We start from the raw sequence: 72,089 nt of genomic DNA, 5'->3' as shown, positions 1-72,089 counted from the left end.
TTCTTCTCTCTTTGTTTGGTTAACTCCTATCTGTCCTTCATATTTCAGCTTTGGTGACATCTCCTCTTTGCTACCAATACTGATTTCCCTGGACCCATGTTGGGTCCTATCTTATTTATACTCACCCAAAGCACCCTGGGAATGAATACTCTTATTCTTTTGTACTGTAATTACCTATTTTCTTGCCTGAAGTCCTTAAAGGGACTTGATCACTGGTGTCATGGTGGCACATATTACTGTATATAGCATAAACACTAAGTACTCAACATTTATTTGCTTAACAGAATACACTGTGGTCTGTTAATGGAAACTTGAAAAAATGCATTCCATACTATCAGCAAAATCATTGCATTCATTCCATCAACAAATATCTATTAAACAACAAAAAAATGCAGAAGTAGCCCAGTCGCATGGTGGGTTTAGGCCATTGGGTGTTACTCAGAATTCCATAGAAACCATTGGAGGAGTATCTCTTTGGGTGAATTATTTCTACTTAAGTTTATCTCAAACATTAAATAAGCTTCTCACCTTAATAAAGCACTACTGATTTGTTTACCCGACCCTGAGAACCATGTTGTGTAGACACTGTTACTCTACCCTAAGCATAAAGCCACTGACAACTTAGTATATTAAATATAATACAATTAAAAATGCTTAGGGAATGAGTGAACTATTGGGTGTAGCCCAACATGTGAGGCCTAGGTCAATTCTATTCCATTCTTGATTAATAGTGCCAATTAGAAGGAAGCCTGATGAAATGTATTGTTCATTGTGCCACTGCTCATATTGTTCCTTTAATCTGAAATGTGCTTCTTATCTTTGCATCCCTTTGTCCTACCACCGTAGTCAGAAGCAATCAATTTTACTCAGCTATCCTTCTGCCCTTTAGGTAGTGAAAAGGGCACTGGGGTAGGAGTCAGAATGTCTGGCACTGTAGTTTTCAAAACATGAGTTTTGAGATCAGACAGACCTCAGTTTGTGACAGGTCAGTCGATCTTACATTTCTAATCCATGAAATAGAGATGACAATATCTGCCGTTCAGGAGTTTTGTAACAATTAGGATTGTATGTATACAGAATTTATTAATCATAATAAATAGCACATAGCAAATGCTAAATGAGTAATATGATTTTTAAATTTATAAACTTGCGTGTATAATATATGCTCAAGCATTTGATGAAATAACTTCAAACTCGACACTCTCGCAGGAAAACTTTCCACGGTTGGATTTGCGTGATGGTTATTTGTGGGTGTGTGTCTATTTTCACACTAGAGTGTGTATTCCTTGAGATTAGAACTACAATCATACTATTTTTTATACCCAGCATCTGATGCTATGTCTAAAAAGATAGATGCCCAATAAATACGTCGAGAGTGTGAGGAACAGGGTCTTACAGATTTCTGCAGGTTGCTCCAGAGCCAGATGAATGCAAGCGGTCCTCCCTGTCCTTTCCTTAATGTGGCATAGCAACGAGGGACATGGTGGGCTGCTTCACCTTCTCCACCCCACCAGAGTGTCCCCAGCTTAGATTTCCCAAGAAAGCCAGTCTCCAAGACACTTTACCCTCTAACAAGCCTATGTGTCTTCCTGTCTAGAATGTTTTATAACAGATATTCCAAGTGCCATTGTCTATGCTTCTTCCTCATAATTTATTAAAAGTCTCATGTGAGGTGGGGGGGAAACTTGAACTACTTCTAAGCAACATCTCATTGACGGGGACTGTGGTTCACATCTAAATTTAATGTATTCCAGCAATTTGAATATATTAATAATAGGTCCTCAATAAATGTTATCTGTTACTTGGGTCCATCTCTTCTCAATTAATAAGGCTTTAATTTTGTTTCTGTTCCTGTAAGTCACATATTAGACTCCTCAGGTTATAGCATATTACTAGGGCAATGCACCTCTGGGAACAAAGTAAGCTGCTTAATAGGCTAGGTTTGGTGGTAATTTTGCTTGCTAAATTCTTCCTGAGTTTGCACTTTAATTACTAAGTTGCTTTGGGCATACAGTCATGCACACACACATACACAATCAAAACAAGAAGCTACCTTGTTTTCTCAACTTGATGTTATAATGTCAAGCTGATGATTTTCTACTTTTACATTGTTTGGTATTACTATGTCAATCTTTGTGGACCTTTGTAGTGAATGATTAATATATTATACTTAGGGATGTGTAGGAAAACATAATGAATTCCCCAAGCACAGTATGGCATTGTTTTTTTTAAAAAAAATTATACCTTAATTTTGTTTTAATTTTTAATAGTATGCTTACATGTGTGGGGGCTTTTATTTCAATAGATTTAGGAAGTACAAGTGCTTTTTGTTACATGGATGAATTGTATAATACTCAAGTCAGGGCTTTTAGTGTACTTGTCATCAGAATAATAAACATTGTTCCCAATAGATAGATTTTTATCCTTCACCTTTCCCTTCCACCCTCCTCCTTTCTTAGTTTTCAATAGCATTGCATTTGATAAAGCACAGTTTACTGAGAAAATTTGAAATGAAAAATCTTAAGTGAGTAAAGAGTGCCACAGTGTGGTTATAATAGCTCATTTATTTCAGGCCCCATGTTTTTAACCACCTACATCTAAGCTAAGGCTTCCATAACCTAAAAGACTCCCTCCTCTCCCAATAATCAATGACCCTGGCTTCACAGGTCTACAAGACCAATTATATTGTACACATATATTTTCAAGAGATCACACCAATACCTTACTAAGTACCTCACAGTAATATTGTCAAATAGCAGAGACAGATACTGATATCCTCATTTTTCAAACAAGGAAAAATTTAACTCAAAATATTTGGATGCTAATGTTTATAAGACACTTAAATGACAGAAATGAAAACCAAACCTTTCAGCTTCTGGCTCCTTGTTGGTACATCTTGGTGAATATAAGAACATATGTGATTACAGGACAGGAGACCAGGGCTGAAATGTGAGGTCTGTCACATGACTAGTTGTATGCTGTTAAGCAAGTTACTGAAATCCATGAGTTTCTAGTTCCTGTTTTATAAAAAGAGAAAGGGAATGATATTTTCCTTTCTTGTCTTTGGAGACTGTTGCATCAATCAAATAGTATATAGCAGGTGAAAGAGCTTTGTATAGACTGTGAAGTATTATAAATGTTATTGTTTCTCTTATTAATATTTCTTTGCTACAATCACAATATGAAATGCTTCCATAATATAGTAAGACTTACTAGTAGTCAAAAAATTCAATAAACTCTGTAACTATAACCTAAGATAAAATGTCCACTTAAATTATTTATTCAAGATTAAGATTTTTATGTCAGTCTGAAAAATATGTAATCATCAAATTCTTATGATATGTGCTCACTTAGGGATGTAACTTGTATTTTTGGCCTAGAGATTTATAGTAATTTCTGATATTGGTAAAGCTTCAAAAAAAAAAAAACACAACCTTATGTTGAACAAAAATGGAATCAAGATAGCTCATTTCTCACAGAAACTAATATAACGAGGTTAGATTAGTTTACTTGTTTTAATTGGCTAGAGGAGGAAAAAACTACCTCTTTGAGAAGCAGGTGACAGTAATTTCATAAAAGGTTCCTAAAAGTATTGCCAAAGAGTATATTTATACACTTTGTTCAGACCTGCTTCAAATTCCATAACTCACAGTATGTGGTTTTATTGACATCATTGGTTATTACTCATGAAATTGTTTCTAGAAAGTCCTGAAATAAGATTATTTATCCACATCTTTTTATATTATTGTCATAAAATTAGCATAATGATTTTAAAGAGATTTTCCACATCCACAAAAAATGTAATTAACTCAGGAAGTTTCTTTTTATTTCAGAATATTACTGGGGTATAAACATTTTGTTTACATGAATTACTTTTGTACAGTTTGAGTCAAAGTTATAATTGTGTCCATCACCCAGATAGTGTACATTGTATCCATTATGTGTGAATTTCCCCATCCCCTCCTCCCTCCTCCCACCTGCTTGATTTCCATTGAATTTTACTACCATATACACGAGTGCTGATCGTTTATTTCCAATTTAGTAGCGAATACATGCGGTGTTTGCTTTTCCATTCTTGTGATATTTCACCTAGAAGGATGATCTCTACTTCCACACAGGTTGTTACAGAAGGTATTAGTTCACCATTTTTTATAGCTGAGTAGTACTCCATGGTATACATATACCACATTTTATTAATCCACTCAATTGATGGGTACTTGGGTTGTTTCCACATCTTTGCAATTGTGAATTGTGATGCTATAAACACTCAAGTGCAAGTGTCTTTTTTATAAAATGTCTTTTTTTCCTTTGGGTAAATACCTAGTAGGGGGATTGCTGGATCAAATGGTAGGTCTACTTTTAGTTCTTCGAGGTGTCTCCATACTGCTTTCCATAGAGGCTGAACTAGTTTGTAGTCCCACCAGGAGTGTATGAGTGTTCCTATCTGTCTGCATCCACACCAGCATCTGTTGTTTTGGGATTTTTTGATAAAAGCCATTCTCACTGGAGTTAGGTGATATCTCATTGTGGTTTTGATTTGCATTCCCCTGATGATTAGAGATGTTGAACATTTTTTTGTATGTTTATTGGCCATTAGTCTATCTTCTTTTGAAAAGCTTCTGTTCATGTCTTCTGCCCTCTTTTTAATGGAGTTGTTTGATTTTTTTCTTGCTGATTTGCTTGAGTTCTTTGTAAATTCTGGTTATTACCCATTTATTGGATACATAGAATGCAAATATGCTCTTCCATTCTGTAGGTTGTCTATTCACTCTACTGATTGTTTCTTTGGCTGTGCAGAAGTTTTTCAATTTAATCAAGTCCCATTTATTTATTTTTATTGTGGCTGTAATTGCCTTTGGATCTTCTTCATAAATTCTTTGCTTAGGCTGATATCTAGAAGAGTTTTTCCAACATTTTCTTCTAGAATTCTTATGGGTTCACATCCTAGATTTAAACCTGTTATTCATCCTGAATTAATTTTTGTGTGTGGTGAGAGGTACGGATCCTGTTTCATTCTTCTGCATGTGGCTATCCAATTTTTCCAGCACCAACTCTGTTTTCAAGTTTTATTTAGCAGTTGCATCTGGGTGGTTGAAGACAACATTGGAAAGGTATGGAAAAGACGAAAATGACAATTTTATTTATTTAATGAGTTTTTGGCCAGCCAAGCAATATCGTGGTCCAATGGGTAACAGTGTTTACACATATTCAGGTATATTTATAGTTCATTCAGCAAACAACCATTTATGTAACCTGTGTGTGACAGGTGCCTTTGTCAGACTAAATACCAGTCCCTATGCCTAGAAGTTCCCAGCATGGTTGAGAGACAAATAAATAAGACAATGGGTCAGTGCTATAATGGAGATATGCACAGCAGATACAGAGATGCAAGAAAGAACCACAGAGGAAAGATGGTCTTCTGCCCTTAAGACTGACAGCAGGTAACACCTGGAAAACAGGATTTTGGAGAAAGTCCTGGCCCAAGAATATCATGCAAATATAACATGGTTGAGAAAATGTTAGAAATTGGGAGGTGATTCTCTTTAGTGTGTTTGGTAGATAATTCACTTCTAGGTTTTCATGATGTCATTTCTCATTACTCTATTTCATTCTTGAGCATCTTTAAAATGTTTTGTAGCAGAAAATTTTCTAAAAAAGAATGGTTGAATTGCTTTTTCAACACATGCAGTACGCCACTTTGATTCATTATGTAATATTAATGTTTATTCCTAAGTGTAAGACATGTCTTGAAGCTATCCCACTGGAAAAATATGACTATGTAGATGTAAAACAATTTTTGGAAGAATGCTTCCATCTAGTGGTCAAATTCAGAAATTTACTTACATGTGTTCTTTATAGTTCTTAAAAATGTGTATGAGTGTTATACAATGAGTAAATATTTTCTTGTTCACTAATAATAATTTTTTATTTATCTTAAGTTATTGAGGGATGTAACAAATTATTAACTAATTTTATATCTGGCCTCTTGATTCTCAAGGAGATAGTTTCTCTAAAGAAAAATAACATAGAAGACTGACTTAAAGAAATTCTCCCACCTTTCTCCTCATTCAGACATTACTAAGATAACTTTGCTAATTATCTTCACATGGATTTTCTTCTAGATATGAATGGAATGTGTATGGGTTTCCATATATATAAATATGTTTTTTAAAGAAATTGGGTATTTATAGGTACTGCTGTATGACCTACTTTTTTCTTTTTTTTCCTAATAATACATCCTAACTAGCTTCCCATTTCAAACCACATGTTCTTCTTTTTAATGATCAGAGAGTATATACAAGGGTCTTCATCTTGGTATCTTTAAGTTTGTAGTCATCTAAGTGGTTTTGTCACCAATAGAAATCACAGATGTTTTCATATCATATCAAAGTTGTTGAAGATATCTAAACGTAACATTTACATTCATCGCTGCTTCAAAATTTCTATAGTTTCTGGACCACTGCTAGGTCTTGTTATCAAACTTGTTAAAAAGGTAGCATATATTTGCTTCAGAAATTTTGCTTCCTAAATATTTTCATAACTTGTTTAGTTCTTTTATAATCCTATGTATTTCGTTTTATCATTTAAAGGCACGTTCTGAAAAGGAGTCTATAGGCATCACCAGGCTGTCAGAGGGGTCAGGGGTCTCTGGGGCAGAGCCAATGTACACACAGGTGCTCACAGCAGGTAGGAGGCAGCATCTGGATCCAGGTGGATTCAACCAAAAGGATCTCAATTATTAGTTGCGATAACAAATGGAGTCCAGTTAGGCAAAGGTTAAGCTGATTACCAGCCCCCCCCCCCCAAATGGGCCAAAATTCAGGGAAGTGCTCCAGCAGAGTACAGAGAAGGCATGCTGACCGCTAACCAGCCAGAAGGCTAATTCCACTAACTGTGCAGTTATGACAGGAAGTTGGGGGAGGCTAAAGTGTGCAGGTTGCCCAGGACTAACTGGGGTAGAAATTCCAAGAACCACCTTAGATGGCGAGACTCCTAAGAGTCATCCACTTAACAAACATTTTCTGAGTGGCTATAAGATACAGACATGAGGAAGATGAATCCCCTGACTCTCTAGCTTATTGAGGAAGATGAATAAGAAAATCAAAGGTTATTTTATAAACTTTATAGTGGAGGCACTTTCAGGATGTTTTGCGAATTCAGAAGAGGAACATCTAAATAAACTTACAGGATTAGGAAGGTAGAAATTTCCTGTGAGAGTTATCATTTTCCACTGTATAGATCATATCCTTCTCTTGGCTTTTATGACTACACACTCTCCAGGTTCCTTTTTTCCTCTTTGGCCACTTCTTTACTCACTTCTTCTTAATGTCTAAATGATGACATTGATCAGAACTTTATCTCATATCCCTTCTTCTTCCTTCTTTTATTCTTTCTCCCCCCTTCCCTCCTTCCATCTTTCTCATTATTTCATTCATTTGCATAGTTTTATTTACCACCAATATACTGAAGATTTATAAATTTATATTTATATATAAAAATAATAACAGACAAGAAAAAAGAGACTTAGAGAGGCTCATGTTTTGTCCGTAGGCTAAGGATCATAGGAACGCACAGTGGGCTTGTCAGGCTTCGTTCAATTTTCCGTGCCAGAATATTTACCCCTCAGGGATGTTAAGACCAGTAAAAGGGATATGGTAACCCCACATTGACACAGACACATATCACAGAAACATCAAATATACAAAATAAATTTAATGATCAATGGAAATTCAATTGAGAATTGATCTCTGTGATTCACGGGGAGTGGTGAATCAGAAATCAGGAAAGTCTCTGAAATGGACTGGAATTTAGAGAAAGAGCAGGGCTTTGTTAGCAGACATAGGAAGGCATGAGCTTCAAGGAAAATAAGCACAGTGAATAAAAGCTTTGAGATATGGGATTGTAGGGTTTTTTTAAATGACGAATTTTGGTGGACATTTGTATGTTCAAGATTAATGGAAGATAATCTCAAAGGAAGATCGAACCCCAGGGAACATCAGAAACAAACTTCCAGTAAGGAATGTGGACCTCATTCATTAAGGATTGCACTGTGGATCATGGTCAGAGGACCTTCTATGTATATTTTTGATAGCAGCATGGGGACTAATTGGCAGGGGAAGGGAGCAGTGTGAAGACCTTATTTAACCCATTTAATCATCCTATAGAACACCAAGGAGACCTGATTTTGAGTGGTAGTAGGGTAATATAAAGAAGATAATAGTAGTGGACATGGTGCAATAGTAGAACAAATATATTTAATAAAAACGCATGGATCTCCTTTCCTTTGCTAATGGTTTAAAATAGGCAATGATGCTTGAATCTCTCCCTTCACCATCACTCCTGTTGCAGAAGTGGCAGCTTTGAATTATTCCATGTCTTCTCTGCATATTCTGAATGCTCACGGACAACATAAGCCTGGTGGGATCCATGGTTAAGAAAAGAAGAGGAAAAAAACTGGAGCAAACTCCTATGTGATGGTCTTTATTCCCCATATTACTCACATGTAGCAAAAATTAACATATCGCAGATCTGCAAATGTGCTGTGCTCTTGACTTTCATGCTTGGGATATATTTCCTCTCTCTTCCTGGTATACCCTGTGTCCCACCCACCTTCTTTTGAATGAATCCTCCTCTTTCCTCAAGTCTGTTCAAATCGCACTTCTTCCAGGAAGTAATACCTGACCCTTTCGCATTGAGTCGGATGCCCCTTTAGAGTATAACCTAGATTTCAGCAGTTTTCTTAAACTCCTTTTCAAGCCACCTCCCCAGAAACCCATTTCTATAATATATTAGTGAATAATGCCAAACTATTGTTGATTTCATAGGGGAGACAGAAAAGCTGGCGTTTGTACCTGAACCACCCCAGAAGAACTGGCAACTACTAGTTGTGTGATCTTGTCAACTCTAAAATGAATGTAATATGATCTGCTGCTTAGGATTGTTGGAAACTTAAATGAGAGGACATTTGTAAAGTATATAGCATCATACCCGGCACAATAAAAGAAATCCCTTTAGATTTTTGTGCTTCTCTTCCTCAATGTCTCCTCCTACCTTCTGCCATGACCAGATCTCTTGTCTCCCTCCTCTGTCACCTGTCGTCTCCATCAACACCCTTCCTGTATTACACAGAGCAATTCCATCCCCTCTGAATTACCTGGTGCATTTGCCTCAAAGCCCAGCAGAACAAGGGGCCCTGCCGCTCATAGAAGCCACCTGATTAGAAGGCTGTCTGGCAACCATTTACTGCAAATGGAGAATGTCTTTTGAGCTTCCCCTTCCACACGAAGTGCTTTGTTTACCAGGGTATGTCTTCCAAGCACATATTGTAACCTAACCAGCTCCCAAAAGGCTAAAAGACATCTTTGTGTGAATCCTCATGGGTTCTCATAGTATCTTACGCTAACAGGATTGTTTGTTAACTTGTTTATTCTCCCATGTGGTCTGTAAACCTCCTGAGATCAGGGACTGTTCTTGTTTTTCCTTAGCTTCTAAGTGTTCTATGTAGAGTAGATGACCTATAAATAATTTTGAGTGAATAAATTTTATCGTACAACCACATTGGCATATAGAGTGACATATTTTTTTAGCATTCTTTTATTTAGAAGAAGTTGAGACTCAGAAAGTTAGAGAAACTTGATTACAAAGCAAGTGAATGGCACTGTCAGAATTAGAATCCAAAATTAGTCCCCATAATCTTCTTTGGTAAACTTTATGCCTTTATCTGAGGGAAAGTAATGTGAATTTTTTTCTAGTAGTGATGATCCCAAATTTAATGAAATTTTATTGGCAAAGCAATTTATTTCTTTAAATAAGTATATTGTTTAGATGTATGTAAAAGCACAAGAATGGAGATCATCTTTACTCTTTCATTTCATCACTATACATTGCTGACACTGCTGATATTGTCAAATATATAGCATGTAATTCTAAGAAGCTGAGATGAGAGCACAGTTTCTGAAGTCTATACATTGCACACTGGTGACAAATTTAAGTTTATAAAAATTCAATACTGTATTGTTTTTAAGACTAAAGGTTCTCAAAATGTTCAATTTATTTATTTTCAAGGTGTCAGTTTAATGTGGTTCACAACTCTAATGTCAGACAGGATTTCTTAAAAATATATTTTGGCTGAAGGTGGTGATGATACATCATTTCATTATAGGGTCAAGAAGCCATTTCTATGTACAGATGTGTGTGTGTACACGTGCCAAGCGTGTGCATGATATATTCATGAGAAAGTTGCTTGTGTGTTGCTTGTTGTGATTAGTGATTTATATTATTTATTCTTAGAGGTCAATAAACAGTTTCCAGATTTATGACACTGGGCTACTGTGGTACTCACATGCATTTTAAGGAAAATTCGACATATGTTTCTGATTTGCTTAAACTTAATCCATCAAAACATCCACCAAACTGCTTTTAAGACCTATTTAGGTCTTTTATTCTCTCAAATAAGAAATCAGGTTTTTCTAAAAGCAAAGAAAATTCAGAAAGTTTACTCTGAAATGTGGTAGCCATGAAGCTCTTGGCAGTTCTTACTTTGGCACTAATTCCTTTACCTCCCTGTGAAATATGGGTTCTATAAAGCATTTCATTTAATTTTAAAAGACCTCCTTTTTCCTTACTCAGGAGCTGTGTACCTGGCTATCACAAGACTTTGATTAGATGTTTACGTTACACTATAAATAAGAATACCAACCACTGCTCTAGACCAAAAAAGAGAGGCATCAGATGAATAACCAAATTCCTCTGATTTAATCATTACACATTGTATGCTTGTATCAAAATATTACATGTACTCCATAAATAGGTACATTGTTGCCCATATCAAGAAAGCCCCTGGAATACTCAAATACTGCAGAAAACTGCACTCTGCAGGTACTCCTTACTATAGAAATTGCACTAGCTGACAAGTGCAGGGGGAAAAAAAAGTTGAGCTCTCCAGGAATCTGCCTCTTCCTCCTGCCCTCTATTGGCAAAACTTAACATTATGACGGCTGGCAAAAATACATATATTAAGAGTTCAGGTCTATTTTCACAAATGATACCAAAAAAAAAAAAGTATGGATTTGGAGCTAAAAGGCAATAAAATATTAACTGAAAATAGTGGTATTTCTTTTTTATCTTTTTATTTTGATCTTATCTGTGTATTTTTTAAGGTAGGCTTTTTATAGATACCATACATATAATCTGACAATCTCTGCCTTTTAATTGGGATATTTAGGCCATTTATAGTTAATATAAGTATTGATATGGTTAGAATTAACCCTACTGTTTTGCAAGGTGTTTTCTAGCAAATTGTTTTCTATAACTGTTTCGTTGTTTTTTATTTGTTTCTTTTTTTCCCTTTTTCTCCTTACTTTTCTTGGTTTTATTAAACACTTTATATGATTTATTTGTGTCAATTTAAAGATATAAACTGGATGACTACTGAAGTACTCTGTAATAATTTAATCAATGACTGCAATATTCTCATACTTTATCCTCCAAAGAATGAAAATGATAGAACTGGAAAAATGTTCCTATCTTGTACTAAAAATCACTATTCCAAAGAAATGGCCAAAAGTTTGGATCAGTTAATTGCCTGTCAGTTTGGCTTATCTAGATTATGATCAAGATTTGGGGTTGACTATGGCCAGTGTTGCTAGAAACTTTGGGACTTGTTTTCTTCAGAGAATAAAAATTGTATTTCCCATGTTCTACAAGCTCTACCTAAAGACTCTACTTGCATAATCTGGAGAAAAAAAGGAGACACAGCATCCCTAATGATTCAGTTTGCATGTAATCGATTACAGCCATTACTATGCTCACAGTGCCCAGACCATACTTACCACCTGGTTATTTTTCAGATGGCATGAGAAAATTGCTGCCAATAAATGGGATAAGGGAGATGATGCTGAACAGCAGAGCCTTTGCACCCTATGCGACCATAAATCAAGATGATATGTTGCTAAAACAACTGTCTGAGTATGATAGAAAGCAGATTGTGGCCACCTGCCCAGAAGTTGGCTGTGGCTGGAAATCAGCTTGGAAACATAACAAATCTCTAATTGAATAGTTAACTGAATAATGACTCTAATGGAGCACTAGTCCCTTCAATAATGCTGATAATGAGTTTATTTCCCCCTCACACAGATAAAACTACTGGATATTTTAATCACTATGGAACCTTCTGTCTTTAAAGGTCAGTGGCCAGGTTTGGTAGAAACCAAGGTAATGTAGCACAAAATAAGAGATAAATGAGGAAATAACCTCACCCATGAATGTTTTCTCTTGACAAGGTAAGAGAATTATATTGCCACCTTTCTAGTTATGGAGACAATGTGAGAAGGACCTGCCTAAGAAATTGATTGAATGTAAAGGAAAACGTTTATTTCAAAGCTCCTGCATGGCCTAGTTCAACAAACTTTTTCTGTAAGAGGCCAGATAGTAAATATTTCATTCTTTCACAAGCCGCATGGTCTCTGTAGTGACTACCCATCTTTGCCACTGTAGTGCAAAAGCTACCATAACAAATCTGTGTGGCTGTATTTCAAGAAAACTGTGTTCACATAAAACTTTATTTACAAAAACAGGTGGTGAGCCAGATTTGGCATGTGGGCCATATGAAAACAAGAAGATGAAGAAAGGAGAATTGAAACAGCTCTTACTAGTAATGTAAAGCTCTATTTCCAGCATGAACCTGGGAATCTGAGCAGATTATATTGTCACTAATAGTTAATAATTATTGTGTAAAAAATAATGGAAAAAACAAGCACTACATGCACTCTCCATCAAACTCGTATCAACTGATCAACACTTAAGTGCACATATAGTAGTAACATTCATCAGGTGTTGGGTAGATGGGAGAGGGGAGGAGGGGATGGGTGTACATACACTTAATGGGTGCGGTGTGCACCGTCTGGGGGAGGGACACACTTGAAGCTCTGACTCGGGTGGGGCAAAGGCAATATATGTAACCTAAACATTTGTACCCTCGTAATATGCTGAAATAAAAAGGAAAAGAAAAAAAAATAAGTACTATGGAATGACATAAGTATAGTTTCATTTATTTATTTCAGGCAAGATATGACTCTTTCATAAATAATTTTATTTATAAGGCCTTATTTTAATTCCAAGACACTTTGTGAATTCAAAAGCTGTTATCAAGTGTTCTTTGACATTCTTCCAAGGTATGGTACTAGGGAAAACTGAATGGCCTTTTAAACACCTGTATCTATACTGCAAATTTGAAAGCAAAGTTTCAAATCCAACAGAACCAGATATCATGGGTTAGGACAAAGGCAGCTAACACTGTTTAAAGTACGAAGGATTCTCAGTTTGCTGCTACCATAATCTTCCCAGTATGAAGTGAAGACAGGAGGTACAATCCAGTGTTAAACGTAGTTAACAGCAGCTGTGGATTCAAATTGCTTGCCTTCAAAGTCCTACTATGCCACTTGCCAGCTCAATAATTTTGAGCAAGTTTTCTGATCATTTGAAGCCCCAGTTTTCTATTTTTGAAATAGTGATAATAATTGTGAAGGAAAAAGTGACAGAAAAATATCTAAACCACCTGGCATATAAGCCCACAATAAACACAAATCAGCTATTATTATTATTAATTTCATCCTCATTAGCTGGGGTAAATTATATTTTTCTGGCATCTATTAGTGCTATTATCCTATTTTAAGTCAAATCTATATAAAGGACATCGTATCGCTGATATGTTTGCCAAAGTTTTTTTTTTTTTTTTGGAAAAATTATTATGACAATGAGAATAAAAACTTAACATCACATAGATTGTAAATTTAAATTATTATGCTAAAGCTATAATAAATACAATACAATTTATGCTAAGACTTTATTAGTACCACAAACTAATGGCCTCTGAAACGATGCACTGCCTTTTTTAGCTTTTGTTAGCTAGCAGGGCAACAGGTATTATAGTATTATAATTTGAAAAATGTATTTTAGTAGCCACTAAAGATTTTGGGTTCCAGTACATACTGTTTAATGAAAAAATAAATAAACAAATAAAATTGTGCATTTGTGTGTCTAACATTAGCTAAGTGCTTACTATACTCCAGAAATGATTTGTTGGGTACTACAACAAATTTCTAGGTACAGTTTAGAAAATTTTTGTTTTTGTCGTCTTGTTTCCTCCCTGCTTAACAAAAGAAAAATGCTTACGAGAGTAGGTATGAAATTGAAGAGGGTCAGGTACCGAGTTTTCCGAGGTAAGCATTCTAAGATTTTTAAATCCCCAAATTTTCATTGCATTTGCACTATTTGCATTTAGGCATCACCTTTTACTACCTCTGGGAAAAGTTTTGCTCTTCCCAATCCATGAGGAGAACGTGCACCATAAAGATGCTTAGGATAGTTTGCCCAGATAGGCCCTTCGATGCAAGTCGGCCTCCAGGTGCTACAAACCTTAAATGTATATAAGGCAAAGGGGCTGGGATTGCGTGGGGAGTTGGGAAGAAGTGCAATCCCTTCGGGGCAGGCGCCCGGCCAAGAGCACATTCCCCTACCCTCCCTTTGAGCCAGCCCGGCAGGGTTGGGAAGCTCCTCCCCAGCCGTTCCTTCCTCCGCCTTCGCCTTCGCCGCCTCCTCCTCCTCCTTTTCTCCGGCGGCGGCGTTGGGCGAAGCGTGAGCGCTGCGGTATTTTGTCCCGAACGGTGACCCCTCCTCCCGGGCAGGCTGCGGCTGCGGCGGCCGCCGTGGCGGCGGCGGCGACGGTGGTAGCCGAGCGGCTGAGGGGAGCCCCGGGCTGCCGGGCGGCGTGCAGGCCACGAGAGCGGGGAGCCGGCCGCCCTCGCGCGTTGCAGGAGCGGACGGCGTGAGGCGGCCGCGGGCGAGCCCTGCCCGGCCTCTGGGAAGGTGGGGGAGGCGCCGCGCACCTCCCGCCCTCTGGCCTCCGCCGCCGCCCCGCCGGCCCAGCGGCCCTGCAAACGCCGCCGCCGCCGCCGCCTCAGGCTCTGGCCTCGGGTCTTGTGGGCCCGGCGGCCCGGGCCGGAGAAGGAGGGCGGCGAGCGCGCCCGGAGCCGCCGGAGATGGCGGGAGGGCACTGCGGCAGCTTCGCCGCGGCGGCGGCCGGCAGCGGCGAGATCGTCCAGCTGAACGTGGGGGGGACCAGGTGAGCCGGCGCGAGGAGGCTCGGGACTGGGATGCCGCGGGCGGGCGGGCTCCAGCGGCGCGGCGGGGACCCGGCGTCGCGGGAGCGAGGGCGGCCGTGGGAGCCCAGGCCGGAGGGGAAAGCCAAGGGCCCACCAGGCGGGAAGAACGTAGGGCGGACCTCGAGCCGCCGAAGCGTCTGCTCCGGGGAGGGAGGCGGAGGCCCTCCTGGAGTCGGCCGGCGCCTGGCCCAAGTGGCCGAGTTGCAGCCTCCCTAGAATGCCGACCTTTGTCCCTCCCGTTTCTAAGGTGTCAGGCCAAGAGGAAACATTTAGAACCTGCCCTAATATGAGAGTGTATTTGAGGAATTTGTTTTCTAGAAGCCTGGCCTTGTGGTTTGGCTGTTGCGGATGAACCTGCCTCCCTCTCTCGTTGGTCAACCAGGTGTCGACTTGCAGGAAACAACAGCATTCCTCTCCATGCCTAATTCGGGGATTTGTAATTCGAAGAATTTCCAGGGTGGGAGCACAGCAGATTTGCAGTACATTGTTATTTATTTTAAGAATTTCTAGGTGCATGGGTTTGACAGGTCTGTTCAACTTTTTAGGGCAGTGTGTCCAGAAAGTGCAGCTGGAACAGTTGGTTCTAAGAAGCTTTGGATGTTGGCTCAGCATGGCGTGCTCGGAGTAAACAGACTGAAAGCTCTTCTCTGTCTATCCTCTCTCTGGCCTTCCACTCCCTCTCTGTGCCTATTATTAAGCTTGTTGAGGGGGAAATAGTAGTTTTTGTGGATTTCCCATAACTTATGAGTCACTCCATTCAGAAAAGGGAGTTTGCTAACTCTGATTAAAAGAAGGGGTAGTTGAGTTTTAGGCTTGGTAGGAGTCAAACAATGAATAAATAATTGCTTTGGAATATAGTGTATTTTGCTGTGCTTGAGAACATGAACGATTGCAACCAGTATTTTTAAAAATGAAAACTGGCAACTCTGAACCATAGTGATTAAAAAAATGTATATCTTAATGCTTTAATCCTAAACATTTAATAGCTTTCTAAGTGTATTAGAGAATGCAACACAAAAAACAGTAACACTGCACAAAAACCAGTAACACTATGTTCTTTGTCAGCTCTTTCTTTTTCTTATCACCCCAAAGCAAAACTTTTGAGAATTGCAGTATATTTTTGATTATAATGGATACCAGTCTTATGGAGAAGATTTTGTATCTTCTGATTTAAGAAACGGAGTTTTCTCTAAAATCATGTGAAAATATTGCAGGTTTGGTAATTTATGGTTGCAAAAACGGAATACCCTGTAAGAGTAGGCCTTCAGTGTGTGTTAATACTAAAGAGTAGCAGCATTATTTAAAATCCCTACACTGGTTTCTAATTGCTGTTGATTGTTGATATATTGCTTTTCACACATTCAAAAAGACGTAGTATTATAATAAAAATTAAACAGTATTGTTATTTACTGTGTATTGAAAATGGATTGCTTAAGGCTGAGTGAAGTCTTGTTAATGTCTGCAGAATTCAGTTTAAAATTTCAGAGTGTGTAAGGCAGTTATCATAGCACTGTAAACATTTTACCCTGTGCTTGTGTTGTTTCTGGAACTCGATTTTATCAGGTTCTAAATTTTTATGAGTGATTTAGCAAAGAATGCAAAATAAGATAATATTACTGGTTTTAGAAATTAAGACAGATGAAATTTATTAGAAATGAAAAAGTTAAAAATATCAAACTTTAGAAATATTAGCATAAAAAATTGTATAAAATAAATAGTAATGATGTGGCCTGTGGAAAACAGCATCTGACTCTAGGTATTCTAAAAATATTTTTTAGATTTGCTTTGAACCATACCCTTGTGCAGCATTTTAGAGCTAGAAGAGATCTGTGAAAGTCCTCTACATTTTGTACAGAGAGTAACAGTCACTTAAGTCATTATAAGACCAAAAAAAAAAATCCTGATGTGATTTGTTATCAAAGTTGAGGAATTGCCACCTGTGGCATAGAATTGAAACTTTGAAGTGAAAGAGCCAAATTCACAGGGAAAGTTTATTGGGAGCAGAGAAACATATGCTATAAATAAGGTCTCTGCCCCCCCCCCAGAAGAGATGAAAATAGATGTATTCGAAGGAATAATAGAAATGACTCATTTTTATGATTCCTTTAATACTTTGTGGATGATTTAGGAAGTAGAGAAGATGAAGTTTCATTTAGAATTGTTATGTTGATTATTTATAAAAAAAAGGTAATGAAGTGAAAGAAACCAAATATGACTCAATATGTGGGTAATTCTGTTACAGATAAGTATGATTTTGGGTCTCATTAGAGAGGGCCAGGACCGGGCAGTGGGAACTCATGGACAAAGAGCTTTGGAGTCAGAAAGATGTTTTCAGTTCTCAGCCTTTACTAAAGTCTAACTAGCTCAGCAACCTTGAATAAATTATTTTTGGTGTTTAGTAAAGTGACAATAATAGCACCAACCTTACAGGATTGATACAGGTATTTGAAGTAATGTGAAATGCAAGGGCTAGTGACATTATCAATAGTTACATTGCAGAATAATATTGATTAGATTGCTTCCAAGTTAATTTAGTAGGATGCAAGTAGCACAGATTGTAACTGTGGATATGCTAATTTCTTTAGTAATTCTTATGCTGAGATCAGATTGCACATGACCCTATTCTTGGCACATTATGGGTATGAAATTAAAAAAACAGAAAAGGCTTTCATGTATATTTCAAATAGTTATGCTCATCATATGTAATTTTAAATGTCTTAGTTTTCCTAAAGTTATATTTGGAACCAGTTTTAGGGTTTGGTGTTTAAAAAAAAAATTGATGGGGATGAAGGTCCAATCCCTTTGCCTAGAAATTCCATATTGCCAAACCCACCCCAAAATGCTGATAGAAATTGATAGTATGACTTTCAGTTAAGCAAATTAAGCAGACCTGTTTAATTTTCTAAGTAGCACATAATTTGAATTAATTTGAAAACAATGTGCTGAATAAGCAGTGCCCATGAAAGGTCACAAACTGCAAGCTATCCTGGTTTGGAATTAATTTGATGGCCTCCAAAACAAAGTGAATCTTTGTTGCAGTGGATCCTTGAATCCTTTTAGTTTACCATTGACTGGATTTGCTTTGATTTATTTGACCAAGTCAGTTTCCTGTGACTGATGGTGATCTACATACTTTTCATTTTTTCTTAAGAGTCCAAGAAAAACATTTAAGAATATGTGCAGTGTTTTCTAGAATAAACTGGTTGGCTCCTTTCTTAATCAGATTAATGAGCATAGGAACTGCTTAAAAACAGACTGTCCATAATGTATGGAATTAGTTAGCAGTTCACATCTATGTATTCTCAAAAGTACCCCTTACATTAGTTTGCGTATAAATAATGTCTCTAATAAATGAATTATTTTACTATCTTTAGTAGTCAATGAGAGAATACTTTCCTTACAGATTGTAAGGTTGTAGGAAGATAGGAGGAAGCAGAGATAATCTTTTGTACTGGAAAGCATATTTTGATGATAGAAAATTGCTGTTGGAGACCAAAAATAAAGCTGTATGGCACGGTGCATACACTTTCTGCTGTAACACTGAGACTGTTACTTCTGAATGGGTTGTAAAGAGGGCAGTTTAGTGACATCTGTTTGTCAACACTAACTTACTCTGGAAATGCTCTATTGTAACTATAAAAGGCCCACAGATTGTACAAAAGAACCACTGTCTTGGCCGGGCGCGGTGGCTCACGCCTGTAATCCTAGCTCTCTGGGAGGCCGAGGCGGGCGGATTGCTAGAGGTCAGGAGTTCAAAACCAGCCTGAGCAAGAGCGAGACCCCGTCTCTACTATAAATAGAAAGAAATTAATTGGCCAACTGATATATATAGAAAAAATTAGCCGGGCATGGTGGCGCATGCCTGTAGTCCCAGCTACTCGGGAGGCTGAGGCAGAAGGATCGCTCGAGCCCAGGAGTTTGAGGTTGCTGTGAGCTAGGCTGACGCCACGGCACTCACTCTAGCCTGGACAATAAAGCGAGACTCTGTCTCAAAAAAAAAAAAAAAAAAAAAAAGAACCACTGTCTTATATATATATATATATATATATATATATATATATATATATTTACTGTTGTATGTAAAACACATTTCTGAAAATGAGTTTGAAAGGTGGATGTACAGGCATTTAAGGGATAATCCATTTATCAAGAAATATAAACTGAGTCACTGTTGCCTCAGGTGCTTGGGTAGACTTGGAAAGTTGAGATCTCTGACACTGTGTGTAAGCCTTGATGATCACAATTCCCAACCTGGCCTGCAATCCACTGTTGTTTGATATCCCATTTGGAAATGGAATGAATTTTGAAGTTTGATATATGCTGCAATGAGCAGAAAGTAAGCAATTTCTACTTTTCTGATAATTCTAGGCTGCTGATTTAGGTGGTGGCAGACAATAAATAGAGAGGTGATACAGTATTTACCCGCACAGACTGGGGAACATCCGTAAGCCATTTTGGCTGAGGCTTGCCTGTCTGTGTTTGTGATAGCTCGTGGCAGCCAGTGCCACAATTCAATCACCTTGTGTAGTTTACGTATGAAAGATAAAAATAAGTTTTGAGATTTCATGTAACACCAGAAAATGAATATGAAATGAATGTAGAGCTCTGCTAGGCTCTCTTCTGTGTGAGACAAGATTATAGTTTAATGTGATGTCTTAAAATGAAAATATTTAGACAAGGACTAGACTGGATGAGTGCTATATGGCTTTCTTTGCCATATTAGTTCGTGTCATTTATTGGATTATTGTCCCGGTCTGTTATACTGTACTTTGCTAAAGATTCCCCAGAATTGATGTTAATAAGCACACTTGATCAAATGGTAGTTAACCTAAAACAATTATTGCTGAATGATTTTTGAATGAATGAATGCAACCGTTGTAAATAGCCCTAGACGACATATAAAGAAAGTGTTAAATGCATAAACAGTGAAATTGCTCCAAACTTAAAAAGAGCTAATTTAGGAAAGAATATTTGGAAAAGCCATCACGGAGAACGTAAAACCTGAGTGGTATCAAGAAAGATGGTTGGCACTTGGATTATTGGACGTGAAGAAGGCAGTCTAACTGGGATAAAGGTACCAAAATGATAGAGAGCATGAATTGTTTGGGGAATATTAGGAAGTACTTACTAAGTTTATCTTAGAAATGAAATGGGACCTGAAGATAATTTTGTATGTTATACTGAGAAGTTGCGACTTGGTGTGATGGGTTTATTGTTGATTCTTCAGTAGATGAGCTTACTGGAAAGTAGTGTTTTAGGAACCATTACGTGGTAGAGAATTAGTTGATTTTATTGAGAGTTCCTCAAATAATCTTAACACTGAATTGAAAGTAGCAAAAATTATAAATATTAAAGGTAATGAACATATCGATGTAGCTAAACTATAAAACAGCTTGTAAATCATTAGGATATTAAAACAAGTTAATATTGAAATTTTGAATCATGTTCTCATTTCTAATATCATAATTTTCAATTGCAGATTTAGTACCTCAAGACAAACTCTTATGTGGATTCCAGATTCTTTTTTTTCCAGGTATTTCATATAATTTTTAGTATATTTTAATTGCTTATTAACCATAGTATAATAATTTTCCATATAAGTTAAAATATTTTTATTTGTTGAATAAAAATGTTAACTCTTAAAATAGAATTTTTCTTTTGTCTTAGATGACTCACATGTAGTGGTCTTTGACATTTGATAAAGAATTAGGATGTTTATTTTCACATTTTTAAAACTAACTCTAGATTATTGTTAATAACTTCTAGTTTGCTGAGTGGAAGAATTTCAACACTTCGAGATGAAACTGGTGCTGTGAGTATAATAATGCTGATGTGTTTCTAAATTAGATCAATTAATATTTATAATGCTTGGTCCTAACGTAGTTATTCTAAGAAGATACGAAAGCTAATATTTTAACCACTACATGAAAATGGCATAGTTTTATTTCTTATCATATATAGTGTTTTTATAATTATACAAAAGAGCCCTAAACAGGGACTGCAATATAGCAATTTAAATATTCATGATTAGAGATATTGTTGGACATGAACTTACATTGGAAATAGGGAAATCAATAGTTATGTTTTTAATCAATAATTAAATCAATAAAATAAATATTAAATTATTAAATATTTAATATTAAATAATTAAAATCAATGAATAAATCAATAATTAAATTTAATCAATTAAAACTTAAATAGATGTAACTATTAAAATATTTTGATATTAGAATGGTAAGAGGTTACAAATTAGTAAAGTCCTACCTATGATTGTTGATTTTGGAGAATAAACTTATGGACTTGTATGGCGGTGGTGCAGTGAGGAATGTAAAGTACTATAAAGTTTCAGTGTAAAAAATTGGTTTATGCACTTAGAGGCAACAAAGTGATCCATAGTGTTTATTTGCTGTGGTGAAATTTGCAGGTGAAATTAGGCAGCAAAGGCAGATATGTCCATATGAGATCTTATTGGTAATAAGATCTCCATAAATTGTGGTGTTTCTTCAATTTTTGAGTGGCTCTAATAAAAACGAGCAAGAATTTATGAAGCTTAGAAGAACTTCATGGATTGTTTTTACATATTTGATAATAATATAAAGAGTTTTATTATTGGCTTCCATTTCCTTTTCTAATTGACTTACATAAGCTTTAAAAGATGTTCGATTTTTTGATTAGATCTTTTGTAATTGATTCAAAATATAATGTTGATATACATTCCCATAAAAAGTTATCAATTATGTATTTCACATTTTTAAGCATTTTGTTTTCCCCTTGTTTAATCTGTGGTGCTGTATTTGTTGGTTGGTTGTTTGTTTATTTTTTAGAGAGAGGGTCTTGCTCTCTCGGCCAGGCTAGAGTACAGTGGGCCAATCATAGCTCACTGCAGCCTTGAACTCCTGGACTGTAGAGCAATTGTCCTGCCTCAGCCTCCTGAGTAGTTGGGACTGTAGGAGCACACCACTGTACCTGGCTAATTTTTAAAATTTTTTTGTTGAAACAGGGTCTCGCTATATTGCCCAGGCTGATTTCTAACTCTTGGCCTCAAATGATCCTCCCTCTTTGGTCTTCCAAAGCTCTGGGATTATAGGGGTGAGCCACCTCACCCAACCTGTATTTGTTATTTCAAAAAAACTTGCTGCTGTTGTTGTTACCCCTATAGGAAATTGAATTCTCCCAGCCCTCAAGGAAATTGAAATTAGTAAAAATGTAAATGCAAAAGTCTTAGGAGAATAATATTTTTTTCCAATTTTGACAGTAGTGTGCAGTATTTTCTTTTCTTGATTACTCCTTTGTACATTATAAAAGTTCATTGTTTTAATGATTCACATATGAATCACAAATTATGTAAGTCACAGTCATTATCACCAGTAATTAAAGATTTGACAATATAAGAAAGTACTATTTGTAATTTCAAAATATTTATTGAATTCTAGAATATTTTAGATAAAAATGTTTCCTCAGGTGTCACTTTTACCAAAGATAACAATAAATAGAAATGAGAAAACTGACTTGTTAGATAACATTTCCACTATATATTAAAATATCAATTTAATAATAACTTTGGGGGGAGGAAAAACACTACCACATTAAATGCACAGTTATAACTGCATTCCAATTTTAGAAACATTAAGGTTTAAGAGTGGCATCAAGGAAAGATAGTGTTTAAATAATTCAGTCTTCGTTCTTTGTTAGTGTAACAGACACTGAAGTTAGAAGTGTAATTTGTAATTTGAAAATAAAACAATTCTTCATTTGCAGATATTTATTGATAGAGATCCGGCAGCATTTGCACCCATTTTAAATTTTCTTCGGACTAAAGAACTAGATTTAAGGTAAGAAATGCATTCTTTTCAAAATAAATTCTTACTGATAGGTATGTGTTTTTATATATTAAAAAGTTTTTCTTTTCCTATGACTATTTTTGATAAAAAACTTGCTCAGACTTAAATTCTTCTAGATATAAGCCACTGTCATCTCTTCCTTCGGAGTATTCCAACAGCTTCCTAAACCATTTTCTCTGCCTTTGTTCCTGCATTCCTCCAGTTCATTTTTCACATTGCAACCAAAAATTATCTTCTAAAAATATAAATGTGATCAGGGTACTGTTGTGCTTAACACTTTTATTCAACATGTTATTGGACTAATAGTTAGGAGTTTGGACTTGATCTTGTTTCTCCTTAAACTGGCCCCTGCTTAATTTCTCTTCATCACTTTCAACCCTTTTTGATTTCACCTTTATCCTGACTTTTTCCAGTGATCTATACTGTCTGCAGTATATAGCTATTCATAGTTTCCTATACTGTCATTACCACAGCATTTGTTACACTTACTCCTTCCTTCTTTCATTAGACTTTAAATTCCCAAAGAGCCAGCACTGTGCTTGACTCATAGTAGGAGTTCATTACGTGATTTTTTTTTTTTTTGTGGACAAATGAATGACCATCTAAACTATTTCTTTAACTTTGCCATCTTGACTATAGTCTGGGTTCCTGTCAAGAAGCTCTAATTTGTGTTTTATTGCTCTTTTATTTCATGTATTCCCAATAAACTTTCATTAAGGGTCTGTTAATATTTTTTTAGATGTGGTTTTTGAAAATCTAGTTGTTTATTTTAGCTGCTATTTTATAATATGTGACCTGTGTCTTGTATTTACCGGAAGGTAAGTTTTTCTACAGCGAGATGTTTTGTCTGGTTTTTTCCTTGCTGTTGTATTAAAATACTGCATATAAATATTTATTGAATGAATAAAGAGTTTGTTTGACTTTTTGTATGTTTTTTGGTTGGGATTGGTTAGAGGGTGAGAAGTACATTGTCACATTATTAACTACTTATTTCTTGAGTAACATTATTTTCACCCATCCCATTTGATTAAAGAAGCCTAAGCTTACTTCTAGTGTCTTTACAACTAATCCACAACCATTTCACCGATAAAAGGCAGAATATCTATTTACTGACTGCTTTTCTTATAGATTACTGCCTTCTTTCACTTAAGGAGGCTTAGCAAATTTAAGTTCTCACAGTGATACCTTCTAAAAGAAGATGAGAAGAAATTTAAAAAAAAAACACCAAAAAACTGTTCCTTGCATAAAATTCTTGTATTGTCCTTATATTTTATTATAATTATCATATTTGTTTGCCTGTCCTCCCCAGGAGACTGGAGCTTCTCAACAACTGTTGTGTATTTGTGTCCTGAACCACCTTGTAATTGTTAGTACTGCTCTACTGTTATAAAAATAATTTTAAAATAAAACAGTTTTAAGCATTCTTATATTAAACTAGCCATAACCAGTTTTATAAATAAAAACAATATAATATTGCAATTGCATGTGTTTATTAAGGCCAGGGAATATTTTTAAAGTAAGAAGAAATTACAACTGAAACCTAGAATGAACTGTTAGCATTCTAAACTCTGAAGCTTCTGTTCTTTTTATCTTCATATTGCTTAACTTTACTACTATGTAGTAACATCATCTTCATCTGGATCACATAGCCCTTCCCAAAACTGTTGTGTTTTCCTATTTTCTTTATTCGGCAATATTTATTGTATGACTATTATGTATATTATATACACTGTGCTAGGTGCTATTTGAGGTATACAGAAACGGATCAGAAGTAGATCACGCTTGCAGGGAGCTCACAGTATAATTGAGGAAGTTAAAATATGTATAGAAATAATTGTGATAAAAAATGAAAAGCAATGCCATAAGTGAGTGATTTCCACTGTATTGTTTGCCTTATCAGATACTTATAAATAATTTATTTGTATTGGCCCTATAGAGCCCTCATCTCTCTCATTTAGTCATTTCATCTATGTTTGAATGGTTTTTAAGTAGGTAATAAAATATTTTTGTTCACATGAAGTTTGTATTTAGTCTTTTCTAAATGATTAAGACTTTTAAAATAAAAAATATTAGGAGAGAAGTGAAGTTTTAAAGCCTTATGACTTTGTACTAGTAATTTCCCTAGTACTACGAGTACCTTATACCTGGTACTTTTTCCTTTTGCTTCAGATGATAATATAGATTTCCACTGTTAGAGAATTTACATCATTTTTTTTTTCTTTTAGGGGAGTGAGTATTAATGTTCTCAGGCATGAAGCAGAATTTTATGGAATCACTCCATTAGGTATGTGGTCTTGATATTTATTTTATGAATTGATCCTTTGTGTACTAAACTTGCCCAAATGAAATGGGTTTTGTATCACAGCCTAGTTTTTGATGGAATCGTTCAGTGCTTAGTTTTTGTGGATTTTCATAGTAAAAAGATGTTGTCAACTCTGACATTTTCCTTTTCTTTCCTTATCCTTTTAACTAGAGAAAATAAAAATGGAGTACTGTTTTTCTGTTTGCATGTACTCTTGACAAGTTTGCTTTGAAATGTTTTTAGTAAGAAGGCTTCTCTTATGTGAAGAATTGGAGCGTTCATCTTGTGGCAGTGTCCTTTTTCATGGTTACTTGCCTCCACCAGGTATTTCTGCTTTATTTATTCCTTTTAAAAATTCTTTATCATTAAGCAAATACATACTTTTTAAATAGGAAAAACTATTCCTTGGATATTGAGTTTCTTGTCTCTAAATCTACTAGAAATGGTAAGAACTTTAATTTTTGCAGAAATTAAGTCATATATTAATGTACGGGGTTGGCAAACTTTTTCTGTAAAGAGCCAGATAGGTTTTATGAGCCAGAGGATCTCTATGGCAACTACTAAACTCTGCCATATATACTACATAAACATATGGGTGTTACTATGTTACTGCAACTTTATTAACATAAATAGCCATTAGGCTGGATTTTTAATAGCCTGTAGTTCACTGACCCCTGTGTTACAGCTCTAGTTGTCAAACTCCTTTCTGGAGAACTGGAGGAGCTCTACAGAGACACATCAGTGTTGCCTCAGCCGCACCTCAGTCAGTTAGAAGAGTCCTACCTTTACCTGTGTTACAGTGTGCTGCTTAGCCAAATTTCATTTTTAAAAAGGATCCCCTGTCAAAGATGTTTGAAAGTATAGGGAAATTAAGTTTTAAAGCTGTTAAATTAGTACATAGTACTTAACACATAGTAACTAACACAAATGTAGCAACTGGCTGACAGATTAAGTGAATTAATGATCTATTGATTCAGTAACCTAGAGCTAGGTCAAAGTGGAGCATAATATGATAAATCTTAATCTTATTTTTTATAAGTAATATGACAAATACTAGAAATCTATTGAAAGAATTTTGTTGTGTTTTTTTTTGTAATTATTTGCAATAAATTGCTATGTTGGAAGATATACTTGGGCTATAATGAAATTCACATTTTATGTTTCTTGGTTATAATGTGGTATTTTTAGTTGTTGGAAGGTGAACTTAGAAACAAATTTGTCATCTTCTGTCCTTCGTAGGTATTCCTAGTCGTAAAATAAACAACACAGCTAGATCTTCTGTTGAGTCTAGGAATGGACTAAATTCTACAGAAGGTGAAGCCCGGGGAAATGGTACACAGCCTGTTCTCTCTGGAACTGCAGAAGAGACTGTTAGGCTAGGTAAGCAGGATTACATAAATAGAAACAGGAAAATATGTGTGTTTTTAGTTCTGGATGATACTAAGTAATTGCTTTGAAAGATGCAATTTTTGTGCTTTATTTTTTTAATCCAGATTTATCTTGAAAAGTCTCATTTAACATGTGATTTTTATTTAAAATATTATGCGATCTTCTCTTCTGAATCTTTAGAACAGGGATTGACAAACTTTATCTGTTAAGGGCCAGATGGTACATATCTTAGGCTTTGTGGTCCATGTGATCTCTGTTGGAGCAACTCAACTTTGCCATTTTAGCATTAGCACGCAATGGACAAAGCGTAAACAAATGAGCCTGGCTGTGTTCCAGCAAAACTATTAGCCAAAACAAGCAAAAGGCTTGAGTTGACCTGTAGACTGTAACTTGCCAACCCCTGTTTTAGAATGTAAAGTATTTCTTTTCTTTTTCTAAAATCAACAGGATTTCCTGTAGATCCACGAAAGGTGCTAATAGTAGCTGGCCATCACAACTGGATTGTAGCTGCATATGCCCATTTTGCTGTGTGTTACAGGTACTGTATAATAAGTAGCAGTGGCTTGGTTTTTATTTTAAGGGGTAGTTTTTTAATAATTGTGATTTTTGTATTTTTAGATTGAAAATCTGTGCTTTTAGTCATCATTTTTTTCCCTGCATTATTTCACCCACTTCTGTAATACACCTGATTAAGACTTAGTTTGCTTTTATTTTTCACAGCTAATTTGGTAAATATTACTGGTAGCCTTAGAATGTCTCGTATTTCCCAGACAGTATGAACTGTGTTGTAATTGAAATGTTATTCTTTCTTGCTTACACCTGGCTTCTGAGTCTGTAGTATTAAGTGAGTTTAGACATGATAATTAATGTGAGACCCATGATTTTCTGTTGCTAACGATTTATTTAGTATTTTGTATTCTACAGCAGGGGAAGGTAAGACTCTACACTGATCAACAGCTATCAGGTTGTTGGGAGTGAGGTGCCAAAGCGGGACAGTTGGGGACACAAGTGGTGTAGTGTAATATCTGTGATGTATGAGATTTCCACGGAAGTAGTTTGGTTTTACTAATAATTCTTGGATTCTCAGAGACTGAGAAGGAATGAAGAGTAGTGTAAACTGGTGATTTTTTTTTTTTTTTTTTTTTTTTAAATTGGGGAAAGGGTAGGATTCTTGGTTCAAAATCACTAGATGCAATGAGTAATGTTGACAGAGAATGGCTTAGAAGCAAGAAAATGGTTGGAATATATTATCTTAGATTATGATTTCATTTAACTGCTGAAAAATAAAAGATACATAAATTTTTTGTCACTATTGAGTTTGGTTAAGAATAGCCACAATAAGTTTAAAAATATTTAAAATATCTTCTAAAATTTACATATACATTTTAAAGAATTTCAGATGTATTAAAAAAAAAAAATCTTAGTTTATGAAAGATTTGCCATATCTGGTAAAAGCCTTTTATATCAGTATTCTCATGTTTATATTTTCATCTTAGTAATGATTAGGTATAGACTTTCCATTTTGAGAGTGTTTCGTGGATTTTTAATTATTAAATAACATTAGAAATGATTTTTTTGGATGATTTCTTGGGGGATGACTTTTAAATGAAACAAGACTAATTTGGTAAAGGAATTTTTTTAGGAGTATTATTTTGAACTTACCATCTTATGGATCTAAATTGAGAAGAGTCTTAGACTTTTTTGTTTAAATATTAGGTATAATTTTTATTGGTAAGGCATTCCAGAGGAGTCATGAAGTGATTGAAGTATAACAGTGTAACTTACCTTTTGTGATTGCAGAGCAGTGCTAAAGATTGCTACTTGCCAGAGACACCCCAGTGTTACACAAAATTTTACTCACTCTGTGACAAATGAAAAAAGAATGATCCTGTTACGTTTTCCATTATTTTTGTTTGCTTTCGACCAAGATCTTTCTTTGCTTTCACTGAGCGTCAGTAATGTCAGCAGTATACGCATGCATAGTGATGAAGGGGAAGAATTGAGGACATACTAGATTTCCTCAAATACAGTTAAAAATCATTTAACACACTGGCAATGAAAAGATTTCAAAAGAATGAAAAATATTCAAACTATTTTAAAAGTATAATTCTTTCTACAAATTGTTTCTTCTCAAGTTTTTAAATCAGTAAGTTTTAAAAACTTTTTTAAAAAGAAGTACACTGAATACCTGTGTTTTTCACATGAATTCACTAATTTTCTATATTGTTAGGCTTTATTTTTGTGTCCCTTTTTCTTAGTTTGACAGTGTTACTTGTATTTAAAAAAAGTAGCTATGTAAATTACTGCCCTATTGGAGCTTACATTCCACTTCAGATGTTTAATCCATGTGGAATTTACTTTTTGCATATAGTGTGAAATTTAAGGATTTATTTTCTCCTAAGTGGGTAATAATGTTCTGACAATTGATTACATAAATCATCCTTTCTCACTGAATTTGAAATCTCCCTTTGTCTTGCTTTGGGTTTATGTAAATATTAATACTTGTGTCTGTTTTTGAACTGCTTATGTCCTTATGTCATATTTGTTTCTTCCCATACAGTTTGAGGTATAGTATATTTATAGGAAGTTTCAAAATCTCATAGGACATATCCTATATTTCTTTGAGGTCTTAATGCAGACAATAACTATATTTGCACAGCTGGCTTAGAGTGTTGGTTCACTAGGCAGCAGTAAGGAGATAGACTACTAAATCAGAGCGCATTCTTCCTTGTTTTACATATTTTAAGTCTTGTATTTTATGGAAAATTATAGAACAAGTGTTTTTGTTTGTACTTAATTTAAAAACCGAAGTAAATTTATATATCTTAAATTCTGTGATTGTTATATTCACTCTTAAACAGGTTATCCTGGTTCTTTTACCCTTTTTTGGCATCTCTTTATTTTCTAATACCCAATTGCTATAGAGAAAAATAACTTAGAAGTATGATCTCTTTAAAAGATGAGATTACATATAGTTTTATTCTTTATATTCCTATATAAAATATATATTTTTCATATTTTTATATTTTATATTCCTACATAAAAAATAATCACAAGGTCACATCGTTCACCTCTTTAAATCACCTCCACATTTCTTCATTGAACACTATCTTGTGAACCTAGCATCCACAGAGCAGCATGTTGTCATTATTCTTGAAGTGCTGGCAATCCCTGTTTTGTGCTAAGTCTGACAGTCCCTAAAAGCGTATGCATTTCATTTCTCCATATTGTCAAATTTGAGTTTATTAGATAATTATTTCCCCTTGTTTCTCTTAACACATGAATCCCATCTGGTGGCTGAAGAGGGTAATTACAGACCTTACAGTGCTTAGAAAAAAATTGATATATTTTTCTCTGTATTGCTGTCTGTAATGCTTCGTTAAGGAGATCATTAATTATTAAAATTACTAAGGCTGAATTGTGTGTTTTTATGAATTATAGTTGTATTACCTTAGCATACATATTTTAATTTAAATGAAGCTTATGTGTTTTCATTTAGGTCCTTAGGTGACCATCATTTATGAATACTGAGGTTTGATTTTTGCAATGAGTGTGTCCAGTAGTTAGTAAAGGAACACTTTTTTCCCCCTTGATATTCTATTTGTTCTCTTATTTATATAGGACAAAGAGAAGCTATACAGTTTTGTTTGCATTATTTGTTTAGTTTAAAATGTTTCATAATTTATCTCATTTGTTACCATGATTACACAAATGTTTAGGTTCTAAATGTTATGAAGGTTTGCTGCATAAACACATAAAAAGTGTCTTAAAGACAAATGTAGATATGACAGAAAAAAATGTTGATTGACAGGCATTTATCAAAGAAACTAAATATTAAAGAATACATTAGCATTTATACATGGATAATTAGTAAAGTTTTGCGTTTAGACCTTTAAAAACCAGAATTTTAGAATTATTTTTATTCCTGTCAGTGTATGTCATTTCAGGTAGTAATAACTGAAAACTGATTAATAACTGACAGGAATAATAATTATTCTAAAATTCTGATTTTTGTTGACTATTCCTACCCATAGAAAATGACAATATCACTTTTTGGTGGAGAAATGTGAAAGATAAAACCATCTTCCATTGTTAATGTTTTTAAATTTTTTAAAATTTGGAGGATTTTCCTAAATTCTTTGGAGAAAAATAGAACTCTAGTCTCTTTTTAAGTGGTTATATGTCCTACGTATGTAAATATAAGATACCTAAAGGGTAATATTCTGGCTTTATATATGATATCTGTCAATCTTTTAAATTGAATAAATAGAAAGGTGGATGGATAGCTGTGGTTACTATTTTTTTGGTATATTGATTTGTATTCTGTGTGCTTAATTGCTGCTGAGTCTACCATATGTGTGTGTCTTTAACAGAATCAAAGAATCTTCAGGATGGCAACAAGTGTTTACAAGCCCATATTTGGATTGGACTATTGAACGAGTAGCTTTAAATGCAAAAGTGGTCGGAGGTCCACATGGAGACAAAGACAAAATGGTTGCTGTGGCCTCGGAGAGCAGTATCATCTTGTGGAGTATTCAAGATGGAGGCAGTGGAAGTGAAATTGGTAGGATGAATCTTGTTTATGTTGCGTTTTGTTGGTCTGTATGATGTTTTGAAGTTGCTAAAAGAGATTGACCTTAAATATGAAAACTAAGCTGGCCTATTCATTAGTTAGCTAGAGCTGCCATACCTTTTCTCCAGGGTCCAGTAATAATAGACTACTCAGTGTGAGAGGAATGACCTGATAAAGAGGGGGCGAATATGGTTTAGAAAAGTGACAAGTGTCTTTTCACCCATTTGCTCCATGTGAAACCTGGCTGGTCTGGAAGAATGTTGCTTTTCCTGAATCCCACTCAGCGGTGGCTGTTTTTCTCTCTACCCATCTTTATTCCACTTTTCTTGCTGCTCATTGCTGCTTCTAGACCAGAAATTCTCAAATTTTTTGGTCTCAGACTCCTAACGCTCTTAAAGAGTTATTCAGGACTGGAAAGAATCTTTGTGTAGGTTATTATCTATCAATATTTATCATGTTAGAAATTAAAATTGAAATTTTATAAATGTTTATTAAAATAACTATAATCATTTCATGTTACCATAACATTTTTAATGAAAATAACTATTTTACAAAAAATTTGTGAGAAGAGTGGCATTGGCTTACGGTTTTGTAAATCTCTTTAGTGAGTCTTTTTGAATTCTAATATCTATTTCTGTGTTTATGCTGCTGTGATACATTTTGATTGAGCTATGTGAAGAAAATTTGATCTTACACAGATATGTAGTTGGAAAAAACATGTTTTTATAGTCTTTTCGAGTAATTGTGAATATTATTCTTTGATTCTGTATCAAAATTCTGAAACCACATCAGTGAACTTTCTATACTCTGTTAAGTTAAAATCTGTCGATCTATTTTGTACTTTGAATGGATCTTTACCCATTCTTCTTAATATCATGCATTGGTCATTTGGAAAGTGTTGGTTTACTGAGTTATGTAGATCTTCCAAATGTTGATACTTCTCATTGTATAATATGAAAAAAATCACATTTATTAGTATCACCATTGATCATATAGCTGAACTCTATGGGTTAGGAAGTGGTTGTACTCGCTGTGACAGATAAAGAGCTAATTTTCACTGAAACTTTGAATTTTTATTATTGGCAACAAATATCACTAGTTGCTTTCCTTGAAATAACAGCCTTGCTTTGTTTGTTTTTGAGATGCTTCCACATAACAAAAAACCTGTAGTTATTTAGATTTAGGTATCATTTCAAATAAAAATGATGCTCAGTGAACAGAGCAGCTAGTGTAGCTGTCAGGTCTAACATATATGAAGGTGTTTTTCCTCGACACAGCCATAGGGACTTAGTCATACAGAATATTAATATATATACTTAATATTTGGTCAATGCAATTTTATTTTTTTAAGAGACGGGGTCTCTGTTTTTCATGTTGGAGTACAGTGGTGTGATCATAGTTCACTGCAGCCTCAAACTCCTGGGCTCAAGTGGTACTCCTGCCTCAGCCTTCTGAGGAGCTGGTACTACAGGCATGTGCCGTCATGCCCAGCTGATTTTAAAAATTCTTTTAATAGAGATGGGATCTTTAGGCTATGTTGCCCAAGCTGGTCTCAAACTCCTGACCTCAAGCTATTTCCCGCCTTAGCCTCCCAGTGTGCTGGGGTTACAGGTGCACCCAGCTTAGTAAAAATTTTTACTGCTTCATCAAGGATGTTCTTAAGTTAAACTGCCCTCTTTCCTCTTTTTCATTTCCTGATAGTATGTGGTAGAGAAGGGTTTAATGACCACTAGTAAGTTTAGTTCCACGGCCTTGATACATGCTGAGGTACCTGCTGTTCTTACCCAACATTGCTTTGCATCATCAGTGCAAATGTCAACAGAGATGTTCTAGAATAAGCCATGAGATTCATAAAAGTTTTCAAGACTTTGAATATTTTAGCACTTGTTTGTGGCCAAGCAGTCCCATAAAAGACCGTTAATGATTAGTGGGTGCTGATGCTGGATGAATAGAGGTAGAAACACCTTGTCCAGCCACATCTGTGTAGTCATCTGTTTGCAAGACAAAAGTATAGTTCTGCAGACAAGATGTTGACTCTCTGTGCCAGATCTTTAATTTGAAGAGTTAGCATATCATTGAAAAGTGGCAGTGCTGTGATTTCTTTGACTGGCGTTTTGTGTAGCAGGCATTCAGCACTGTCATTTGTTCATGTCGTTAATCTCCCTGCAGTTGGGTACACTTCTCTAGCCACTCTGATGCCATAATCATTTCTAGTTTGAAAGTCTATACCAAGCAATTTCTGGCTTTTAAAGAGTTTTTTACATCTTTATTTAAAATAATTTTTCTGTAAACTCTGAGTATTTGGTTTCAGTGAATCTACAGCTGATGCACTATTCAAAATGTTTGTCACCTATGACACAGCAAAGGTATTATCTATAAAGTTCAGGAAAAGATAGCTTTTTTATTCTTGTTAATTTTTGTTTACAGTTTTGTAAATAAAAGTTTCTTTAGAATCCTCCCTTCTATGGGTCAAAGAATTCTCATATTTATCTTCATCAGCATCTTTAGACTTAGATGGTATAGTTTTGGGTTGAGCAGGTAAATGTTCTGATCTTTCTTTTTTAAGCAAATGATTCATCACTAAGTATAAGCAAAACATTAAAAATTTTAGAATAAAATACTCAATTTTAAACAGTTTTAGGTAAAATTTAAAAATTTATAAAGATTTTCAAAACATTTTTAATACTAATATTACAGAATAACGCAACAGTGTTTACTTATTTCTTGTATTTTCTTGTGGGTGTACAGAAAACTTGGATTTCCAAATAACAGTTTATTAGATGATAATGAGGTTGTAGAGATTATAGCAGGTATAGCTGAAGATAGCTAGTAAGAGCACAGTAGACATATTTAGAGCAAACTAATCTTAGGAAACTTGGTTAGAATCTAAATTTAACACCATAGATAATTCTAGAAAAAAATAAAACTATACAGATTCCATTAGTGGTGACCTCATGTAGCCTCTGAAAAACTCCTCTGTATACTTTTAGAGAATGAGAATTAAAAAAATACAAACAATTATTTTATAATATTCTTGCCCTTTCACACTTCTGGAAAGGGTCTCAGGGAACCACAGTGTTTCCCAAACCATACTTTGAAAATTGCTGTTGTAGACCATTCTCCTTTTCTTCTCTCTCAACCTCCCTTCTGTCTCCTGATTTTGAATCTCAAGCCATCTGGACTTACACTTGATACAGTCTTCACTACCCTCTGGGCCACTGTCCTTCACTGCTTTGAAGTTATTAGCTCTAGTTCCCCAACTTAATTCTTTAACTCCACTGGAATCTCTTCACTTATCATCTCTCTTTTTTATGAGGCTTGGAATCTGTCATTATAATCATTCTCTAGTATAGACTCTGAATATTTTTGCATATCTTCCTTTGCCCTAGTTACCTAGAGAAACTCCAGCCCTGGCTAATTCCACCTTTCCATCTGTATGGCTAAATATGGCTGGGGAAAAGGAATATACACACAGAAACAATACTTATTCTCAATTTAAGACCTGTATTCTTAAGTGGGCCTTTAAATCTACCCAGCAGTCCTACCATATTATCCTTGTCAGTTCTCTCTGTCATTGTTCTGGATGACTACTTCATACTTTTTTCTCCCTAAACTTCCAACACCTTCTCTCTCATTCTCATTGAGAAAGTAAAGAAAATCAGAAGAGATTTTTCCTAAATTCTTGTCATCACATCTGTCCATCTGTATATTGGTGCTCATATTCTTGTGTCCTGTTCGTTGCTGTGATTAAATTGTCTCTGCTTTTATCCAAGGCCAAATTATCTAATTTAAACTTGATCCTATTTTCTCTCACCTTTTCAGGGACATTGCTCTAGTAGTTATTCCTCCCCTTTCCTGCATTATCAAAATGTCCCACTTCATTCGATCATTTTCAGCAGCTTTCAGTAATGAAATGCTGTGTACTGCTGTGATTCTGTTTTGAAATAAAAGCTACCCTACATTCTCTTCCAGTGTGCTCCATTTTTTTTTTTTTTTTGCTTCTCTATTTTTATTTTTATTTTTTTTAAAGTGATGGGGTCTTACTCTGTTGCTCAGGCTTGAAGTGCAGTGGTGGTATCATAGCTCACTGCAGTCTCCAACTCCTGGGCTCAAGAGATCCTCCTGGCTCACCCTTCCAAGTAGCTGGGACTACAGCATGTGCCATCATGCCCAGCTAATTTTTTAATTTTTATAGAGATCGTGTCTCACTATGTTGGTCTCGAACTGCCCTCAAGCAATCCTCCCACCTTGGCCTCTCAGAATACTGGGTTTATAGGCATGAGCCACTGCTCCTGGCCTTTTTGCTTCTCTTAAAACAAGAGTGCCTCAGTCCATTTAATCAATAACAAAATATAGGCTGCGGGAGTTTATGAACAACAGAAATTTATTTCTCACAGTTCTAGAGGCTGGGAAGTTCAAGATCAAGGCACACTGGTAAAGAAAAAGTAGCTACCTCATCTTACTGTTTCTGTTCTGTTCTCCTCATACTTGCTCTTGATTGTGCTTTCCCCTCAACCTCTGCTACTGTTAGTGTTGTGCATGATGTCCACTCTGCTAGCTGTCCTCTGATATATTTAATATTGTTCAATTACTACTTTCTCTTTGTAGACTTTCTTCTTTTGGCTTCCAGGGCACCTTATTGTACTGATTTTCATCCTCCCTCTGTTTCTTCTTAGTTCCTTTTGGTATTTCGTCCTTATTTGCCTGACTTAAAAATATTGAAGTGCCTCAGGGCTCAGTCCTTGGACTCATCTTTCCTCTATATTTATTTTATTAGCCATCTCATATATGCTAATGGCTTTTTGAATGCTTTCTATGTGCTGTTGACTGGCATGTTTAAATATCTAACCTGGACCCTTCTTCTGAACTCCCGAATCATATGTCTGTGTCAGGGGTCTGCAGGACCTCTCCTGGGTTCAGTGATTTGTTAGGGGGACTCACAACACTCAGCATGTACTTAGAGCTACGATTTATTACAAGGAAAACATGCAGAGCAAAATCAGCAAAGAGAAAAGATGCATGGGTTGAAGTATAGAGAAAAACAGGATTAAACTTCTGAGAGTTTTCTTCTAGTTGAGTCTCACATGATGTGCTTAATTCCTTCAGCAACAAATTGTGACAGTACGTGTGAAATGTCTACCAGCAAAGCTCATTAGAAATTTGGTTGTCAAAGTTATTACTACAGGCTAGTCATGTAGGCACCCTCTGCCTAGTATGTACCAGGATTCCAGATTCCCAGAGGGAAAGCAAGTATTCAACATAAACCACATTGTTTATACAATTTATTTAGGCTTTTTGTCACCATAGAGTAGATTTCCTTTGCCTGGAATTTCATATGAGTGGAATTGTATCATATGTATTCTTTTGTGTCTGGCCTCTTTTATTCAACATAATGCTTTTGTGATTCATTCATGTTGTTGCATATATTAGTATTGCTTAGTAGTATTTCATTGAATCAATATGCCAGAATTTGCTTATCCATTAACCTGTTCATGGACATTTGGTTTATTTCCAATTTGGAGATTTTATGAATAAAGCCGCAGTTAACATTCAACTAGAAGTCTTTCTGTGGAAATACATTTTCTTAAGGTAAATACTGAGGAGAGGAATTTTCTGAGTCATATGGAAAGTGTATGTTTAGGTTAGGAGAAACTGCCAGACTGTTTTCCAAAGTGGTTGTACCTTTTAACATTTTTGCTAGCAATGTATGAGAGAGCCAGTTGTTCCGTATTCTTAAGACCACTTTGTATTGTCTTTTTATTTTGAGCCATTCTTATAGATTTTAATAGTGTGGTGATTCTAATGGTGGTTTTGATTGCATTTACCTGGTGACTAATGATATTGAGCATCTTTTCATGTGCTTAATGACCATTTGCATATTTTCTCTAGAGAAATGTCTATTTAAATCATTTGTCCCCCTTTTCTATGAGGTAGTTATCCTATTATTGATTTGTAAGTATTCTTTATATATTCTAGATTATTGGTTCACAGCCAGTGATAATGTCCACCAGGGGACATTTGGGACTGTCTAGAGACATTTTGGTTGATACAGCTGAGGGAGGCCTGCACCTGCCCATTTTCCCTTTTCCTCTATCCATCCGTATCTCCCTCCCTCCCACCGCCATCTCCACCCTGGCACAATTCCCTCCTTTCTTGTACCTTACGTACAAATTCTAGCCTCAAGTTCTCTGTCTGCTCAGTTCAGGGAAATCATCAGTCTTGGGTTTCATCTCCCTGTGCAGTGATGGAAAGTACCCTTAAGCAGAAAGCCAGGCTGAATGTTGGGCTTATCACTGTTTCCCATCTCTCAAGTCCTCTGCTGCCTGTTGTCCAATACATAAAAACATTGTCTCCTATATTTCGTTCCTTTTTTTTATTGTTTTAAAGTGGAGAGTAATCTGATACCATTTATTCCATCATGGTTGGCAGAAGTCCTCCCTCGCAACTTTAGAAAAAAAAATTAACATCGAGATTTTCAAAATTATAATACACCAGTAATTATACAGAAAGGAAACCAGTTGTGATTTTTTTTTTCCTTTTTCAAGTTGCTATTTGTAATACCAATAAGTGCCATACACACATCCCACATCCTTACTTTATGTGATAGGTAGCTGTGTTATGAGATGGTACAATAGTAATTTGTTCACTCCCTGCAGAAGAAACCATTTGTTGTTACAAATGTTCTTCAGAAGTCGACAATACCCTCCAAAGAAAATTGTTAGGGCTAGTGTATCCATGATAGAGCTCTCCCAAAGGCTGAACTCCCTTCATTATAACTTACATAAGACATGGTTACTAGATTGCTGCTCTAAGCCATTTTTTTACTGTGAGAGGGCCCCTTAAGACAGGAATTTGTCATTACTTATATTGTTGCCTTCCCTGTGGACAGTGGTCAGGATTGTTGAGCCTAAGCAGGAGTGGCACTTTAAATTTCGTGAGACCATTCAGAATGTCTTTCTTGATTTCCCAGAACCTTATCCTTCTCTAGAGTAATCATTGTTAGTTGATTTTCCTGTTTTCATTTCTGCCTTTCATGTAGCCCATAATACTGAATATAGTTAGCTTCACATGTTCTATAATTAGACCTGTTTGTCATCAAAGTTAAAGTAATATTATGTAAAGACTCTCTGAAATTATACACAGTAAAATGGAGACTTTCTGCTTTGAAATGGCAAGTTTATTTCTTAATTCTGGGCAAAAGGCTTAGCTTTTTTGTATGTTATGTTTTATTTTGCTCTGGCTTTTTTGTTGACAGGTTGGGCTGAGATGGTATATGTCATGTGTATGTTTATATAAGTATGTATTTGTATATATAATTAAAACATATATATAGAAGACATTCCTAACAATACTTACCAAGTCTTTTATTTCTGATTCCTTTTGTCCAGTGTATATCATTTCTCTTCCTGCTAAATGCCTGGCTTTTTCAAGATTGGCTAAAAATTTTCAACCAATGTGGTGGTGTTTATTGTCACTAGAGTTGTATAAAGTACAGTTCTGAACAATAGGAATAACTAGCACTGCTGTAAGGTTCAAAAGAAATCAATAATCTTTTCTGGCTTATGCTTTTAAAGCATGTTATAATTGCATCTAATTTGTTTTTTCCCATGAGTTCATCAAAGTCTTATGCATCTTTATTTTTCTTAGCTAAATGGTGAGAAAATTGTTCATATTGGCATAGGTACTCTTTTTTTTTTTTTTTATTATAGACACTTTAAAAAAATAAACTGATACTTAGGTAAAGATCTGCATAAAACAGTATTTTATAGACAAGACTTATTTTTCAGCATTATTAGATAAAAAGATATGTCCTATGTTTTTCAAATAATTAAGATAATACTATTTAAGTGCCAAAATTGGAATAAGACATTTTTAAGCTTAAAACGATTATTGAGGCATTTAGCTTAGGCCCTATTTTGTAGTTAAGTAAGAACCAAAAAGGTGGCAAAGAAATGTACTCTCAGAGCCAGGATTCCAATCCATATTCTCCTGACACCTGGTGCAGTACTCTGCTAAAGAGAGACAACTATATAGGGCCATAAATGCCAGACCAAGGGGTGAGCCTAGAGTTCTCTGTTTAGGCATTCGTGCGTCTTTTGCTATTAACGTGGGATATTTGCTCCTTAGGTCCTTCCTGACCTATACTTCCTTTTTCATCTTCTCAGATTCTCTGAGTTTTACCCATTTCCAACCCCCAACTTGTTGAAATCTTATTAGCCTTTTTAAAAACCCAACTCAGATGTCGTCTTTTCTAACATACATTCTCAAACCCCTTTTATCTACCCCCTTTACTCCTTTGGATATTACTGTACCCTGTATATCCTTCTGATATTATTGTATCATATTATAATTGGTTGCAATTTTTTCTCTACAAAGCTGTAAATTCTTAGTAACATCTTCTCATGTTTTTTAATCTCAAGGCCTAATGTAGTATCTTTTGAATTGACTAAGTTGAAATTGCAATGCTTGAAAACACAGGATTTAAAATAAGCTCTAAGTAAAAGGCCTGAATGTATATTTTGAGAATAGTGTGACTTCTTGCTACTGCTTCCCCTCCTCCATTTTGCTTATTTCAAGATTTTTAAACACATTCTAGATAGTTGAGGTTGCCCGTTCTGTTTCTTCAGGTCAGTAGTTCTGAAATATTGGGTCCATGAGCAAGCTGCATCTAATTGTCCTATGGATTTTATAAAAATTCAGTGGGTTTTCTGATTTAGTGGATCTAGTGTGGATCCCAGGATCCTTTATTTCATTTTATTTACATTAAATCTAGATTATTTGGATGACCCATTAGGATTAGGAAAAACATCTTCAGATAACAAGGTGCTACGTCAGTGTGAGATTGCTGGGAGCAGACACTTTTTTTTTTTTTGCTTTGGTCGTTCTGTCCTCTAAGTTTCTGAGTTTCTTATTTCTGGTACCAAATGAGTCTAGCACATGTAATTTGTACTAATGAGAAGAGGTTTAGTCACCTTGAAGATGTTTTTAATCTAGGTTTTGATTAATTCTAAAGATGGTGACCAATTAACCTCTTTATTTTTTATTGTCATTTAAGGAGTGTTCAGCCTTGGTGTTCCTGTAGATGCTCTCTTCTTTATTGGCAACCAGTTGGTGGCTACGAGTCATACAGGGAAAGTGGGAGTGTGGAATGCTGTCACTCAGCACTGGCAGGTTAGTTTTAACTAAAGCATATTATAGAAGTGGAAATATTTCTGAAACTTACGCTGAATGTGCATCTATTTTATTCTTGTAGAATTCATATTGTATATGTTTTAAATTATACAGAATATTGAATATATTTAGTGGTAAATTTGTTTCTAGATAGAAATGTTTTGGGTTTTTTTTGAGACAGAGTCTCACTCTGTTGCCTGGGCAAGTGCCGTGGCATAAGCCTAGCTCATGGCAACCTCAAATTCCTGGGCTCAAGCAATCCTCCTGCCTAGTCTCCTTAGTAGCTGGGACTGTAGGTGCATGCCACCATGCCCAGCTCAGTTTTTCTATTTTTAGTAGAGACACGGTCTCGCCATTACTAAGGCTGGTCTGGAACTCCTGAGCTCGAGAGATTCTCCTGCCACGGCCTCCCAGAGTGCTAGGATTACAGTCATGAGCTACCTTGCTCTGCCTGTTTCTAGTTAGAAATTTGACTATGTTTTTAAGAAGTTTAAGTTACTTTGGAAAATAAGTGAGTTTTTAAACTGGTTTGGAATTTCTTCATTTCCTTGAACTTTTTTTAGGTTCATGCTTTGGACATGGTAGGCCAAGGCAAACTTTATTTCCTGAGTGGAAGCACAAATCTGTGTGAAAATACATAATCTGTTGGAGAAGATAGCAAGCTAAATGTTCTCAAGTACTTGAGATGAATAAGAAGGAGATAAGACATTTAAAAAGGTTAATACCTGATTCTGGAAAGGAAAGAGGAAAATTTAAGTGCTTTAAGCAGGAAGTGACATGTTTTAGAAAGATAACAGTGTTAACTAAAATGAAAGGCAGACTGGAGATCAGGGGAGAATCTTCCACAGTAATCCTGCGAAAGAAGCAGAGCGCTTTAACTAATGACAGTGGTGGTAGAGATGACAAAGATGAGTCTATTTGAAAAACATTTTGTAGACCTTCCTAAAATGACACTACTGATATCTGATTGACATGGAGAATTTAAGAGAGACATATTTCTAGTTTTGGTTTTCTGGTTTTGACAATCATGTGGCTAGTATTGAATTGATATGGAACATAGGAAGAGAAGCAGATAGATATAGGCTGGTGGGTAAGATGAAGAATAATTAGATTGATTACTCTATTTACTCTGAGTTTGCGACGGGCGTCCACCTGCAGATCAACAGTATATAGTTGGGAGTATTCCTTTGGAAGTTAGGAAAGAAGAAAGGGCTAAAAATAAATAGTTGGAATTCACAATACTTCTGTCATAATTTTAAAAGTTGGTAAGATTTTTTCATTGAGTGGATATATAAAAAGAAAAGCCCAGATTAAAACTCTGGGGAAGCATTAGCATTTAAAGGGCAACATCAACAGTCCAGAGCCAAGGGAATACATGTGATATGATTGGAAAATGACATTGGTTTTGGCAGTAGGATATCTTTTGCAAATGTATGTTAGGTTTTGGTGGGGGAACACTAGATTGCAGGAATTGAGGAATTAAAAAATCAGAGATTAGAGACAGCAAATTCAGAGTTATCTTTCAAGAAATTTTCAAAAATTTCCTTTGAAGGAAAGCATAGAACCAAGTGATAGCTTACAGATCAAGGCTAGATTGAAAAAAAAGATATGTGCTTTATTTGATTTTTTTTTTTTCTTTCTCTAGGATAGGAGAGGCTCTAGCATGCTTGTAGCTAGAGAGGAGTGCTTGCCAGAGAAAGCACCTGAAGATTGAAAGAAGGGAGGTGATTTATGGTCCCATAAAAGTCAGGAGTGTGTGGGATCTAGAGCACAGCTAGAGAGGTTGGTTTGGTGAAGAGGAGAGACCTTCCTTTATCTGTGATAAAAGAGTGAGGAAAGAATAAAGAGAAAGTCCCTGGAAGTATGTGTACCGAGGATATGTGTAGATTATAAATCATACATTTGCAGTGCACCTGGATGATAGTTATTTGAGTTTCTCCAGTAGTGCTTAGTACTGAGAGCAGGAGCAAGAAAAAAGAAAACAGGAGTATTAGTCTTATTTAGGACTGGAGTTTTAATAAATGGGTATGACATACCAAGGGATGAGAAAATATTAATATCAAGATGGCAAAGTAGGTGAACTTGTGAGATCAAGAACTGGTGGCGAGGAAGTGCCAGGTAGGCAGAGAAGGATACAGGATGTCAAAGGACTAGAGGGAAGTTAAAGCAGATTGATGACTTATTAGGAATGAGAATTGCTGGAAAGATAGGAAGTTATGATCAAAGATTTAACTTAATAATTTAGAGCTGGAACAGCATTCTCAGTAAATCAGTTTAAATCACCTGCTGAACTGACTTAAAGATGAAAGTAATTGAAATAGGGGTTGGGGAACTATAAGCGACATTATGGACATTTAAGTACCAGGACAGTAGTAGAGAATAGAATAAAACTGTGTAAACAGTGGTCCAGGTGCCAAGATCCTCCGCAGAGTAATGGGTTGATCTGAAAGTGACAGTCTGGGCAGAGACTAAGTAACTGAATAGCGTGCTTGAGTCAAGGTGTGGAGGAGCATTCTTGAGATCTTATGACTGAGATACTTGGGAGGTAAAGAATGAATGGCTTCCAATTAAAGATGTTATAGTCTGAGATAATTAGGTTTCATTTTCAATTAAGATAGAAGACATGTTTGTGGGGAAAAATGCTAGAGTTGGCCTTCTATACAGGCACTGCAAAAGGCTTTATAATGGTTGTCAGCATAAAAATAATGGGCTAAGGAATGTGGATAAGACTGATCAAGGTAGGTCTAAAAGTTTATGTAGAGGGATGTTGATAAGTAGGATTCTTTAGCTATTGATATTTTTATAAAGAGGAATATGAATTTTAATCTCAAGTGGGTTACTTTTCCAGTTACCTCAAGTGTAAGTTTTTAGTGGATGGTAGAAATTACATTATTTGTGCCATAAAACTACCAACTTATCTTTGGGTTCTTACAGGAACATGCTTCTTTATTGCCTTTTTGTTGTTGTTGTTTTAACATTTTCAAAACTACATATAAAAGTTTTAATGTCTTTGAGGTCCTGAAAACTGTACTGGTGTCCTCAAAGTGGATACTAATTCTTAAGCTTCTAGTCCCACATATAACCTGATGCTTCTTGCTTGGTGTATGCATGAATTGAAAACTGTATCTGACAAAGTAGATTTGTTACATTTCAGGAAGACCTTGGGAAAGTTGAGCATTCATGCAGCAAACAAGCCTTATAACTCAGCCAGATGAATTTCTTTGTAGTGAAGTGCAGATATAGTATGTAATGAAATTTCAGCATCTGATCTGTAAATCTTAATAGACAATTCTGACCTGAAGCTGACTCCTTTGACTGCTCTGTCACTAGTTGAGTAGATTCTGGTTTGGCCTTTAGCAACAGTTCTGTCAAGTGCATAACACAGAAAGTACACAGGACATCCCTGGTAGTTCTTTCTGTAGTTATATAATCAAAATTGATTTGATGTATTTGAGTCAGAATAACCATCAAACAGATTGTGTGCCTGCCTGTGTGTGTGTGAGTGTGTGTGTGTGTATAAGCCTAAAGGCCATTGTGAAATCATCAGGATAATGTCAATAAAATAAAATATGAAAATTCTGTAAAAGAATTGTATCTGATTTGTAAGAAAAAATTTTTAAAGAAATGTCAGTTTCTTATTTTCTTTTGCGTTTGATCCCCCCAACACATATATACAAAATTATATCTCAATAAGATTAGTAATAAGGAATTAATTGGTGTTATCAAACAGGTAACTTAGGCCAAGTTACACAGCAGAATAGCAGCTTGTAGGCATTATTTTTCAAGTTCTTCCAGTTTAAATTTAGACTTACATTGGAAACATAGATTATGCATGTTTTGTTCTACTATCAAAGCTTAGAGACAGTTTTGAAAGTTAGTCCTGGAAAGACATTATATACTTCCTAAAGGATCGGAGAACTCTGTGTTCATTCTGAGAAATAGAGATCTTCAGCCAAAGTACTAGCTGAGTGACAGCCTATATACTCTAAGGGTACAAAGAAGACTGAGTTTGAGGAAGAAATATCGGCTCTGGGAATAAGGCTTCAGAGTGAATTTTTATAGTCTGATGGACTAGGCTAGACAAGAATTGGAGAGGCTCATTTGATTTATCTTCTCTCTTTCCTGGTGGGTGGCATCTGTAGCAATGTCAGAAGCAGGCCTTTTTTTGTGGGGGGGGGTGGTAAGAAGTTTATTTACAAACCCCTGCTTGTTAGGACTAGGAATAAGGCAGGCATTGGAATCCTGGGCCCACAATTTGTGGGGAGGGAGAGGATTGACTTTTATGTATTTATTATGTACCGACCACTGTCCTAAGTATGTTATATATGCTTTCTTAGAATTTATAGCAAGATAGTTGAATTAGCTGATAAAAGCCCCTCTCTGCTACTGAGGTAGAAATACTAGATACACATATTAAAACAATATATATTGCTTATATTAAGTATTATTTATATATGCTTGCATACCATGTATCAAAATCCCTGTGTAGGGATTTTAGCAAAAACAGGAGGCATGAATGGTGGTAATTTAGCCTCTTGCAAAAACAAAATTTTAAAGGTCTGCCTCAGTCCCTGGGAACAAGACTGGGAAAATTTTGCTCAATAATCTTGGAATAGGAAAGTTTGTCATGTGATTGGGGAATGGAAACTACCTATGAGAAACTGAAACCAGAATATTCAAATTAGTGCAAATATGTGAACTGAAGCATAAAGACATGCCTTTGTTGTATGGGAACTCCAACTTGAGAGACTGATCTAGGACCATTTACATTTCTAGATGCAGACATGAAACCGAATAGAACATTTGCACAAGAGAGGGTACCCAGGTGTCCCGCAGAAGAAATAATTTCTACTAAAAGTGAGCTCATAACGCCCTAAAACTTGTAAACTTCATATGGAAGCAAATGAAGGAAAGTCACCAAATGTAAAAAATTTATCCCCCAAAACTGGAAATAATGGAATAATTAGAAGGCTGCTAGAGAAGGAATATATTTTAATGAAGAAATATGACCAGTCAGAAAATGGAGGAAAATGAAACACTAGAAATTAAAAGGTTATTAAAAATTAAAAACAAAAAAATTTCTTAAGTGAAATAGAAGCACAGCTAAACGACAGTTAATGAATTGACAGACACATCTGAGAAAGTCATTTACAATAAATTGCGAATGATACAGAAAATATGAAAAAAAATGAGAAAGTATTTCAGAAAGGAATAGAAATTGGAGTGGCCATACTGGAAAAGATAACTGCTAATAATTTTGGAGAAATGACAAAAGATATGAATCTATTGGTTAAAGAAATGTGCCAAGTTCTGACAGGCTAAACATTTACATTGTGGTATAATAAAAAATAAAAAATATAATGAAAGTGTTCACAGACTAGTGACAGGTTGCCTAGAATTAGACATAAAGCATATTCCTCATCACCAATGGTGGAAGCCAGAAGACAATGGACTATTCTCAGACTGGTAGGGAAAGTAACTTTCAACCTAGGATTTTATACACAGCAAAACTATCATTTAAACATGAATGAGAAAGATATTTTCAGATAATACTGAGTTTGTTACTCATAATCCCCAGTGACAGGACTACTAAAGAAATGTCCTTTGACAAAAAGGATATGTATAATTGAAGGGGGAGAAGTGTAATGCATTAAGCAATATTTAGGAAAGAATTGGTAAATGTTAGTAAATTTAGGTAAGTGATTATTTAGAAAGTAACGGATGAGGCTTAAAACATTGTAAGAAATGACTTTATAGGTATAGGGATTGTGGTTAAAAGCTTTTAGTAGGGGTCTTATATTTGGGAAGATAGACTGATATTTTAAAGTTGTAAATCATTTAAATTTGCATGTAGAAATTAATAGTAATCATTGTATGCTACCTAGGGAGAGAAAAAAATCCACTTCCATCTTATGTTTGTGACCACATCACTGAACCATATGGACTAATCAGTACGGTTTCTCAGGTTCTTGACTTGAAATTGTTCCGATGAAAGAGGTCACACTATGGCTGCCTCCTTGCTTGTGCTAGGAGAGAACTCAGCAGTACTGACTCTTCTGCAACCTTACTTATTCTCTGCTTTCTCTGTTCTTTCTGTACTAAGATGTAGACATGGAAAGAAAAGCAGGTCATAGTTAAGGGTTGCAGAAAAGAGGGGTAGGAAAGTTCTAATCCTAAATAAAGCCCATCCTTCCAGAAAACAAATGGTAAAAATGTTTGTCTTAGATATGCTTTGAGAAGCTCTAGGCTGCTGCTAGTCTTTCACTGAAAAAATGGATCCAGAAGGAGAGGAATCTCATGGCCTTATCTGTCGCCATCTTCCTGCTGTGAAGATTCTAGGCTAGGAGTTTGAAGCTCTTACCTTAGTGCTGGAGCTAAAAAGATCCATCTAACTAGGGTGAGAAAATTGACTAGTGGTATGTAAAGCAGTCTTCCCTCCATTCTTTAGACATCTTTACTCATGTCACTGAGAAGTTCTTAATGTTCATCCGGCACAAAATATGTTGACATTGACTCTAATTAATCAGAAGCTTGACCTGAGGTTAGGGCGTGATGACTGGGTTCTTTGCCAAGATATGTCCAGTGTAACTCTTAACTGTATGACCCTAATTTCTGTATGTGTCACATATATGAACAGTTTAGAGGAATCAATTTCCAAGTTTTAGCTCTTTTTTGTTTGTTTTTTAATTGGAATGGGCCTAGATTCTATGCTTTTTTACTTGCTTTTCTGTCAGACATTCCCTTTCCCCTTCCTAACTCACAGTTGACTTTGGTTTTTCAAGCTTCACTTCCTCTCTGAACCCTTCCTTGATCTTTGCTCTTCTCCCACCAGCAACGAGATGGCAAGCCTTCTCCCCTCTTCTGTGATTGTATTGCACACTCTATTTTAGTGTCTGTCACACTGTGATTGTCTTTTTTCTTACACAAGTTTACAAGCTTCTAGAGAGCAAAAATGGTCTCTCACATCCCTTACCTTCAGTCCAGTACTTGCTCTCTTGGATAATATTTGGTACATAAAAAGGATAATATTTGGTACTCACATGTTAAGCAGATAATGTTAAGATTTTAACTTTTCTAATGAAATCCAAATACAGTGTGTGAAAAATAAAAGTCCTTTCACGTTTTTAACTTTTAAATTATTGGAAATCTCTTTTGGAAATCAAGTATGAAAAACTTGATGTCTAATATCTCATTTAAATGTCATCTATGAAGAAGTTTTACGTGTATTTCTGACCTGGCTATAAATAGGGAAAATTCATTTTGATCTCACTTATTGCCACTATTCTAGCAAACACTTTTGGTGGTTTTTGTTTTTTTATTTTGTTTTGTAGTGAAATTCATGCCCATTGCTTTTTTTCTTAGCACAAATATAGGAAGTTATTAATTTGTAAACTAATTTGATTTGCCAGGAAAAATATTTTTTATTCCAGTACTTTAAAAAAAACACATGCATATGAGACTATGCCTTGCCTTTTCTTAGAAAACAGATAAAAACCTTTAGGAAGGAGAATGAAAATAAGGAATGCTACTTTTTCAAAGAAATTATAATACATTATCAGGGGAGCAAGTACTGTCTGGAAATTAGTTGCTTTGTTTACTAGTTCTAATTCTGTGCCTTGTATATGTGACTTTGGGCAGGCCATTTAATCTCTTGTATGAGAAAGAGAAGGGAGAAGGAGACCTGGTCAGCCATGGCCTTCCAGTTCCAGTGGGCTATGATCTAGTGATCATGCGCAGAAAAAGGTGATAATCCATCTAAATTGACAAAGGAAAGTGCTGCTGTGGGAAATATAATTTAAAAATCTTAAAAAGCAATTATATTGTTGGTTCTTCAGAGTTCCCTATGCCGTGTGTGTGTGTGTGTGTGTGTGTGTGTGTGTGTGTGTGTGTGTGTGTGTGATGTGCATGCATGCGCCCAAAGAAAGTTTACTTTCTAAGCCCTACTAAAATTAGATGTTGGTTGCTTTTTTATCAAAATATTAACGTTTTGAGGAAATTGAACAGAAAATAGAAATTATAATTACTATCTAACATCTAATAATAATCTCACTACATCAGGTTCAAGATGTTGTTCCTATAACTAGTTATGACACTGCTGGGTCATTCCTTCTGCTGGGATGTAACAATGGATCAATATATTACATAGGTAAGTGTACAGGCACTTAAAATGTTCCTATTTAATAAAGTTTTTAAAATAAGAACAAAACATTACCTTATGGTTTTAAATAGATGCACTATTTATTTTAATGCTATTTAAAATTTTTTATTTTCTAGATATGCAGAAGTTTCCCCTGCGAATGAAAGATAATGATCTTCTTGTAACTGAACTTTATCATGATCCTTCAAATGATGCTATTACTGCTCTGAGTGTTTACCTCACACCTAAAACAAGTTAGTACATGGCCAGTTATTATAAATAAAAAATAAATTCTTGAAGTTTTTTGAGAACATGTTTTTATTCATTAGTTTATTATGCAACTAGGTAAAAATAATCTAACTCCCTTCTTTTTGAAAACTGCACTGCTAAAATTTATATTTGGTTTTATGCTGAAGTCAAGTATGACCAGCTAGTTGACAAACAATCTCAGGTGGGAAATTAGAACTTTTTTTCTGAATTATATTTGTTATATTACAATATTAAATGAAGGTAGAAAAATTTTTCTGTGGAACTTTTTATTTTTTTAACCGTAAAAACCAAAATAAAAAAAAAATACTCTTAGACTAAAACTTTGTATTGGAGAATAAGCTTGTTTTCTTGAGAATTTTTAAACTTCAATTATGGAAAAAAGGTATGTCATAACTTAACATTGCCTTTCAGAGGCCATTGCAATAAAATTAACAGACTAGTTTTGTAAAGTATTAAGAATTTTTGCACTCTGAAATAAAAGATAAATATATATGGGAAATTTAAAATTTGTCTATAATGAAAAGAACCGTAAGAGATATTAACATATCTAGTACTAATACTAATAGGTTTGAATGTGTTACTTATATAAGATCATCATTTTACCGAATTTGTTAAAGAAAACCATAATATTTAGTATGAAAGAAATATTCTAGAGTATACCGATGAATTTTGATTGAAATCATAGTGGGACAGAAACTGCTCTAGAATTGGGGGTCAGTAAACTACAATTGCAGGACAAGCTAGGTGTTTTTGTTAATGATTTTCACTACTCTGTGTGGCTAGTTTTGTGCCACAGTGACAGAGTCGAGAGATGGTGGCAGCACAGGGTAGCATGCAAAGTTTAAGTTGTTTCCTATCTGGCCCTTTATGAAAGTTTGCTGACCCTTGCTTTAGAATGAGAGATGGGTTTGTTTGTTTTGCAATAATTAAAAAGTGGGGATAAAATTGGGAAAGTTTTACAAATCAAAGCACTTCTGTGGTGGCAGGGGGACTTTTAAGGCATACGAATGAAGGCATCTTTCAGGTTATAGGAAATATTTTCCATGGCATGTTCTTTTTCCTTTGACTCCAGTATTTTGAGGCGAATCAGTAAAGTTAGAACAGCTAGTAAAGCTAAGGTTCTCTATCTGTGAAGCTTTATAAGAATATAGGTCACTGAGCTCCATCCTATCCTTAAATTTGTGATGGAGTCTGGGGACTGTTTTAAAAAGAAAAAAAGCCACAGCTGAACCTTAAATGATTAGAAGAGGCAACAGGTTAAGTATGGTGTAAACAATGTAATGGGTATGTTTGTTTATTCCATAGTTCAGTGTTTCAAAACTGTAAAATAGTATATATAATACTTGATTATTTGAGGATGATTCAGTATTGTCGCAAAAATAAAATAGATGATAATTCTAGGCTAGAAATAATGTGGAATATTGCTTTCGGAATACTATTTTGTTTGAGTCGTATTTTTGACGTGGCAGATGTGCTGCGTACCTACGTGTCAGGCACTTTGTAAAGTGACAAATAAGATGATGATTTAGCCTCTGTCAAGAAGGAATGGAGGTAAATAGATAGGAAAATAAGTATACGATTAGTGTGTTATACTTGTGATTGAACCTAATACATAGTACAAAGGAGGAAGTGAGTACTTTCTTGGAGTGAAGGTTAGGAAAACATTTAAAAAGGAAAAATTTTAAGATAGCAGCCACAGAAGTCTTAAGATTTCTTTGCTGAGCTAGATTTTGGGCTGATACAAGCACTGAACACAGCTCTGCCTCTTTTATCATGGGGAAGCTTTGGATGAGCTTACTATCCTCGCCTAATATATTACTTTTCAATTTTTGACTTTGTATAGGTGTCAGTGGTAACTGGATTGAGATCGCCTACGGTACAAGCTCTGGAGCAGTGCGAGTGATTGTACAACACCCAGAGACAGTTGGGTCAGGTCCTCAGCTTTTTCAGACTTTCACTGTTCACCGAAGTCCAGTTACAAAAATCATGCTATCAGAGAAGCATCTTGTATCAGGTAAAGTGATTTTATTAATATTGGTAAGGAATTTTGCCCTATGTGTAATTTTCTGTACTACAAATAAACTATAAGACAGTGTTTTATGTGAGAGAAATATACTAAAAGAAATAATAGAAAAGTTTAATATCTGAAGAAGTGATACGATTATCTTTTGAAGATTTCTGTGATTTAGCCTGGTTGTAGTTTACATAAATTTAGGAATTATGAAATTTTTTATTTACTCTCTATTCTAATATTTTGTTCTCTTGGCATTTTTTATTGCACAATATTTATTACCCTTATGGGAAGAGTTTTATTAGAGAAATTTTTCTAGTTTTACTGTTAATACCAATTTGGTTGATTATCTTAAGGTTTAGCGATAAAATTGTAAATTTAGATGTATATTTGATATTTGGTCATCTTAACAAAAGTATTAAAAGTTAATAGAATGTATAAAGAAATTATTTGAAGAGAACCTTTTTTGTGGGTTTGTAATTCCTCATAGTCATCTAAAAATTTTAAAAATTTAGATAATTGGATACATAAAAAATGAGGTACTAATTTTCTGGTTTAATGAATACTGCTTTCTGATCACAAAGTAAAATGTCATTGAACAAATTCATTGTGCATGATGATTTCTAAAAAGCTTTATGAAAATTGAATTGAGTCAGGTATGTCAGTAGAGCTTGCTTTTTAGAGAAGTCTTACATTAACTTTTTTGTAGAGCATTTCCTGCCCAACTTAACATTTTTATGAACATGATCTTGAAAAATAAGATTTGTTTATATGAAGACTACCTAAAAGGTGGTGCTTTATTAAAAGATTCTCAGTTTGATTTAAATAACAAGTGGAGCTGAAATATGTTGTCCATGGCTGAATGAATAAAACTTTATTGAATGTTTAGTTATTTGGGATTATAATTATTTAGGCTTTCATAAAGCCCTACTGAGGAGTCTTTCTCATTCTGTTGTTGGTTCCTCCTCTTTTGCCCAATTGCTAAGTGTTTGTCCCTGAGCTTTTTCCTAGACTCTCTATTCTTCTTTGTACTTCCCTGGTGATTTGAATAGTAATTATCATCTGTGTGCCAGTGACTGCCAGATTTTTCCTCTGCCTGTGACCATCCAGAGTTCCAAACTTGCATATCCAGTGTGTGTATCTCTGGTTATGTGTTTAATAGACATCTCAAATTTAAGCTGGACAAAATAGAACTTTTGATGTTTCTCAAAAGCCATCTTAGTATACAGTGTCACCATCTGCTTTTTACTCAGACTGAAAATTCTAAGAATCACCCTTGACTTCTCCCTTTCTCCCAGCCTTCACATAGTACAATCCTTCAGTAAGTCCCATTGACTTTGCTGTAGCGTATGTCAAAAATCTGATCCACCTCTGTTTGCTGCCAGCCTTGTAGCTCAAATCATCATTTCTCTTCTAGATTACTGTGGCAACTTTGCAGGTCTTCCCATGTTTTATCTTGCCTCTCTGTGGTACATGTTCCACATAGCAGGCAGAAATATCTTTTAGAAATGCAAACCAGATCTGATTCCCAGTGGCTTCCAATTGTATTTAGAATAAATTTAAATTTCCATCAGGGCCTATGAGTCTCTTCTTGTTCTAGATCCTATCTACCTTTCAAATCTCTTGCCAACTCCCCATGCCACTTTTCTTGTTTCTCATGACATTCTACCCTGCTGGCTTTTCTGTTTCTTAAAAATGCCTTGGAACCTTTGCTCTTGTTCTTCTTACTTGAGATGTTTTGCCCCTAGGTATCTGTTTGGCTACTTCTTGTCATTTAGGTCCCTTTTCACATGCCTTCCCAGTGATGCCTCTGTGGCCACCTGGTCTAAATGGGTCTCTATGCAACAATAACTTTTTGTAACACTATCTCAATTTGCTTACTTCATAGATTTACTATATGATTTGTTTGCTTGTTTATCATCTATTTCTCTCTTCTAGTATATAAAGTCTGCCATAGCAGGAACTTTGTTCGCCACCGTATTTTCAGCACATAGCATAGTTCCTAGCACATAAAAGATGCTGAATAAATGTTGTGTAAAGTAAGGCAATTTGATACTGTGAGAAGATAGACTATTTTTCAAAGTTGTGATATTTAAATGACAATGCTTAGAGATAGTAATGATGCTATTATTTTGATGGTTATAATGTTATTGTAGGATGTGATGCCAAAGAATTATGTAGTAAAATTTGTATTTTAACATCAAGTATTTCGTGTAGATTTGAAATTTTAATAAATTTGTCAAGACAAATACTCAGTTCAATAAAAAAATCTGGACTATTTTATGCATACTCTGTTATGTAATTCTGCCACCTGGTGGATATCAACACATATGTAATGACATTCTTTTTTCTACAGTATGTGTTTTAATGCCTTAAATAAAAATTTTAGATAATGATTCATATTAACAAAATGGGCATAATAGTCCAATTGCATCAGCCAAAAATATTTAAGCTATTTTTCTGAATCAGAAAATGCTTTCCCATGAAACTGATTAAAGACCCTAGAACTAAATGTTCCCTTTTTCACTAGAAAACTGGCATTCTGAGAATTGGAAATTTTGTTACATAAAAATAAAAAGTGTGCAGATGTTACTATTTGCCAAAATTAAATTTCTTTCTCAAGTTGTGTTTAATATATGTAACTGACATTTGATCCAGTAGGATAACATTGTGTGTGTATAAGAAATTTTTGAGTACTTTGTTAGTATTTCATCGCTCATTGCTAACAGTAACAACAAATTTCATGAAATTATTATAAGTGGCAAATTAATGCATTTTTAGGCATGCCAAAAAGTACAGTTTTTGCATTAAGTGATACATTTTTGTTGTATATTTTCTAGTATTCAGACAAAAAAATAGAAATAGGTTAAGAGATATATCAATATATACCTAGTTAATATTATTTTCATTCAAAAAATAAATACTAGTTGAAGCATGTTTCTTAAATACAGACTCTCTTATATAAAAATAATACTTAGCTTTAGTATAGAATCTTAGTTTTCCTTAATGTACCAATAACTTTTTGATAACTCTTCATCTAGGTTTTTTAATATTGAGTAACATAAGCAGAAACAGTTTCTCTAGTGGGAAAAAATAAATTAGACAACTGTTTACTATGTAGTTTAGCCACAGAATAGTATAATATTCAACATTTTCTTGGTGACACGCACATTATTTTTAACCTATTCTACTTTTATACTCCATTGGCTATTTTTATAATGATCTATACGTGTACTCATATAATATTTCCAGCAAGGTAAACCATTTTTAATTCTTTCACTTTTGTTAGCTAGGTACAAAGTAAGCATAATTTTAAGAGAAATATGTCTTAAATAAATAAATAGTGAAAAAAGTTAAAGCGTGTTTATAAAAGTGATTTTTGGTGGTACCCTTAATCTATATTTAACAACTCTTTTGTGCTTGCTTTCTCTCCTAGTCTGTGCAGACAACAATCATGTCCGGACATGGACAGTAACCCGATTCAGAGGAATGATCTCTACTCAGCCAGGTTCTACTCCTTTGGCATCATTCAAGATACTGTCGCTGGAGGAAACAGAAAGTCATGGTAGCTATTCCTCTGGAAACGACATAGGTGGGTGAGATTATTTTGGAGCATTTTTAGATACTGTGTTAGCAGTTCAAAAGAAGTGTATCAACTCTAATAGAAACCTAAAAATGAATTATAAATATAAATTTTTCATATTAGCTTCTAAACTCATTCTAAACATAAATAGGGTGCATTTTGCAGATTAAGGTCCATGAATTCATAAATTATATTGTAGCATTTTTCATTGTTTAAAGTTAGAGGAGCAAATTTTTCATCTTATTAATGTTTCCTCATTTAAAGAATGTCTTCTCCAAATGGTAATCAGTTTTATTTATAGTTAATAACTGATAACTGCACATTTCAAATTTGAAATATTTCTTCTGTTATTGTTAATATACTGAAAATCAAATTAGAAGCTAAAAACGGTGGTTCTGTGAGAGTCATCTTGATGCCATTGTATTATTCATTAGGAAACAGTGTTGTAGCATGTCTCCATTGATAGTCTCTGATTTCAGCAAAAGGTATATAAAGTTAGTTTGATATGATTCTGTATACCCTACATACATGGGCACTCACACTTAAACATACCTAGGCAGGTACACACATACACAGTCATCATAGAGACAGGTTATTTCCCCCAGGGACCCATTTGAAAGAGTCTCACTGTTTTAATAATAGTTCTGTAGGACCTACTGGTTAACCAGTGTACCTTTCTGACCATTGTGTATAAGCAAAAATTATAGCACTGCTAGAGAATAGGAAAGAGTACTTTAGAATTGATTTTCTTGAAACTGTTAAATTTACATCCATCTAGAATATGCTCCTGTAGTAAAGATTTCAAAATGGTTATCTCTAAAAATAAGCTCCTTATGAGAATCGTACTACTATGGTATTAATATTTTTATAAAAAGAAATGCTGAGGGTTATTAGTTAGCTTTTCATGCCATCCCACTTCTCTGCATGATACAAAGAACTGAAAAGTTTATATTTTTATTTATACAACAAATATTTATTGAGTACTTTAGCTGTAGACATTAGAAATCTAAAAATGTGTGATGAATGTCAATTTACAAAATAGTGAGCAGTAGGAATTAAAAGAAAACAACTGTATTTTGCACCCTATGCTCAAAGGCATAGGTCAAAAAGCACCCAGGGGAGGTGGCACCAGGATCTATGTTAGGTGTTACAACATAAGCTCTCATTTTAATCTTGATAATGTTATGAGGTGGATACCCTAGTTAACATTGGTGGTAACTGACATTGAGACAGAATACACTTCATAGAGAGCTTAGTGTTTGAACTGACACGTGAAGGATGGGTAGGTGTTTGTTGGCTGTGGAAGGTTCTAGAGTTGGAACATTCCTGGCAGAGCAAGCAGCATGGTAAAAGGATAGAGGCCAAGAGAACTTGACAAGTTGGGGAAATGTCAAAGTCATTTAACTGCTGGATTATAGGGTATGTGAGTAAGAGTAGTAGGATATAAGGCTGGTGAATAGGCAGGGGCTAGATCATGGAAGGCCTTTATACATCAACCTAAGGAATTTAGATTTTGTCGTCTAAGTAATGGGAGCTTTTGAAGAATTTTGAGAATGATACTAGATTTGTGATATATGCAATTCATTTTTCATGAGCATGGAAGAAAACCTAGCAGTGAAGCAAGGAAAGAAGGAGAAATTTATTAATATTAATTATCTAATAACTAGGAGTCATTCGATAAGCATCAAAGGCATGATAATCATTGATTAGAAGTGGCAGGCATGACAGAGGAAGGAGTCTAGAATGACCCTCAGGATTCTTACTTGGGAAATGGTGTATCTCAGTGTCATTAACTGAAATAAGGACATATAGAAAGAGGGACTGATTTTGAAAAAGGTGAATTCAGACTTGTGTATTTTGAGTGCATGGATACCATTCTGTCGGTGTGAGAGTGTAAAGGTTGGATCTCTAGAGAAAGACTTAACTCCTTAACTAGAAATTATATTTATGATTCATCAGCATGTAAAGCCCTGGGAGAAGATGAGTTGTTCAGGGACAGCGTGTATAATGTGAATAAAAAGGTGTTATAGTTAAAAACAGCACTGTAAATTAATTGTAAAGCCCAATAAAATAAAAGTGGCAGGGAGATATTTCTTTCCTCTTTATACTTTTGTTTAAAAAAAAAAATCCTCTGAGATAGACAGGTGGAGTCTAGATTGCTGTGTGTAATGGAGCAATAGATATTGGAAGTGACCATGAAAGGAATAAATTAATAGAGCTAATTAGAAGGCAAGGAATTCAAAGGTCATATTTTTGATTCCTCCTTTCTCCACCATTAAAGATAGTAAAGATCTTTTGTGTTCTGAGGAAAGGATCCAGTTTGGGGAAAGGGTTTGGAGAAACTATAAATTGTGTGTGGGGGAGCAGATAATTAAGATGTGAAGAGTTAGATTATAGGACAATCTCATGTCAAAATAAAGTTTAAGGGGAAAGAAGATACAATTCCCCAGTCTTCTCATTCCTAGTTATTCATCATCACTATTTTTTGACTTTGTGAGTTATTAGATGAGGACTGTCATTTCATTTCCATAGAATTAGACGTCAGAAAGTTGTCCAGTAATTGAGTAATTGCATAGCGAAGAGCCAGACTCTGGAGACAGCTTAGGTTTGTTCTATTACTGTGTTTTCCTGAAAATAAGACAGGGTCTTATATTTATTTTTCCTCAAGAAGACCCCAGGGCTTATTTTCAGGGGATGTGTGTGTGTTTTTTTTTTTTTAAGTATGGTACAACAATCTACGTTTATTCAAATATAGTTAAGTTGTCATCTTCTGGAACATCATCATAACTCTCCAAACCCCGAATTTCATCCTGAATTTCTAGCGACTCTATTTCCTTTAGAACCATTGGCCCCAATCTCTCATGTCGAGCAATAGAGCTCTCATGGGGCAGGTGAGAAGGGCTGTTCCTCTCTGTTAGGAAATGCATGGGTCGTGCAGGTATGCTGCGTAGCCACGCCCATCACTAGGTCTTATTTTCGGGGTAGGGCTTATATTGCGCAAATGCTTAGAAATCCTGCTAGGGCTTATTTTATGGATAGGTCTTATTTTCGGGGAAACACAGTATGTAGGACCTGTGAGATCTTTGGTTAACTAATCCCTTGGTGCCTTAGTTTTCTCATCTGTAAAATGTAGATAATAGTACCTCTTATGTGGTTATTGTGATGATTAAAATGAATTAATATTCATAAAGCATATTATGGCATATCATAAGCATAATGTATTTGTTAACTAATAATAAAAATGTCATTGTTTGATTTATTAAATGGTGTATGATTCATGTAAGATAACTTGGGGTATATTGTCTTTAAAAATATTTTGAATTTTTTATGAACACTAAGTTAATATTATTTTACCTAATGAGTATAATGGGAAAGGAGAATTATTAAAATTGTATGTTTAAAATTTGCACATAACTTTTCTTTTATATTGTTGCTCATACTCTTCCTAACATACATGATGGGCCATTTACCTTGTCTTGCCAAGTATAGTAACATGAAAATAATCAAATCTTTCTTTTTAGATTGCAAGCTTTCAGGGTACAACTCAGTAATAAATTTCATACTGTACTTTGATCTCCATACTGTACTTTGTTTTTCTTTTTTGGTTTATCAGTTACCCTATATAAAGTTGTTATCTTTCAATTTGCATCTTTAAATAAAAATATCGAAGAAAACATTTTGGTTAATGGAAGCTTCAGATTAATTAAATTTGGTTTAATGAAGTTCCACTTCATACTTTAAGATTTTACATATTGGCTTTTCAAAAAAGTAAAATCAATACATGAAGTGGCTTAATTTATACATCCCCTTTTCAAGTTATAAGAATTTAAGCACATTCTCAAAGATAGTAAATCTCCTTCTAAAAGAAGATTGCTTCTATACTATTAATATAGATTGTGTTAAGCTTTTATAGCCTTTGTACATCAAATATAATTTTGAAATATTGCATATTTGTTTAAAAATGTTTTAATGCAAGCTGAAGTATGTGTCCTATTGTATTTTGTGTCTGGTTTTGACTTGGAGTGCAATGCCTTATTGATAGGCACAAGAAATTCTCTTTTTTGGTATATTAGTATTAATGTTTCTTTTGTAAATGAAATGAATTACATTTTAACTTTTTTTTTTTTAACATCTTTTGTTTTCTGCTCAAGGGCCTTTTGGAGAACGAGATGATCAGCAGGTGTTTATCCAGAAAGTTGTTCCCATCACTAACAAACTATTTGTGAGACTCTCTTCTACTGGGAAAAGGTATGTAATACTTTAACGATATTTGTATTCAGAAGTCATTTTTGTCTTACAAGACGTATGACATAATCTGACATTGATGAGAGTACTATCAGAAACAAATTGTTGAGAAATCTGTTCATTATCTCATGATTACTATAACTTAAAATTAAAAACAATATACTACTTATGCTTATTCTGTGAGATTTAAGATTTTCACTGATAACTCTGGACAAATAGAGACTAGTGATATAAAGTAAGAACACAAAAAAAATTTGACAATTCACCCATTTATGACTTAAAAAATTCTGGCAACCGAAAAAAGGAGGAAATTCCTTAATCTGATAATATCCAATATAATTCTCGCAAACCTCATATTCATTGGTGAAATAGTAAAACTTTTCCCTTGTGTGATATGGTGAAAATGCATATTTGGTCTTTCTCCCTGTTTCCTGGTAGTATATACCTCCTAAAATTCTTGGACTATTCGAAGTGGTGTCTTTTTGTATGCTAATGAGTTGACTGATGTCTGCCAGTCCCCAGCTTCAGGATAGGGCTGGGCACTTTAAAAGGATCAGTTTTAGAAGGTTAGCCATTTCAGCCCTACCTCACAACCTTCAAGGAGTGGGAGAGAAGGGCTCAAGGGTAAGACCACTACCAGTGGCCAGTGCCTTTGTGATGAAGCTGTTATAAAACCCAACAAACTAGGTTCAGAGATAGCTGAACACCTGGAGGTCCTGGAGAGTGGTGTGCCCAGGGAGGGGATGGGAGCTCCATACGCCCTCCCACGTACCTTGGCCTATGCATCTCTTCATCTGTATCCTTTAAAATATCCTTTGTAATTAACTGGTAAACACAGGTTTTTCCTTGAGTTCTGTGAGCCACTCTAGCAAATTAATGAAACCCAGGGAAGGGGCTGTGGGGAATCTAGTTTATTGCCGGTTGGGTCAGAAGCACAGGCAGAATAACCTGGGACTTCTGATCAGCACAGGAAATGGGGTTCAGTTATGTGGGGACTGAGTCCTCAACGTGTGGGATCTGATGCTCTGTCCAGGTACATACATGTCAGAATGTAATTGAACTAGAGGACACCTGGCTGGTGTCTGCTGCAGAACCCATTGTGTGCTTGGTGTGTGGGAGAAAAAACTCACATATTTGGCTACAGAAGTCGTTTTTGTTGTGAAGGAGTAAAGGACATGCCTTCCCAAAATACGCAGGATTGTTATGTTGATTATTTCTAGTTGAAAACATTGGTGAAATTGTAGCTTCAGAAAGAACTAGCTACCCTATCTCTTCTGCATGCAGCAAGGTATAAAGATTCTCTGGGCGAGGTACCTTCCCTGTACGATGGTGGGTGAGAAAATAGCCCTTTATCACCAGAGAGTAGGAATTGGGGGCTATAGTGGACCAGAAGGAATATACTTACCAAAGTATCTTTCACTGGTTTTACACCCCCCTCTATCTCTCCTGGTGACTCCTTTGGAAATTTACTTACCCAGCCAGATTTTCCTTAGCCTATCATTTCTTCTCACATTTATCGTTCTTTATATAAAGTGTAAAAGCATTTTGCTTTGACCACTTCAAACTTCACTTGCTTGTGACGATCCCAGTGTACATGTAAAAGTATTAAAATGTGTATGCTTTTCTCTTGTTCATCTGCCTGGTCTCAATTTGGTTTCTAGATCCAGCCAAGAACCCACATAAAAACTAAAAGGGAGGTTGGATGTGATTTCTTGCTCCCATACAGTTGATTGTTGAGGGAAAGTAGAGGAGAATATCTTTGGTTTGTTTATTCCTATATTTATAGACCTTGAGATTGGAAGTGAAACTAGGATCGCTTATGTCACTATGTGGGTACGCAGGAATTAACTTTTTTCCCCCTTTTGCCCTGCATATGAGGAAGCTCAGCTAAACTTCATACTCTATTCCTATGTTTCTCACCCTTTATATAAACTATATTTCCTCTTACTCCAATTTTTGACCTTGTTGCCTGTACTAATTTTTTTTACAACGTTTTAAAATATAAGCTCCCTCAACTCTTTCAAAGTAGACTGTGATAAATAATGCAATTGAGTACAATTCAGTCAACCCCTTCTATGACTTCGGGAAAATCATTTGCTGACCTCATCGCTTGTTTTTTCTCATTTGCCAATGTTGATAATTGTTCTTACTCAGATTCTTTTATCTTTCATGAAAATCAATGGAAACTTTTTAAAAGCATTTTTATAGCTATATTATTCTAATGAAGGATACAATGTAGGCCATCTCCTTAGAGCCATATATTTTTTGATTTCAGATTTTTTTAAATTTTCACATAAATTTTAAATTACCTTTTTAAGATCTCTCCTGTTTTATTTTCTTCCTTTTCAGTTCCATGGCTTCCTTAAAGAATTGCTCATTCTCATCAAGGCTCTTTTCTTTTAAGGTTGAATCAAATCATTTGCCTTATTTCAATTATTTAATACATTGTTGCACAAGAACCTTTTCTCTAAATGTCTTAGGTATGTGCAATATTCAACTGTAACATTGCAAATAAGTTTATAAAATGTTTCCGTAGTTTATAACTATACAATATATTTTGCAGAATATGTGAGATCCAAGCTGTTGACTGTACTACAATATCCTCATTCACAGTGAGGGAATGTGAGGGATCCAGTAGGATGGGTTCAAGGCCAAGGCGCTACTTGTTCACAGGCCATACAAATGGAAGCATTCAAATGTGGGATCTGACCACCGCTATGGATATGGTTAACAAAAGTGAAGATAAGGGTAGGTTCCCATGTAGAAAAGACTCTGGTCACAAGGTAAGCTCTTGACATAAGTGATTTTAATAAATGTTTGTTTTCCTAAGATGTAGGTGGGCCAACTGAAGAAGAGCTACTCAAATTACTGGACCAGTGTGATCTGAGCACATCTCGCTGTGCTACTCCTAACATCAGTCCGGCAACTTCGGTGGTTCAGCACAGCCGCCTGCGAGAATCAAATTCTAGGTAGGTTAAAGGGTTGGGTATAAGTTGAATCGTTTTGGGGAAAATTGACTAAAATGTTGGAATCACATAGTTGTTCTAGAAAGCCTTATTTTTCAAAGAACGTTTTTAATTTGGACTTGATATTCAGGATTTTGATTTTACTAAAGTTTTCATCTACATGCATCTGGTTTTCATAGAAAAGCATTTTGCATTTTTTGCCTTTTATTTTGTGAATTGCTGCCAATTTGGATGCTTATTATGTGATGAATTCAGAGGAAATTAGGAAAATCACATTTAACCTTGGTTAATATATGTGGAGCTTTAATTACTATCCTGTCTCAGGGACAGTATTAAAGTTGATTACATTATTTCATGTAATCTTACACAGGCATTATGTACTTATAGTATGTAGTTTAGTTGCCATGTTGATTTAAAAAAAATCCCAAAATCTGAAGGGCCAAATACTTAATGGTATTGGTCTCCATATGGATTTCAAAAGTGTTTTTTTTTCTAAACTAGTCAAAAGCATGACTGAATATATGGTATTATTTGCATTAGTACTTCTACATACTATCTGTATAATGAATGAATGCTTTATCAAGTATATTCTATCCATATTTCTCTTAAAAATGTACCTAACTATTGGTAAGACAAATATATAAAGGAAAATAATGCTTCCTCAGAATCAGAGTGAAATCTGAAGTTTAATGTTTCAAAACTGTATTTCAGCCTTCAGCTTCAGCACCACGAAACCATCCACGAAGCAGCTACTTACGGTTCCATAAGGCCTTACAGAGAGAGTCCTTTGTTAGCAAGAGCAAGGAGGACTGAGAGCTTTCACAGTTACAGGGACTTCCAGACTATTAACTTTAACAGAAATGTAGAAAGAGCTGTGCCTGAAAATGGTAACTTGGGTCCAATACCAGCTGAAGTGAAGGGGGCAACAGGGGAGTGTAACGTATCTGAGAGAAAGTCCCCTGGAACAGAAATGAAAAGTTTGAGAGAATTAGATAGTGGATTGGAAACACATAGAACAGCTGAAGCTTTTTCAGAATCCAAGAAAAGGTCATCAGAAGATGAAAATGAAAATAAAGTGGAGTTAAGGAAGAAAGGGTTTGAAGGGGGAGGATTCCTGGGAAGAAAGAAAGTTCCCTATCTGGTGTCATCACCAAGTACTTCCGACGGAGGAACCGACTCGCCAGGTACCGCATCCCCGTCTCCTACGAAGACCACTCCATCTCCACGCCATAAAAAAAGTGATTCTTCAGGTCAAGAGTACAGTTTGTGAACACTCACTGAAATGAATTGTTTTAGATGACAGTTAAGCTTCACTGCATTTCAGTACATCTGTTTTTACACTAAAACTTGACAAGATAAAATTGAACTTCATTTAGTATCTTTTTAATTACCTGGAATGAGATGTAATAACTCTTCTGACATTTGGAAATTTTTTAGTTTTAAAAATACATTTAACAGATCATTTGTAAAGCAGGAGTCCATTTTAATGTTTTAGCTACTTTTTGTTGGTTTGGAAGCATAGTACCACATTTTAATAGGCTGGTGCCCATATAGATGAGCATCCCCTTAGAGCACGGGAGCCAGCAGACTGCATTCCTAATCTTGACTGTGTCTGAGACTTGTCTTGCAATGTTATCTTAAATGAATCGTATAATTCTCTTTGGAACTTGGTCTTCCAACCCTTATTGTGATTGTGAAGTGTTTACCAGATATTTGATGAGGTGCTGTGTTTGTGAAAAAATAATCCTGTAATTCAGAAACACTAATGATCCTGAATGCCAGAGTCCATTATGTAACAAGTCTCTTTGAGGATAATTTTATTTTGTGGGTCATTTTCTGATTCTTGTTGGCAGTTCACATAAACTTTCAAGTTGGAACAATTGTGTTTGAAAAGATGAAATAAAAATAAGAGCAGTGCTTTGAGCACCCAGAAGAGAACACTGGACCCGTTGCTAAGCTGCCTTGTTTTAGGAGCCACATTTTTTCTTCAGTGTTAATAGTGAAGATAATTAAATGTGGTCATTTTGTTGTGCCTATCGAACTGTAGTTCTGAATTTTTGGTTGAAAGTTTTAGCTGCTGTAAAAATGTTAATTTGAATATATTTTGAATTATAAGAATAAAAATTTTTTGTACATTTTTTTTCTTTTAATCAGAATGATTTTCAAGTTTCTACATAGGGAAAATGTAAATTTAAAGCATTAAACAGGAGGAAGAAAAATGGCAGAGTAAAGGTTACCTTCTGGATTCCTGCTCCCAGAGAAAGAGGCATAGATCTCGCTCTCCTACACATGACTGCATGGCTCCCCCGAAGAACAGTATTGTGAATTGGCAGAGAATCAGCGTGGAACACACAAAACAAAGGAAAAAAGGTGAACGGAAGATTGTTTCTCACTCTCCAGGGTTCAAGATCCTAACAATAGAGAATAGAGTGCGGGCCAGTGAGTGAAGGGGGATTAGACCCACAGGAGAACTTCTTGCTTCTCCACTGACCTCCACACCCACTCCGATGGAGACTTGCCTGAAGTCTGTGCAAAATCATGGCAGGAGGCGTTGGGGTTCTGTGGAGAGGAGCTGATAATGGGAAGCTGCTTGAACTCCCCAGAGCACTATGACAGGACTGCACTAATGAGGGAGGGATCCGGTTTGAGCTACTGCAGGACGTAGTTAAGGAAACAGGTAACTTGCCTTTGGCACCCAGCAGATCCAGACCTATGGAGGTGATCAAGTAGGGGACTCTAACCTGGAAACCGCTTTGGATGAATAGGCTTGCTCAGGGTGGGTAAGAGCAAGAGCTCCTGCTGGACAGGCGTGAGACTGTGGGAGGGCAACATAAAAGACAATGGGGCATCCTGATGACCAGCTCCCCAATACGGAACCTGCCATCTCCTGAATAGTTGCGCCCTGTGGGTGGTTGCCATTCTTGGGGTTCACAGCTCATTTGCTGTGGTACGATACGGTGTGTTGGGCAGCTCCCTCCCACCCAGCCCAGGGACTGTCGTGACAAGCTCTGCCCTTACACGATCTATGATCCAAGTAGCCAGGCCTGTCTTGATGAATTCTAGTCACGATGAGGCTAATGCCTGCAGGACTTAAAGGCACTGGGGCTCCTGGCATACCAGCCCCTCCCCTTAGCCAGCATCTTTCTTACTGTAAGTGGTAGATTCCACCCCTGGAGGTATGGATGAGACAAGAAAAGCCACTTTCCCTCTGAATAGTGTGAATCCACGGGGCCTTGCTGCAGATCAATAGTTGACAGCCCAGTGACTGTGTTCTTCAGACTAGTTTCGGTCACCTGGTAGGATCATAATGCTGGGGCTGGATCTCCACCCTCAGTCAGCTGCAACTGGTGAGGTCCATGGTCTGGGAACAAGAACCCCTGCAAGAGCCATAATAAGCTCCCCAAGTAACCCCTACCATCAGCTGTATCCTCCCAACTGTGATGGAAGAACTCTGAACAGCACAAAAGCAGCTCCCCCAAGTCGTAGATCAAGCAACCATAGAAGCTCACACATCCAGGCTGATAGGCAGCAGCTGCGCTTTACCTTGCTCCTATAGCACCTATAGGAACAGAGGTTACACAGGACCTGTTACTTCTCAAATGAAAACGTAATGACTGATCCAGACGGGAAGGGCACAGTGAAAGAACTCTGGGGGGGGGGGTGCTTTCCATTTGATTCTTCATGCTTCCAAAGAGGAACACCAACTCTGAAGCAATGGACATTAACCAAATTCAGAACACTAAAATAACAGAAGAATTTCAAACGTGGATTGTAAGAAAATTCAATATGCAAGAAAAATGGATAACCCACAAACACAGGAAATTCACTAAAGAAATTGAAATATTAAAGAAAAAAATCAAACCGAACTCCTGGAAATGAAGAATCTATTCAGGGGACTACAAAACACAGTGGAAAGCCTCAAGAACAGGGTAGATCAAACAGAAGAAAGAATCTCAGATTGACGATAACACCTTCCAATTAAATAAGTTAGAGAGCAGAGAAATAAGAGAAAAGAGCAAAGCTTACAAGAAATGTGGGATTATACAAAGAAACCTAATGAGGTTTTTGGGGATTCCTGAAAAGGAAAAAGAATTTTCAATGAAAACAAGGAAAGGATATAACAACAACAACAAAAAAAACCCTATAGACCAGTATCCCTTATGAATGTAGATGTAAAAATTCTCAATGAAATCTTAGCTATCTGAATCCAAGTGCTTATCAAGAAAGTAATCCATCATGACCAAGTGGATTCATCCCAGGGATAGTTCACATACGCAAATCTATGAATGTAATTCACTACATAAAGAGAAACAAAAACAAAGACCATATGATCCTTTCGATAGATTCAACACCCTTTTATAAAAACAATAAAATAGGCATAGAAGGGGCTTACCTAAAAATGATACAAGCTATATATGACAGACCCACAGCTAACATCATACCGAATGGGGAAAAATTGAAAGCATTCCCATTTAGAATGGGAACCAGGCAAGGTCGCCCACTATCTCCGCTTCTATTCAACATAGTGCTGGAAGTCCTGGCTATAGCAATCAGACATGAGTGTGGAATTAAAGGCATCCAGATGGGGGCAGAAGAGATCAAGCTCTCACTCTTTGCTGATGATATATCTAGAAAACTCCAAGGATTCAACCAAGAGACTGTTGGAATTGATAAATGAATTTAAATTCAGTAAAGTCTCAGGATACAAAATCAATACATACAAATCAGAGGCATTCATAATGTATCAATAACAGTAAAATTGAGAACCAAATCAAAGACTCAATACCCTTCACAATAGCAACAAAGAAAATAAAGTACCTAGGAATATTTTTGAGGTTAAAAAAACAACAAAAACAAAAAAAACAAACCTACAGGGTGAACTATGAAACACTGAGGAAGGAAATACAGGACATAAACAGATGGAAAACCATACCATGCTTGTGGGTCAGCAAAAATCAACATTTTGTCTATACTACCCCAAATGATTTACAGATTCAGTGCAATCCCTATTAAGATACCCACCTGTATAGCAAAAAAAAAAAAAAAAAAAAAAAATCAATCCTAGGCAATAACAAAATAAGAGATATCAATTTACCAGAATTCAAACTATACTACAAGGCTATAGTAATTAAATCAACTTGGTACTGGCACAAGAATAGGGACATTGACCAGTGGAACATAACTGAGAACCCAGATGTAAAACCATCCTTATATAGCCATCTAATTTTCAACAAAGCAGACAAAAAACACACTGGGGAAAATAATTCTTATTTGATAAATGCTGGGAAAACTGGATAGCCACATGTAGAAGACTGAAGCAGGATCCACACCTTTCACCTCACAAAAATCAACTCACACTGGGTAACAGACTTAAACCTAAGGTATGAAACTATTAGAATTCTGTAGGAAAACATTGGAAATACTCTTCTAGACATTGGCCTAGACAAAGAATTTATGAAGACAACCCCAAAGGCAATCACAGCAACAAAACCTGATCAAACTAAAAAGCATCTGCACAGCCAGAGAAACTGTCAAGAGCAAACAGACAACCTACAGAATGGGAGAAAATTTTCACATGCTACAGATCCAATAAAGGGCTAACTAGAATCTATTTAGAACTCAGGAAAATCAGCAAGAAAAAAAAAAAAAATCAAAAAGTGGGCAAAGGACACGAAGAGAAATTTTTCGAAGGACGACAGAGTGGCCAGCAAACATGAAAACATGCTCAACATCTCTAATCATCAGGGAAATGCAAGTCAAAACTGCAATGAGATATCACCTACCTCCAGTGAGAATGGCCTTTATCAAAAAGTCCCCAAACAGGCCGGGCACGGTAGCTCACGCCTGTAATCCTAGCACTCTGGGAGGCCGAGGCGGGCGGATTGCCCGAGGTCAGGAGTTCAAAAACCAACCTGAGCAAGAGCGAGACCCCGTCTCTACTATAAATAGAAATTAATTGGCCAACTAATACATATAGGAAAAATTAGCCGGGCATGGTGGCGCATGCCTGTAGTCCCAGCTACTCGGGAGGCTGAGGCAGTAGGATCGCTGAGCCCCGGAGATTGAGGTTGCTGTGAGCCAGGCTGACGCCACGGCACTCACTCTAGCCTGGGCAACAAAGCGAGACTGTCTCAAAAAAATAAGTCCCCAAACAGTAAATGTTGGCATGGTTGCAGAGATAGGAACATTCATACACTGCTGGTGGGACTGCAGACTAGTGCAACCTCTGTGAAAAACAATATGGAGATACCTTAAAGTGATACAAGTAGATCTACCATTTGATCCAGCAATCCCATTACTGGGCTTCTACCCAAAAGAAAAGACACTCTATTAAAAAATCACCTGCACTCGAATGTTTATAGTAGCACAATTCACAATTGCAAAGTTGTGGCGACAACCCAAGCGCCCACCAATACATGAGTGGATTAATAAAATGTGGTATATGTATACTATGGAATACTGTTCAGCTATAAGCAAGAATGGTGATATGGCACCTCTTGTATTTTCCTGGATAGAGCTGGAACCCATTCTACTTAGTGAAGTATCCCAAGAATGGATAAACAAGCACCACATGTACTCACCAGCAAATTGGTATTAACGGATCAACACCTAAGTGGACATAACATTCATCGGGTGTCGGGCAGGTGGGAGGAGGGGATGGGTATATACATACGTAATGAGTCTGATGTATACCGTCTGGGAATGGTCACACTTGAAACTGACTCGGGGGGGGGGGGTGGGGTGGAGAAGAGCAATATACATAACCTTAACATTTGTACCCTTATAACATGCTGAAATAAAAAAAAGACATTAAACATTTATTGGTGAGTATATGTATTCCCATTTCAAGAACCATAATAAATGCAGTTGAAATAAACTCATTAAAGTTTACTATTTTGCCAATGGTTTTGAAACAGTTTTCTTGTATTTATCAATTAAATAAAAATGATTAAGAATGTTTAATTATTTAGGTATCAGTTGTCCTGTTTAAAAGTGTACCTACGTGTATTTGTGTTTTTATTTTTTAGCTTCCAATAAAAAAAAGGAGGAGGGGAGGTGGGAGAACTCACCATGTGTGAAAACTGAGTTATGTTGTCAGTGAAGGAAAATGTTAAAGCATAATTTGAACATTATTAAGGATTACATTTGTTTCATACTCTTCATTATCACAGTTATGTGAAAGTTGGTGGCAAGGAAATTAAGAAAAATATTTAAGCAAGAAAGAATAAAAACATTTTAAAAAGGCAGTGGCGACTATTGATAAATTCCCATAAAAAGGAACGGACTATGCCACAGATTGTATTATACTACAAGTTTTGTTTCTTTAGCTACATCCTTCTCAAACACTTCATTGATATTTTGAGCTGTTTGTACTGCATTGGCTCCATGACAGAACTCATATTAGAAAATAACATTTTTTGATCTGTCCAGTTTCACAAAAATTACTCTTAAAAAAATATGAAAGATAATCACAAACCAAACTGCATTTGAAAGACTGAGGATATGCCTTCACTATAAACAGAACAAGAAGTGTAAAAGTGAAATGTCAGTTATCAGCTGTCAAACTTAGTACTTAAGGAAGTCAGACATTTTATGCTTAATAGTCTAATACATTGGTGGTTGAGAAATTATCCAAAACATCCTATTTTCATAGATGGGTGCACCTTTATCATTATTTATGTGTAACTCAGAGCCGTTAAGAGTATTTAATAAGTGAAATCAAACTTGGTTCACGTTTAAATATTTATTAAGCAAACCATCTTTAGATTACATGATATTTGTGCATTGGAAATCAACTACTATTCATTTGTGATGTAATTAAGTTCCATATTACTGATTTAAGGTACCATAACATTCATATTTAGGTTCTCCATTTACTAGAAATTACAGATTATCCATAAACAGCTCTTAGTAAGCCTATAAAAACATAACTATGTACTCTTATCAAACAGTTAATAGAAATAACAGTATTTAAGTTCAGCTGAGAATGTGGCTTATACAAGTAATAAGACATGAGTCAGAGGAGATTTAGAACAGATTTTGAGGTTCATGGAGAACTGCTCATTTGCTCTATGAGGAGGAAGTGGTGAGCCAAGGAAAATTGTCCCTGTGCAAAACACATTGCTCGAATACATGGTTTTTTCCCATGTTGCTTTGCTTTGCTGGTTCTCAACATTAAGAGCACCTGGAATTATTACACCCCCAACCAGTTGAATCAGAATCTCTAGGGGTTGGTCTACATAGTTTGTATAATAGAGTCTTGGCACCCAATACCACTTAAAGTAGCAAAACAAAATCTTAGGATTCTTACCTGAGATAAAAACAAGTAAGATTAGGAGTCTTGGAGGAGGCAAGTGTTCCAGGCGGAAGCCATGCAGGCTTCTGTCCAGCCTGAACTATGGAATCAAAATATAAGTGATTCAGCTAACTGGATTCATGTAATGAAATGTCCAGTTAGATGATTAAGTGGAGAATGATTTAAAGTCACCTACAGTTCTCCATTCTTTGTGTTCTGGTAAAGTTTTATAATATGCTTTAAAAAATACACATGGATAACGATACACTGTTATTTTTTTCAAAAATGAGGATGAGCTCAATCTTCTGAATCTACCTGTGATGAGCATATCACATTGGCAGAAGAATAGACCAAGGATAAGGATGCAGATTTGTGACTTCTTCGCTATATACCTTAAGTAGCTCACATCAAGCAGACACTCAGCCTTAGTTAAGGCTCATCTGTGCTAGCTTTAAACAACTAAATACACAGAATCAGCAAATAGAAATTAAAACAACAAAAAACCCCCAGCTAAGTTAGCCAGTGCTATGTTTCCATTTCAGAAAGTATAAAATTTTGGCGAGAAAAAATATACATCTTATAATTTGTACAGCCACTGCCAACTGTGCACAATTATTTCAGTATCCTGTGCTTGTAGCAGTTCTGACAAAGGGGCAGAACTGCTTAATACTGGCCTGTGCTTTTGACACTACTGGTTGGCAAGCTTTGTCTAGGAGTTGGTCAGTCTGAGAAGCTGCTCTCTCGCAGATCTGGATAAAGTCTCAATGCCCCAAAAGTCTGCCATATTGTACTGTTGGACCAGAGCGTAATTCATAGTTTTCCAGCAGAATGAGTAAGGTTATCCTTTATAAGTTTTTGCCAGCACAGCTTTGCAAAAATACACCTGCCTCTAGACCTAGATTTACAAAATGTTGTGACTTTTGTATAAGACAGACAGATCCAAAATAACTTCCTGGAATTAATTAAGACTTTATAGAATGAAGAAAGAAGAGTTTTACTTATTTTCCATGAAGAACAAATTTTAGTATCTTTGATTTTATGTTAACTTGGAAAAATTTTTTTCTTGTGATAGGACTTAACACTAATAACTTTGTAATTCAAATAGAGCAGATGACAAACATTTGAACTGTGGGAATTGGTACTCTTGCATATCATCTGTTCTTATTGTTTCTAGAGCTAAAATAAGGAATAGTTCCTCTGAAATTAAGGGATTGGGTACAGGGTAATATATGATATATACATGTTTAATCTTGTATTTACATGTAAGTGTTAATTTCAAAGCTAGAAGGAGCACAAAATTTTTCATTTTTAAATTTCTTACAGGCTATTGAAATTTCACAAATAGAATAGGAATTACCATTTGAAATGTGCTAGGTTGAAGATGTCAATATTCCCTAGTATCCAATAAATGGACAGAATTTTATGAAAAGTACCGATTTGAGTTTCCAAAACTACGTAAAATACGTGAAATAAAAACATTGGTTCAAGTGGAGGTGTTTCTACTGAAACACTATTTTCTCTTTGAAATGTTTAAATAAGTGGTTTACTCAGATTTTCAGAAGATGCATAAATGCAAGAACAGAGACATAGGTATAAGTTACATGATGTTCTATCAAAAGGTTTGGGGAATATTTAACCCAAAATATTGTAATTAAATAGAATCTTCAGCAGAGCATGTAGACCCAGTGCAAAGTTTGTTTTCCCTGATTTAACATGCCCAGAAATTGGGATTTCATTTCACAGCTCTGATCATTAGAAATAGCTATTCCTTACGGGATTGTTTCAATCCTGATGGACATAGTGGATAGAAATGGTGACATCCTCTCAGTAGAATCGCTTAGTTTTTAAACCAGTGACTAACTTCTCATTACTTCTAACAACTGGAGACCATCTTGACACTGCCACCGATTATTCATGTAGCCAGTGGCATCACTGCCAAATAGAGCCAAAAGGAAATTACATGCTTCATCCTCCACAAAATAAGCAAAGCAAAACAAGCATTTTCATGTGAGTATTCCCCCTCGTTTCAGACAACCAGAAAAATAACATTTCTTAGATCTCAATTAGGAAGGAACTTTTTTTCAAAAGCAATCCTTTCTTTAAAGGATTATAGAACAACAAAACAAGGGCTTTTCCGCACTTAC

At 35.6% G+C, this 72,089-nt stretch overlaps 2 protein-coding genes across 3 annotated transcripts in view; one reads left to right on the top strand and one right to left on the bottom strand.

The window, feature by feature from the left end:
- The first annotated feature begins 14,905 nt into the window (after window positions 1–14,905).
- On the top strand, window positions 14,906–68,615 carry KCTD3 (potassium channel tetramerization domain containing 3). 2 transcript variants are annotated; one of them, XM_012781748.3, is made up of 18 exons: window positions 14,906–15,121; window positions 20,641–20,694; window positions 20,928–20,973; window positions 22,920–22,993; window positions 25,228–25,286; window positions 25,548–25,628; window positions 26,544–26,684; window positions 27,141–27,231; window positions 31,067–31,257; window positions 40,322–40,437; window positions 48,496–48,583; window positions 48,712–48,828; window positions 50,688–50,858; window positions 54,292–54,447; window positions 58,590–58,686; window positions 61,247–61,431; window positions 61,514–61,652; window positions 62,361–68,615. In XM_012781748.3, exons 1-18 carry the CDS (start codon window positions 15,039–15,041, stop codon window positions 62,917–62,919), a joined length of 2,448 nt encoding a protein of 815 aa, XP_012637202.1. In that variant the 5' UTR covers window positions 14,906–15,038; the 3' UTR covers window positions 62,920–68,615. The 2 variants fall into 2 exon arrangements, with proteins under 2 accessions (XP_012637202.1, XP_012637203.1); XM_012781749.3 differs by lacking the exons at window positions 14,906–15,121; window positions 20,641–20,694; window positions 20,928–20,973; window positions 22,920–22,993 and having other exon boundaries at window positions 24,454–25,286; window positions 25,476–25,628.
- A 2,496-nt stretch (window positions 68,616–71,111) lies between these two features.
- Window positions 71,112–72,089, bottom strand: part of USH2A (usherin) — a 654,133-nt gene continuing 653,155 nt past the window's right edge. Inside the window, exon 71 of the mRNA XM_075997053.1 lies at window positions 71,112–72,089. This exon is cut by the window's right edge and continues 167 nt beyond it. The gene's annotated coding sequence lies outside the window, so the exon portion shown is untranslated.

The sequence above is a fragment of the Microcebus murinus genome, chromosome 23 (assembly GCF_040939455.1).
Source record: "Microcebus murinus isolate Inina chromosome 23, M.murinus_Inina_mat1.0, whole genome shotgun sequence".
Taxonomy (NCBI): Eukaryota; Metazoa; Chordata; class Mammalia; order Primates; family Cheirogaleidae; genus Microcebus; species Microcebus murinus.
This window is presented reverse-complemented; position numbering and strand designations above follow the sequence as displayed.

What these genes read in the sequence shown, in the direction of transcription:
- KCTD3 (XM_012781748.3), top strand. Translation starts at nt 15,039, where the DNA reads ATGGCGGGAGGGCACTGCGGCAGCTTCGCCGCGGCGGCGGCCGGCAGC. An exon ending in TGGTTACTTGCCTCCACCAG is followed by an intron (nt 25,629 to 26,543) that starts GTATTTCTGCTT and finishes TGTCCTTCGTAG; the next exon opens with GTATTCCTAGTCGTAAAATA. An exon ending in AGAGAAGCATCTTGTATCAG is followed by an intron (nt 50,859 to 54,291) that starts GTAAAGTGATTT and finishes TTTCTCTCCTAG; the next exon opens with TCTGTGCAGACAACAATCAT.